Genomic DNA, 54,640 nt, shown 5'->3' on the forward strand with positions numbered 1-54,640 from the left:
AATTTCTGTCACTTTGAAAAAAGATGTACTGAACAGTATATTAGAGTATGCTTCTACAAATATTATTTTCCACTTAAAATAAAATTAACCTGTCTCATATCCTTAAAGAGGCTCCCTGATTTATTTTACAACCCATCTGCAGCCTGCTGTGTGTAAAATAACTGGTCTAGGGGCCACTGATCTGATCTGCCTTAGTCATCCTGTTTACTTATTCTGATGATGTCTCCTCCCAGCATTCAGAACAGACACCAGCATTTGCAACTCATCAACGTAAGTAAACACAGGCATCGCAGAGGAATGGGGCCAGGTGTGTATGTGGTAGTCTGTTTTTTTATACGCACACAGAGCAGGTTTTAGTGGGATCTTTAAATAAATCAGAAAACCTGTTTAACTTCTATCTTACAAGCCATTCAACTTTAGCCATTTATAAGCCATTTTTGTTTTTACCTCCTTGCATTCTATATGGGAACATAGATACAGTAAATGGAAAGTCAGCAACTGGAGCAAGATGTTAGGTAGCTTGCTTTCATCAGGGTAGCTGGATCTGGATCAGGTTCAGGGGCCCCAGGGGGAAATTGTTCTCAGGCAGAATCTTAGAGGTGGTTGTGTGAGGTACAAACAAGGGAGGTCATTGGAGGATCAAAGGTTGCGTGAGGGACGGTAACAATATCAGGTGTATGTCATGGTCAGCAATTTAAAATGAATTTGTTGGGCTATGGGGAGCCAGCGAAGAGAATGGCAGAGGGGAGAGGCAGAGAGAGAGGTCAAAGATGGATTACTCGGGCAGCAGAGTTAAGTCTGTAGGGAAGCAAGGGTGTTGGATGGAAGGCCAGAGAGGAGGGTGTTGCAGTAGTCCAATCGAAAAATAATGGGAGCATGTACCAGCAGTTTCTTTGAGTCAAGGGGTGAGAAAACAGTGGATTTGGGAAATGTGTTTGAGGTGAAGGAGGCAGGAGGTAGTCAGGGTCTGAATATGAGGGATTCTACGATGTGCCCCAGGCTAAAAGTATAGATGGAGAAGAGAAGAGGCCGGGGACAGAGCCTTGGAGGAAAACAACAGTGGGGGGACGAGGGGAGGAGGTGGTGTGAGAGTGGGAGACACTAAAATTAGGTAAGAGGTAATACAGGAGAGGGCCAAGCGGTGACACCAAGGGATGAAAGAGTTTGTAGGAGGAGGGAATGATCAACTGTGTCAAAGGCAGAAGACAGGTCAAGAAGAAGGAGCACAGAGTATTGGCAAGAGGATTTGGCAGTTACAATGTCATTGGCCACTTTGGTGAGGGCAGCTACTGTGGAGTTGTGGTGGGAGCTAGATTGCAGGGGGTTGAAGAGCAAGCTGGATAAAAAGTGGGAGACTAGTTTAATGTAGACATGTTGTTCAAGGAGTTTCGAGGCAAAGGAGACAAGTGAGATGGAGCAGCAGCTGAAGACTACATAGGCTCATAATGAAGCTCGTCTCCTACAGAAAGAGGGATCAGTGAGGGTCTGAACACCCAGACCTCAACCAATCAAAACTTTTGACATGTGACTGTGGCTTTAAAAGTTTTTTTTTTTTTTTTATAATGACAGGGACACTTTCAAAGCTTTTTCTATAAAAGCAATGAACCAGACAGCTGATATCAGGAGAAGGAGCAGGTAATAATGGATGGCATATTAATTTAGTAGCACTTTTGCACTAGAACATATTGCCACATTGGTGCATTCAGCTCTGCTTTACTATAGTATTTCCATTTTACATGTCATCAACCAGCTGAACCGAAAAGGCAAATTCAGTGTCACACACCATAGAACGGTAAACCATGGAGACAAGACACAGTTTAAGAATTTATTGGGCATGTTTCATAAACAAGAGGTAAATGGTGTTGAGAGTTTGTCCCTTTCACTGAGGTTAAAATTCGTCACTTAGAAGTAGTTTACAACCCGTCTGATGGACTGGATATTCGCACTCTGGGCCTGCCATTCATTGAATGTGCGGAAGTCTCCTCTTTCCACGATGTACATACGACCACGGTAGTTGGGTTCTTCATACAGTACCCAGCTAAAATGGGGAAAAAAAAAGACCTTTAGATGTCTTCTAGTACCAGTTAGGTTCTCAGCCACCAGTAGGGGAAGCTAATTGATAATTAAACATCTAGGACCTGAAAAAATCTATATGATACTAGATCCTCTAATGGCAGCTACAGGTAACTATGATGACAGTGACAAGCAGAGAAAATAGTGTCCAACCCCCTCTCCTGGCCCAGTAGCAGTTACATGTCCTGTGTCTGTCACAGGTACCCTGTTTGCATAGGCTGTAGATAGGGAGGGGAGCAGATTTAAGTCTTCAGGGAACCATTCAGGCTTATACATGCTTATAGAGGTAATAGAGCTCACCCAGAGGTTGTAGAAGCAAATGTAAGCAAAATTGTTGATAAATACCTAGGTAGAAAATGTTTTTGCTTCATAATAAATTCAATGAAAGTATTATAAAATCTTTTTTGAGGTGTCCATAGCGTTTACATCTCCCATTTCCCCATCTAACCTCCAAATTTTATGTTTCAAAAATCTGGGTGGACTGTGTTGTCTACTGGTGTCTGTGGGATACTTACGCTCCATCACCATAGACCTTGATGGCATTTACACAGTTCTTGTTCCAGCCCCGGCCTTGCAGGAAAGGACAGTCCTCACAGAACTCCATGCACTGACCAGTGAAGTTACATCCCTCAAACAATTCCAGTCTGTAATGTTCTCCATGCTAGAATGTAAGAAGGAACGTAAGGTTTAGATATATACAGCAGGGGTTTTTTTTTCAACATTGCCGAACTGAGTTTCTCATACAACTGATTGTGAGATTTGCAAAATATAAAGCTGATTACCCTACCAAGCTGAATATAGGAACAAGGGTGAACAAGGGTTAGGCACCAGATAGATCAGTAAGTAATTACATTGTATATATGACATTGGTAAAAGTCTAATTCGGTCATGATTGCACCATCTATAATGCATGGTTAGGACTTCTTCAGGCCATATTTTGGATCCAGAGGGGTTGGAAGTTACTTTTTGACACAAATGTATACAAAGTGCTTCAATATAGAAATGAAGGCTATACTTAGTGGTTAGGTTGTGTCATGAATATTATAGGGTGAGGACATATGGGCGTGGTCCACTGCGAAGGGGCCTGATCTACAAGCCAGGTAAAAAGTACAGGTTGACCTTTCATTTGTATGGTGATCACCTAAGATTCTAGGGGTTGAGTCCACACTTATCGGTTGATCGCTGGGTGGCTGTTGATTAGAGATGTTCGAACAGCGGAAAATCTTAGGTTCTATAGAACTTGAACCTTGTTGAACCCTCCGCATTTGATTCCTGATGCCTTCCCGGTCCGTGGGGAAGGAGGAGACAACCCGGGTACAGCCTGGAATTCCTGGATACAGCCTATTACCTAGGCAGAATCCGGGAATTCCAGGCGGTACTCGGGCTGTCTCCTCCTTCCACACGGACCGGAAAGGCATCAGGAATCAAATGCGGAAGGTTCAACAAGGTTCGAGTTCTACAGAACCTAAGATTTTCTGCTGTTTGATCACCTCTACTGTTGATAAGACATCTACTTTATAATTTTCCTACTTGGGCTGAAGAGTTCAGACAATATCATAGATAAAGAAAATGTAAAAAAAAAGGATGAAAGGTGACAAACCATTCTGATGGGTCTGCTGGATCCCATGTGATCATTGTGTCCATTCCAACGATGGAAGTCTGGATATTCTCCCCTCTCTAGAATGTACTGCTGCCCTTTAAAGTCAGGATGGTCGTAACAGATCCAGGCCCCACTTTCTACGCGGATGGAATTGACGCGATTCATGAATCCCCTGTCTTGGAAGTTATCGCAGTCTCCGAAGACCTCCAGTTTCCTTCCTGTGAAACATTTTCCCTCGTAGAATATGATCTAAAAAAAAGAAGAGAGAAAACCTCCTTACATTTACAGCCAAGTGTGTGTAGAAGGTGGCAGCCATTCCTTGTCTCGAAGGAAACGTGATCTATGTGATCGGTATATAAAGTGAATCCGAGAACAAAGACGATTTGTTTGGTAAGAAATGATTTGCAGATGCGCCTGTCGAATGAAAAGGGTTTCGGGTTTCTCCGGGATTTCTCCAAGAAATCACCAAACTCCAACTATGTATCAACTTATAGCCTCAAAAACGTTAATGTATTACTAACGTCTAGCCCCATCTCTGCTCATGAGATCATGTTGGAAAGTTCTGTGACACTAAAAGGAATATTACACCATTTAGATAGACATAATGTCTCAGATAATAGTCATTATTAGTCATAAGAGCAATTTATGGTGCCTCGTGTTTCTTCACGACCCATGGGACAAGCATCATCATAGTATTAAAGAACAATTCCAGTCATTATTGATATTACCCATGGTGAAGGCATTAAAAGCAATGATGGAAAACACTCCCATCACTTAACAGGATGAACTACAGATCTGTATGTTGAGTAATGCATGGGGGGGGGAGGGTGACCACCTCAGGGTAGGGTAGCAGAATTATTCCTCTTCTATATAACTAAACCTCGTGGCTTATAATATAGACCTTAATTAAATGGAAGCCATTGCTTACCTGCCTGCCCCAGGTTCGGAACCATTTGTTTTGTGTGTCTATAGTTCTCTTTTCCTATGTCAGAAATAACTGTGCTACAATTCCCAAAATGCACTGGTTTGCCTAAGTTTTTTTTATCACTGTCCTCCCACCCTGCTTACTCCCTTCCCACAGCACACCTGCCAGTCCCTCAGCTGCTGCAGAACATCTCTTTACAGAGAAGAAGAGTCCACAGCTGCTGCTGTATTTATTCCCTGTTTGCTCTTCTGTCTCTGGCATTGTTCAGTACAAGGCGACTATACACTATATTAGTAAGCTGTATATTTTGGGGTGATAGTTTAATTTGAATACAATTTTATGATGTCAGAATACCACTTTAAAGTATAATAAACTATTGTTTACTGGGAATAGTTCATTATTATGGTTTTGGTTCTGCCAGTGGTGATCATAACTGGTATAGTCAGGTGAAAATCAAACCAGTGACATCACAAGATAATATCAATAAACTACACGATGCAAGTAGACTAGAGGTTATAACACAACTATAGGATTATAATTTACCAATCTGATGGGCAAAGAGAAGTAAGGGATTTTTTGGATGCCCTTCTGTTCTATTGAATCCTACTGGGATCGTCATAGGACTCTATATTGAAGCAGAACCATGGACGTCGGATTGTTGGCCACATGATTAATTGCATGGCTGTCATTTACCTACATCGGTTTAGATTTAATTTACAGTTACATGTTTATATGTTCTTATTCCAGAACATTTGTTTCTAGCAGTACTAACAGTGCGAACATACTGACAACTACACTTGTAAGTGTCTCCAAGCTTGCATGCTTGCTTATGAAGAGAACAGGGGGTATGAACTGTTCTCATCATATCATATAAATATGGATAAAACAAATATTACCTGTTTAAAGGAATATACATTTTCCTGGTATCAATCATATCTATACAGTACATATATAAAATACAAGCATATTTTTTATTTTTTTTTGAAAAATAGAACTAAAATGACAAAAAAAGCATAAAAATAAATAAAGAAAATAAAATAATAATAATAAAAAAAATAATATATATATATATATATATATATATATATATATATATATATATATATGTATATATATATATATAATGTGTTTATAAAGCAAAATGAAAACCATCTACTTACTTTTCCAGAATACTGAGACATCTTTGCACTGGACAGTGTCCAAGCCGACGCAGGAGCCAACAAATGTGACAGGCAGAAAAATTGGACACTCCAATATATATCACAGTTCAGACAGAGGCTGATATCGCGAGCCTCACGGAACAATACAACAACTATAGAAGGTTTAACATTTTTGCTTGGTAGACACAATCCGCTGTATCTAACAGTGCTGATCCCAGACTTTCAACATATTGTAGACGTGTAGACAAAAGATTTGCTCGGCAGGAATTTGGCTGATGAGAATGGCAGTTTCACAGCACCTTTTATGTATAGAGCTAAAAGCATGGAGCGAAGGGCCGCTCAGTGTTCTACATGGGAGCTTTAGAGACGTTTACCATATGCTGCGAATAACTTATAGAAATACACATTAATCCGCTAATAAATCCTGGGAATGAGGCACAGAATCGGGAATCGAGGTTCATGACCCACCGCCTGTGCTACATTTACTGTACAGTTTACTATAAGAGCAGCGGTTAGGAAAAAATAGTTATAAATGCCACAAATATAGGAACTTCAGTTTGTTACAGTGTAAAAAAAAAACAAGAAAACATCCAAGATGAGTAAGAAGGGAAAAAAATATTAATTTTGTTTTGCAATAAAATTATGAAGGTGAATACAGAAATAAAAATGTGTGAACAGCCCCTTTATATACAGTGTATATGACCCTTCCATTGGGATTCTCTGCGACATAGTACAAAAACAGGAAACTAATGACTAGAGTTGATCGAATCTCGGGAAATGCTTGGTTCGATCGAACTCGAACATTCCCGAACCTTCCGCATTTGATTGCTGATGCCTTCCTAGGATTTCCTGAGGTTCGATTAACTCTACTAATGACAAAACAGATCCTTTAGTGTTAGGTCCTACGGCATCAGATGTTACATTACTAGAGGCGCCTAAACCTGAGTTCGAGCCAAACTTGTGAGTCAAACTTAAATTTGGCAGAACCAAAACTTTTGCCGGTTTGCCATGGGAAACGTTGGCAAAATGGCGCTGGCTATGATGCAGGGCAGGAAACCAGGAAGGCTTGCATTGCTTAGCTGGGAGTGGGGACTGTCAGGATGAGACAGAAGGGAATTAGGGCAGGTGAGTATCATTTATTTATTTAATTATTAATTAATTTTTTTTTTTTTTATCCTGCCATGTGCCACAGTTGTATGATGTCAAACCACAATACAAGAAAAAAAGCCTGCAATTTTTTTTTTTTTTAAATAAAAATCATTGTCTTTTAACAACTGCATGTGCTGTTTTATATACTTGTATAATTTCTAAGTGTTTTGCATTCCATCTATATTCATTTATCAGTGTTCATCTCCAGTATTTTGGTGTCTAATTATATGGTGTCAGACAACCTCTTTAAGAATATAACCAATTATGATTTATTTCTTTTTTTGTCCATATTTGGAGAACCATAACATTTAGGTTACAAACCCACTTGGCGGGTCTGCAGCGAGTCTCCATGTTGCGTTTTTGCAGCGAGACTCGCTGCAGATCCCGGCCCTATGCTTTTAATGGCAGACAAACACGCAGCAGGGATGTACATCCCTGCTGCGAGTTTGTCTGCAGCCCTCCCCATTAACCCCCCGGCCGCCGGAGCTGATACTTCACCTGATCCCGGCTCCGGCGGTTCCCGATGTCTTCAGCAAGCCGGAGCGGGGACCAGGTGAAGTATATGCTCCAGCTAGCCGCCCGCAGCCCCGGCCGCCCGATCGCCCCCCCGCAGCCCCGGCCGCCCCCCCGCAGCCCTGGCCGCCCGATCGCCCCCCCGCAGCCCCGGCCGCCCCCCCGCAGCCCTGGCCGCCCGATCGCCCCCCCCGCAGCCCCGGCCGCCTGATCGCCCCCCCCCCCCCGCAGCACCGATCGCACGCCCCCCCCGCAGCACCGATCGCACGCCCCCCCGATCGAGCGGCCGGGGTTTGCTGAAGACATCGGGAACCGCCAGAGCCGGGATCAGGTGAAGTATCAGCTCCGGCGGCCGGGGGGTTAATGGGGAGGGCTGCAGACAAACTCGCAGCAGGGATGTACATCCCTGCTGCGGGTTTGTCTGCCATTAAAAGCATAGGGCCGGGATCTGCAGCGAGTCTCTCTGCAAAAACGCAGCATGGAGACTCGCTGCAGACCCGCCAAGTGGGTTTGTAACCTTAATGAGATACTATGTTACAGCTGATAACTAATAAAAACTTCCACCCCGCCCCTCATGGGGAGTTGGGGAGGGGCTGTCTGGACAATCCTTAGATTGTCCCCGCTGCCTATTCAAGAGGTCGGTGGTCTGCTGCCATTGCACCTATTACACGGGGCAAAGATCAGCAGATCATCCATATCGGGATTTTTTAACATGTTAAAAGACCACGATCAGCCCACATTGTGCATGTCGGCTAATCGTGGTCTTTTATCATAAACCATCACACCAAACGATCATCGTAGTCGGCCAAGATTGGCCAATGATCGTTTGGTGTAATAAGGCCTTTAGTGAGGCCTAGTTGCTCTAGAAGAGGAGAGAGCCTATTGGGCACTACTTTGGTGGGAAACTTCATCTAGGGCAGGATAATAAAAAAAAACAGTAACCAAATATAAGGTGAGACCCCACAAGTGGTATTGTTTTATGTGAACTAAAGCATGTAGGGGGCTCCTGTGAAGTGATCAGGATTCTGAGGCATATTGATGGCTAGTATACTGTTATGTTTCTAATAAAGTATTGCCTGTAACGGTTAACTATAACTGTGCCTCCCAGTGTAAAAGCAACCACTAAGCTTCTGTGCCTCTCTTGTGCATCCTTGTCACTTCCCTGCAACAATGAAACTAGAAGTTCTCCAAATCTTCTAGATACTCACAGTCCACCACTAAAGTCAGAGTCTAAAACTACTTTCTGCTGCCCCCAAAGAGGATCCCTTTAACAAATTCCCTCAACACACTCATGGACAGCTTGTAATTCTTTCTTGGTGAAAACATTTAAGTTATTTCAACTATCTATCTGTCTCTCCCACCTACTCATTCTCTCTGAAGGTTGTGTATATATAATGGACAGTAACAATACACGCGTGGCCATCTCTTTGCTGGCAATAAGGGAGGTCTGAAAAACAATGACCAAAAAAATAAGGATATTAAGCATACGTGGTTTACAATGACTAAAGTTATCAAAATGTTAGTCATTTCCTAACACAGTGACCGCCGGCAAGTATTTCTTGGAACTGACTTGTTTCAAGACCTTTAGATTTGCCATAGACTTATTAAAGCACATCCAAACATCCAGACATATCTGTATACTGCATCTAACATATTGTAGAAGTTACATTAAGGCCGGGTCCATTTCATGTTTTTCCTCTTCTTTTAGTGAACAATATGCCGGGAAAAGCCGCTGACATAGGCATGTTTCACAGCCTCTATTTACTGTATAACAGTGGCATTTCTAAGCTATAGACTAATATAGGATCCATTTAATTAATACATTGTGAGATGAGAATAAACATTTGTTTTGGACTCTCACAGTCCCCCTTAGTGTAAGTGCAATGTGTTTACTTAGCCATTCTGACGAGTTTTGACCCACTAGGACTCTCCTCAGGGGACGAGGCTGGTATCGCAATGAGCACAGTACTGAGATCAGATCAGATTTTGCCATCAAGATTTGCATAAGAGTAAGATGGGTTAAGAGTCTGGTTCACCCCCAGGGAACGCATAACCCCCAGCGGTGGCTTTCTCTTGGGCTTCGGTGCATTATAGGGAGGGATAGGTTCTGGAGGTTCTTTTTAGGCTGTTATACTCCGCCTAGGTTAAGCAAGCATATATTCCCAATATAGGGACAGTATCCATAGGCTTCCATGCTCTTCAACTCAACCTTATTATCCCCAGTACCAGGGGACCAAGTCCTCAGGCAACAGGCTCTGCATTGCATTTTTTTCCCCACTACCTGGTCAGCACCCAGTAGATCCCAATAGCATGGTCCATTTTTAAAAACGCCACCCGGTTCCCATGCTCGGCACTGGGGGGTACCGGGCCCATCTCAAGTGCATATAGTGGGCTGCTGCACATGAAGGAAAAGTTGACGATCATAGGAACCCGGCAGCGTTTTGAAAATGGACTGTGCCACCAGGACCAGTCGGCGCTGACAAGGTAGTGGGGAAAAAATGTCACTACTGGAACTGGTACATTCACTTTAAGGAAGCATAAATAAACCCAGTGCATTATTAAGACTGACAAAACACTGTGGGGAGGGGGGATTATCAACCTGTGCCTTGGCATAGATCAGCAAAAAGATCAAAGTTTTGCTCAAACAGCCTGGTTTGAACAGTTGAGCCTTTTTGCTGATCTATGCCTCACCTGATCACCTGATGAGCAGACAGGGGGCACAGCATGGCATGGAGGCGGCATTACCTTCTCCTGTTATTGAATTAACATAATTTCTGCCTGCATACAGGTCAAAATTGTACAACATAAGCTGTTAGATGTAGGCACAGAAGTACAGGGTGTTTGAAACACTATCCCTCGTCACTCTTTGAATAGATTGATACAGGTCGAAACCTTCACCAGCTCAGAGCTTACAAGATTTCTGTGGCTGAGACATGCCGGATTTACTGAGTGGCACACTGGTCTTGATAAATCCCCTTTGTTGGCTCACATCTGACTAGGAGGTATTAGGCTTAAAAAGTTGGTCCAGATCAACACTGCATGATAATATATAAAGTAGATGGAATGATGTATGTTTTTACAGTCATTTATAGTAATGTTTTTACAGTAACTGAAATGGGCCTGTAGTATTAGATGGCGGCCAAATAACTAGGTGACTAGGTGTGTAACGGATGGTCCAGGCATGAGGTGGATGCCCTGGATCACCAAGGAGTGATAAAGCACCTTCTCCAAGGTGCGTAGACTGAGGAGCCCAAGGTTTTCACCAGAGCCTGCCGAAAGGCACGATGGGCTTCATTGCCGGAAATTCCCAGGTTGCTACCCTCACAGAAGGTGACCACCCGCTGAAGGAAATGAAAGAGTACTTGAGCCTGGAACTAGATGTTCTTCTTCTGCAGTCAAACCCCAAAATACAATGTAAAGACGTTGTTCTGACTGGAGCTTAGCAAAGAACTAGGAATGGACCAAGATCCAAATGGCTAGAAGGCCACTAGGAAGTGAGGAATGTGGCAGATAGCCATGGAGAACATACGTGGTATGCTTAACCAATCAGACCAATTGGGCTGACATGGTTCCCTGGAGCGGTGTATAAAGCTCCTGCAGCAGCCTCGGCACGTACCGACCACGGCTGCTAGAGGAGCTTTATACCAGAGGAAAACAAGTTTAATAACCTGAGCACGTGGCTGGCAGAGGCAGGGAGGTAGTCATCCGGGCCACTCCCCGCCCATCACTTGTCACCGCTCTCTAACTGTCCGCATGCTCTCCAGGATGACTGACAGGCAGAGAGGCCAGTAACGGACCTCTCTGCCTGTCAATCATCCCCTCCAAACGCGCTGACAGGCCTCTGCCTGACTAATGAAGGGCAGGGAGATGCCCAGATGACTACCTCCCGACCTCTGCCTTTCATGCACCCGGGTTATTAAATTAGTTTTTCTACGGTATAAAGCTCCTGTAGCAGCCACGGTTGGTACGTGCTGCGGCTGCTGCAGGAGCTTTATACAGCACTCCAGGAAACCATATCAGCCCAATTGCGCTCATTGGTAACCTTTAAATTAAACCAAGACCCCATTTACCCAGACTGATTTACTAAGAGGGGCCCATTTCCCCCCATAGCTGCCAGTGTGCCCCCTGGTTTGATGTTATATATCGGAGGGACGGCCAGTCACTTGCTAGGTGTTGTAGTGTGACATCACTCCAGTGGTATATGGACGAGATACAGACGGATCTTATTGTGTTGTCACATGACGCCAGTGCCTGGTGGGCACACAGGTGTTATGGCATGCCTGCTTTTAAGGGGTAAGGCCCCCCCTGTGGTCAGTGTCCTGCCGGGTTGCTACCGGGTCCCTTGGGATAGTGTCACAGATGATGTAGTCACGGATGGCCAGAGCAGTGTAATGACCCTCCCGGATAGTAGGACCTGCCACCCACAGAAAGGGGAAGTGTCCCAAGGTTGCGTTGTATAAGCTGTGTAGGTGGTGATTAATGATCACAGACTCTTGAGATAACGTTCAGTTGGTTTACTACTTGTAAATGTGCAACAGGTAATACAGAAAGTCTCTGATATACACTTGACAAAGTTCCAATAAAGACTTGAACATAGGACAACCAGATCTGTAGGATAAGTGCAGTATAGGAAATAGTCGTGTTGGTAGAGTTGTGCTGAGGGAGTAGCAGAGAGGAGGATGCCGTGAGAGTCTTAACCCATGCAGTAATTTACTCTGCTGGGATGTTGGAGGATACAATAGAATAATTGTAGAAGAAGGAAAACACCTGTGCCTGTGTATTGTCCTTTGATTACAGTCTTCACACCACCTTATGCCCACTAGCGTTGGTTGAACCGTACTAATGGGTGACACAGGCCCAAGACCTTGTTACCTGGGTTGAGCGGAATGCTGAGGGTTCCCTGCTGATACCTGTGCTGCAAGATGGAGTTAATAGGCTTACTGCAACTTTGCTTCACCCGGATCAGTTCCTGGCTCTGTGGCTCTATAGTGGATACTGCCCTGTTCTGTGACTTCTCCTTGTCCACGGCATGGGTTGAGGTTATCTGTTGGCTAGTCCTCTCATGAGAGGTTTAACACTGCATAGGGCTTGGTGTAGGTACTTGTGAGAAAGTTGGTAACAGTGTACTGTCTTGCATCCTACCCATGTGGGGTACTGGCTAAGACTGACCCTTTGGGGACCTGGCAGAGGGCCGCTGTGGAGAGCTATCTAACATGCGTCCTTCCTCCACACTGTCCCGAACAGAAGACTCTTGCTCCTCCCTCACCCATGGAACTAACTTCCTCTACAGCGTGTAGGGTGCGCTGTGATTGGGTGAAAAAAGTGCAAAAGAAGAACAGAGAGGAGAGGTGATAGGAAAGAAGAAATCAGAAATCCTACTGGTCTACAGATTCTGGTAACACATACCAGAATCTGTACACAATAACCCTTTGCAATCCTTCAGCTGTGCAGCTTCCACTTGCTAACACATAATACAGCGACATCTTGTGGCTAACTCTTAATTCTACTTCCACCATAATAAGACCACAAAAAGTACAGACTTTTGTGAAGGGTTTAGACAACAATAACACCCCTAGTGGGACACCACACCAGTCTTACAGAGCTGGTCACACAGCATGTCCTGTGTTTGGTGTTTGCACATGAGAGTGCCTCAGCCAATGAGTAGTGGGGCACAAAAATAAAGTTACTGGATAACCCTCTAATTACACCTAATACTGCTGGCAGGATATCATAGGAGTACAATTATAGTAGTGTGGTGTCCTACCACAGGGGTTGCTATTGGTTACATTCCTCGTAAAAGCCTGTACTTATTGTACTTAAGTGGTGATGAAGGCAGTGATAAAGTTTCGCCACTAGATGTCGCTGTATTAGATGTATGTATTCTAATGCTGCACAGCTTAAGTGTGTTAAGGGTTATTGTTTCTTTGTATGTCACATGGATCTGTGAACCTATGGGAATCTTTTCTTCTCTCCTATCATCTTTCTTCTTCTGTTGCACTCTTCACCCACTAACAGCGAACTTTAGATACGCTGAGGAAGGAAGTCACATGGGTAGAGGAAGTGCATGAGTCTTTCGAGCTGGACATTATAGAGGAATGGCGCAAGCTAGACAGTTCCCTACAGTGGTCCTCTCTGGGCCCTGGCCCTCTGCAAGGTCCCCTACCCTCAAGGGTCAGTCTTAGTCAGAACCCTGTATGGATAGGAAGCAAGGCAAGACACAGCTAACAGTTTCTTCTCAGTAACGCTACACAACACTATGCAGTGTTACACCCCTTTCAAGAGAGGACAAGTCAGAGACAACCTCAACCCATGCCGTGGACTAGAAGACTCACAGAGCAGGACAGTATCCTTGTCCAAAGAAGGTATAAAGAGGTGTAGCACTCACCAGTAGATGTCTTCATGCAGGATATACTTTATTTGATCCACATCGGAATACAGAGAGGTGATAGGAAAGAAGAAATCAGAAATCCTACTGGTCTACAGATTCTGGTAACACATACCAGAATCTGTACACAATAACCCTTTGCAATCCTTCAGCTGTGCAGCTTCCACTTGCTAACACATAATACAGCGACATCTTGTGGCTAACTCTTAATTCTACTTCCACCATAATAAGACCACAAAAAGTACAGACTTTTGTGAAGGGTTTAGACAACAGTAACACCCCTAGTGGGACACCACACCAGTCTTACAGAGCTGGTCACACAGCATGTCCTGTGTTTGGTGTTTGCACATGAGAGTGCCTCAGCCAATGAGTAGTGGGGCACAAAAATAAAGTTACTGGATAACCCTCTAATTACACCTAATACTGCTGGCAGGATATCATAGGAGTACAATTATAGTAGTGTGGTGTCCTACCACAGGGGTTGCTATTGGTTACATTCCTCGTAAAAGCCTGTACTTATTGTACTTAAGTGGTGATGAAGGCAGTGATAAAGTTTCGCCACTAGATGTCGCTGTATTAGATGTATGTATTCTAATGCTGCACAGCTTAAGTGTGTTAAGGGTTATTGTTTCTTTGTATGTCACATGGATCTGTGAACCTATGGGAATCTTTTCTTCTCTCCTATCATCTTTCTTCTTCTGTTGCACTCTTCACCCACTAACAGCGAACTTTAGATACGCTGAGGAAGGAAGTCACATGGGTAGAGGAAGTGCATGAGTCTTTCGAGCTGGACATTATAGAGGAATGGCGCAAGCTAGACAGTTCCCTACAGTGGTCCTCTCTGGGCCCTGGCCCTCTGCAAGGTCCCCTACCCTCAAGGGTCAGTCTTAGTCAGAACCCTGTATGGATAGGAAGCAAGGCAAGACACAGCTAACAGTTTCTTCTCAGTAACGCTACACAACACTATGCAGTGTTACACCCCTTTCAAGAGAGGACAAGTCAGAGACAACCTCAACCCATGCCGTGGACTAGAAGACTCACAGAGCAGGACAGTATCCTTGTCCAAAGAAGGTATAAAGAGGTGTAGCACTCACCAGTAGATGTCTTCATGCAGGATATACTTTATTTGATCCACATCGGAATACAGACAGGTTACAAACAGTGAGAGGACGCCATCAGCGCTCACAGCGACAGCTGTTTCCTGCCCTTCGGCACTTCGTCTTGGCTATCCACAGACAGCAGTAAGCTAGGAACTGATCCAGATAGAGCAAAGTTGCTAAGGCCTAGGAACTCTATTTTGGTGTCAGTAGGGAACCCTCAGCATTCCGCTTATCCCAGGTAACAAGGTCTGTGTCACCCTCATAGGACGGGTCACCCAACACTGGTGGGCATTAGGTGGTGTGAAGACTAAAAAGTCAATACACAGGCACAAGTATTCTTCTACCTCCCCCTCCAACATCCCGGCAAAGCACAATATTACTTGGTTTGAGACTCTTACGACATCCTCCTCACTGCTACTCTGATCCTTTGTATCTCTCAGCACACTACTCAGTCAGTATGACTGTACATTTTACTCTACTCCTGTCAAGTGTCTTATCAAGTGCTTTATCAAGGGAACTATTAAGTGTAACTTATCTTGTCAAAGTAAAGCTGTATAACTTGCTGAACACAAGTACTTTTCCAGTAAACAACAGATTATTCATGCTAAAGAGACTCTGTGATTCTTCAACCCGCACCGACATAGTGTACACTACAGCCTTGGGACACTTCCCCTTTCTGTGGGTGTCAGTTCCAATAGTCCGGGAGGGTCACTACACCACTCCGGCCAACCGTGATATCATCCCAAGGGTTCCTGTGGCAACCCAGCAGGAAACTGTCCACAGGGGAAAAGGGTACAACCAGCCTTCTAAACTAAAAGCAGGCGTGCCATCACACCTGTGTGCCCAACCGGCACTGGCATCACGACATAACATCTTAAAGTTGTATCTCGGCCAACCACTTCCAGAGTGGCGTCACACACTACCACCTAGCAAGTGACCAGCCAATCCTCCGACACAACATCCCAGGGGGTCACCACAGCAGCTCAAATAGCACCTTTGGTGGGGAAAGGGAAGTTGGGGTTGAGGGCTTAGAAGCTGGAGGGGACTGCAATTCGCCTTCTACTTACCTGGATGGCATGACCCACCAGGGATTGTCCGACAAGGCGTTTTCTGCATACTGTGATATCACTAGGAAATAGCAAGCATCAAGGACACAAGTATTATTAGAATGGCAGCAGTTGGGTAATCGGGTGGGTGAGTATGCATTTCTTCTTCAAATGTTAAGGCAAACTAATTTATAAAAAAAAAAAAGAGGGGGTGGTCCCTCCTAAGAAAACCCCTTTAAAAACATTTGAACTGACAAGGTGATTGAACTTGTCCCTCACGAATTATCTGTTTATGATTTCTTGAGAAAATCACCTTTAACCAATATTCACATATCAGTGGCTGCAATGAATTACACTAGGAGAAAGTCTGAAATCGGAGGCTATTTACTTAAATGCTTCCAGTGTTAACCGCCAATGTGGGTTACATTACCACCGTCAGGGCTGTGTTGCAATGCCGATACATCTGAGTCTTAGTATAAGCATATTGCAATATCCTGGCATGGCTTTAATACACTCAATCCCCATATCAGCATAATCCTGAAGATAACCTCTTAATAACATCTTGGAGTCTATCTTTTCCTTTAGGCGGAGGTCACATGTAGTGCATCATGTTTTAATTTTTTTTTCTACTTAAAATGTTCTAAAACCTGATTAAACTTTTTCTTTTAAAATCAACTGGTTCTATTAAAAATCTTGTTTTCCAGTACTTATCAGCTGCTGTATGTCCTGCAGGAAGTGCTGTATTCTTTATAGTCTGACACATTGCTATCTGCTGCCATCTCTGTCCATGATAGGAACTGTCCAAAGTAGTAGTAAATCCCCATGGAAAACCTCTTCTGCTCTGAATAGTTTTTCACATGGACAGAGGTGGCAGCAGAGAGCACTGTGTCAGACTCGAAAGAATACATCACTTCCTGCAGGACATACAGCAGCTGATAAGTACTGGAAGACTGGAGATTTTTTTTTTTAATAACAGTAAATCTTAAATCTCTTGCACTTTCTGACACCAGTTGATCTGAAAGAAAATATGTTTTGCTTGAGAACTCATTGGGGCTGTGGTGATTTCCATTGGTGTAGTCATGTGACTTTTTCCAGCACAAGTTGTATTGGGCAAAATTTGGGAGTACATATAAAGCATTATATAAGTGTTTATAAATTTGTGATCAGGGGTCTTAAGATAGGTGCCAAAATGGTAAAGGATATATAGAACTGTGGCCCCTATGTTCTGAGGATCAATAGGGGTCTCAAAGATATGACACCCACCAATATCTTAGCCATATGCCATAACTTAATGTTCCCTTTTGCCTGCCCCTTGGCCAGAAGCTCACTGATTGGTGTAGTGTCGGTGGTGGGTGGGGTTACAAATGACATGTTACAGCTTGCCTGACAACAGAAATGACAGAGATCATGTGACCCCTGTCTCAGAAGGGAGGGGGAGGACAGAGGAGTGAAGACAAAATGGACCAGGAAGTAAGGATTTTCTGCAGCTTCTGGGTGTAAGTCAGGATGTGCTGCAGATAAACAGACCAAACCATGTAATAGAACGTTATTACAAACCAGCTTAACCCATTAACGGCCGCGGGGGTACATTTACGCCCTCACTGCCTGTGCCTTAACGCAGGAGGGCGTAAATGTACACCCTGGCGTGGTCCCGGGCTATGGAGCGGGCTCACAAGCTGAGCTCGCCCCATAGCGGGTGAGGACCGGCTGCTATCTGCAGCCAGGCCCTCACCCTCAATGGCGGGCCGCTGCGACCGCCCGCCATTAACTCCTTACATGCTGCGATTGCGCCGTTTAAGTATAAGTGACCAGAGCATCTCCGGTCACTTAGTGATCGGGACCCCTGCAGCGTGTCTGCAGGGGTCCCGATAGCATTTCCTGACTGCCGGAGGTCTTCTCCTTACCTCCCTGCAGTCCTCTGTTCGGTCTCCTGATTCAGCCTGCCACAGGCCACAGGCAGGCTCTATCAGCAGATCGCAGATAACACTGATACCTGCTATGCTATGGCATAGCAGTGATCAGTGTTACTGAACCAATATATGTAAGTAATAGTTCCCTAAGGGAACTATAAAAGTGAAAATAATTAAATGAATAAATGTTTTACAAAATGCCCCAAAGCCCCTTCCCACAATAAAAGTGAAAATCACCCCCCTTCCCATTTTATTCATAAAACACATAAAAATAATAAAGTTAATTAACATATAATACACCCTAGCGTGCGTAATCGTCTGATCTATTAAAATAAAACAATGCAATTCCCGCAAAAAGTGGTAAAAATACGCAGATTGCTTTTTTTAATGACATCTTATGTATAAAAAAATTAATTAGTTTTACCACAAAGTACATTACGAAAAGATGGACCCCCCCCCCCAAATTTGCAGAATCGCATTTTTTTACCCAAGTTCATCTCATAAATTATAATTTGGGGGTTCTCTCATTCATTTTATGGCAGATTGAAAGATGCCACTAAAAGTACACCTGCTCCTGAAAAAAACAAGCCATCACGTGGCCCTGTAGGTGAAAAAATGAAAACGCAAAAGTGACAATTGGCCCGGTCCTTAAGGGGTTAAATAATGGGTGGGGACTGAACAGGGTTACATCTTTCTTAAGTGGAGTACCCTTCAGTCTCAGAGACCGAGGTCCTGTTCTCAAAATTGGGGGGGAGGTGAATCATATTGGTCAGACACGCCCAGGATCAGCAAGTTAACTAGTTTATTTTTTTTTTAGATGGGATACCCCTTTAAGGATGCAGCTATTTTCGCCCTTGAGAACATAATTCTCTTTTTTCTATTACAAGCAGGAGGAGCTTAGCTGAGTGATATATAATTTAGTTCCAAGATAACTTGTTATTTATTCATGTAAACCACTGTTTATTCCGGACTAAGTAGCCATGTGGGTGTTTCTTCTCAATTGACAGGTACTTATGTATAATTGGTCATATAGAAAGAGCTGTCAATCACTCAGAAGGACCACCCACATTGACTTCTTAGCCCAGAATAAACAGGGATTTACCTGAATAAATGACTCCTGGAGTCCTGGAACCTTTTCCACAAAATGGTATTTTACAAAAAAGAAAGCACCCCCCTATTGCTTTCATATGAATTAAGAGGGTAAGCAGCAGCCAGGTGATGCCTATTAAACGCCCGTAATTAATTGATCATCAGCATATATTAAGTCCATTATTCACAAGGGGGAAAAAAACATTTAAAACAGCTATTTAATTACTGATATAATAAAGTAATATATTCCTGTACTTTTCTTATATTATGTTCCTATCAGTGTAAGACTGGTAGACAGCCTATAAGGCCCTGGGCAGGCATACATAAAGGACCTGAGGGCTTTCATTATGTCCTGGCTGCTGTAATAATTCTTCAGTGCTCTGTGATCACATTTAGGGATGAGCGAATTTACAGTACTAGCAAAGCAAAGTGCTAGTCAGCTCCGCTCCAGGTGCCTGAAAAAGCTGGATCCATTCCTGAGAAACTGGGAGAAGATCCAGCTTTTCCGGGCACCCAGAGTGGAGCCGCATGGAGTTCAAGGGCAGCTGGCTGACAAGCCAATGTCCGGGCCTAGAGCTAGTACTGTAAATTTGCTCATCCCTTATCACATTGCAAAGGGGCTGGCAGCATAACAGAGGGCGCCCAGAGGGCGCAATCATGTCATCCATGGGTTAAACAGTCAAGGTAAATTAGTTATCTTTGATCCCAGGCAAATGCAGATACAAATACATGCCACTAAAGGGTTAAAGGTGTTTACCTATTCCGAGATATATCGACAGTATATTGCCATGATAACCTGTCATGTGGTCACTTGTCTCTCATTACCTCAGTATATGGCCTTGCATCGATCTCCCTTCATCTATCATGTTACTCATGTGTAACAAATAATGTGTGGCTGGTATGGCGGGGGTCGGGTCACATGAGCGATCCTGACAAACGTCCAGCAGAGGTGGTTGATAAATCTACAATAACTGAATGTAAACCTGCCTGGGATAAACATATATCTGTCCTAAGATAATAAGAAGGGAAATACTAAGGGCAGACTAGATGGACCCAGTGGTCTTTTTCTGCCGACAATCTTCTATGGTTCTATGACAATTTCAGCAGGGGACGCAGCATTTTTTAGCTCCACATTGCCCCACACATCTGAGCGCCATACTGGTGGGAGTGTGGGGAGGAGGCTGACAGCACATCTGGGGAAACACAACGGCCATTGTCTGAATATAGATCATTGTATAATGTCTATAGAGACCTTTATCGTTTTTAATTAGAGATTTAGGAGATCGTATATCTGGCAATGTTCGCACAATATATCTATTTTACAGCACCGCCATATCTTATATAACACTATAGCAGTATATAGTAGGATTATATAGGTTGAGTTAATTTTCACCTTTAAGTTTGAAAGCATTGTCCCTACCATTTTAAATGTAATATGTGACTTATATCATGTTCCATGTGTAAGTAGCTAGTAATGCTTAGTCTGACCTTCATACTATGTTTTTATCCTCCGTTATATGTTGATGAGTGTTGTTTTTCACTCTTTGTATAGTAAACGCTTGCATCACAAAATGTTCGCATGGCTTTGACCATTCAAATACTTTCAGTTAAGTAAATTGCACTCTGCTGCCACCATCAGGTTATAAAGAGAAGTACACCAAGCTACAATAATATATAAGGATGGGTTATTATTATAAATAATTTTTATTGTAGTCATTATAATAACAGTCATCACAGAAACATTGAAATACGATGACAAATGATATCACTTACATAAAATAGGCACAATTTGTTTAATATACAAATTATAATGTTGACTAAATAGACCTGAGATTAAAAGAAGAGTAAAAATGTAATACATTACATTAATATATAATTGAGTGTAAGATGTCTAATCAGGATAAGTATGAATAATGTCTCTGGCCTATACAATGTAAATAGTAACCTGGCAATGTGATAGCGTACTATATATCCTAGTAACAGCGAGGGTCATTAAGCATGTGGAGATACTACGCTTGGCTGTCTGCTGGAAGCGCTGAGGATGCATATACTATAACCTGACATCTCATTGGAGCTAAATATAAATTGCATCCATTATAGATTGGAAACTTGAGTAGGAAGGGTCTCTATCTAATGCATCTTGTATACACTGTAACTGTCTTTGTAGTAGTCACTCAGTATCATAGATATTGATGAGCCTGTCTATGACTAACAATTACTGTAAGGACATTAAAGAACATAGTAAAGCCCTATGGAAACATGTAGTGCAGAGGACGGTTGGATGTAGTTCACATGCATGTACTGTATATGCAGTACTAGGACTTTAATTACATTTTTTTGACATATCTCTATAACAAATCAATTAAAGTGACAGGTACACTTTAATTGAAACCACTGTGTCGCCTATTCGCTTGCTCCTTACAACTATACTGATGAGGATATGCTGGACAAACACTGGTGGGATGTCCCATCATATTTCAGGCTCAGAGGTACTGTTCTCCAGAAGAATACACCACTTCCTGCAGGACATACAGCAGCTGATAAGTACTAGAAGACTGAAGCTCTTATTTAATAGAAGTTAATTACATATCTCTGCCACTTTCTGGCACCAGTTGATCTGAAAGATAGAGTACGCCTTTAATGCTGGAATCACACACTGTAGTTTTTGTGCAAAAAACAGTAGTAGATGGGATGGAAAATATAAAGGGAGGACTTGTACTTCTCTTTCCTGTTGGATCTACTTCTTTAAAAAAAAAAAAACAGTGTGTGATTCCACCATAAAGGGGTTATCCAGAAAAACATGGCCGCTGTCTTCCAGAAACAGCAACACTCTTGTCTTCAGCTGAGTTTTGCATCTCACTTGCTGGAGTGTAATATCACACACAACCTGAGGATAGGGGTGGCGCTGTTTTTGCAGAAAAATTGTTGTATTTTTTTCTAAGCCTGGATTACCCCCTTTAAGAGCAGAAATAGTGCAGGTCAGCATACAGCACAGGCCTATACCTATATCAGTTTGCTAGAATATTATATATACTATTGCATGAAATCTCCAAAGCCTTTCTCCTTAATATTCAGTATGGTACCTTTCCCGTAACACTTTGCTTTATGCAAACAATTTCTTTCTCCTTACGGCATTGAAGAAAAAATATTAACAATAATCTATCATTCAGAGAAGACCAACCGGGCCTCTGGGACTTTGTCCACCTGATTTGTTCTTCCTGCCGGTAATCCTCTGTCAATAATACGCCTGACAGATGATCTCTTTATCAGGGAAGGAAGTGGCAGCAGGTATTAGATACAGCGAGGTATTGACATCCTGCAGCTGCTAAGTGCACGCTCGATGTATACGCAGAGCCGGATAAGCTCAGATCAGTGGAGATTTGCTGTATCCTGGTTCACCGCTGCTTAATGATCTCTCAAGCAGAAGGAATATACACTGTACCAGAGGAGGTGAGGCAGGGGGGACCAGCAAACCTCATATCGTACATACTATACCCATGAAAAACACTTAGGGCAATGTTCACACACACTAAAATAATACCAAAATAAGGCCGTAAAATTCAATGAAAAAAAAAAAAGTCAGTTTTTCCCCTACAAGGTTTCCAGTCTTTTTTTTTTGCAGTTTTGCTGCATTTTTTTGGACAGCTGTCATTTTAGTGGCAAAATACAGCTGTTTCATGCAAATTACGGTCATAATTTGCATGAAACAGCTGTGTTTTGCCACCAAAATGGGAATATTTTGGTGTTGAAATTAATGGGCGTCCAAAAAAAAAAAACGAACATGGCCTAATAATGCGCTCTACTGAAGTCCGTGGGGAATTGGACAGCAGTGTACACAAAATGAGCATAATCCAGTATGGGCATAAAACGAATGAACATGCCCATTATTTACAGCCTGTTTTTATATTTAATTTGTTGTTTTCACACATGGTTTTATTCAATGGCTATAAAATGTTTGTGGGCTTTTCTGGACTTATGGAAATATTTGGAACCGGATAGCTAGACTATCCCTTAGTCATGTGACTGATCAACAGAGATGAGGGTGGCTATAGATGTACCATACAATTTTTGACTACTTTTTTTTTTTTTTTGCTTTTTGTCTGTTTTTTTTGCTCAGTCATAATATTGTGTAAGAACATAGGGGGAGATTTATCAAACATGGTGTAAAATGAAACTAGCTCAGTTGCCCCTAGCAACCAATCAGATTCCACCTTTCATTCCTCACAGACTCTTTGGAAAATGAAAGGTGGAATCTGATTGGTTGCTAGGGGCAATTGAGCTAGTTTCACTTTACACCATGTTTGATACTGTAAATCTCCCCTATAGTCTACAGGTGAAAAAGAATGAAAGACAAATGTGTGAAAGAAAGATCAGTATTGTGACATCCCACCAGAATTGATGAATGGGGAGAAGAATTATGGCAGATATTGTTTATGGGAAAGCAGTTTATATAACAACAGGTTTGGTGTTTAAATTTCAAAATCTAAATCAACAGTAGATGTGAAATAAAGCAAGTTTACAATATACATTCATTATTTTTTTTGCTGTCAACATGCTGTAAAACAAAACTGAACTTACCAGAAATCCAGGTCCAGTCTCCTGACTAAACACAGGAATTCCGTCCAGTACAGAGAGTCACGGCTCAATGTGTTCGTCAGTCACATGATTGCCTTCTCTGTGAGCACTCAGATGGCCTGGGAAACACAGGACTTCCTGTTTTCTGACTTTAAAAAAAAAACTGTGAGAAAACAGGAAGTGCTGTGTTCTCAATGATAATTTAAAAAAGAATGTAAATTGCAAACTTGCTTTATATCACCTCTACTGTTGATTTACATTTTAAAAGTTATAACGACAGTGACATATTAAAGAAGTTTGGTGTCACGCCTGGTTCAAAGGAGCACAATGGTGACATGTACATTGTATGTAAATAGAGTAGTCTGTCACTTTAAGGCTTAGTTCACACACAGTAAAATAAAAGCTAAATATGGCCTTGATTTTGAGTAAAACTAAAACAATGTATGAAATGACGGGGAAAAAATGCTGCATTTTGCAAAAGCAGGTGGTAAATAATGAGCATGTTCATTATCTAGACAGTCGTAATCCATCACAGCTGTTATACTATATGGTGTGAGCACTGACAGCCAATTTCCCTTTGAATTGAATGGGGCATGTTGTTATATTGATAATAAAGCTGCATTTTTAACCCCAAAATTACAAAGTCAATAGGTATATAGCTATATAAATGTATGTGATGTATACATTGTGTATGCTAATTGCAGGGACTATAGAATAAAGGGCTGCGATACTGTAGTGTCCCAGTACAGGTGTACAAGAGTTCTATTAGACCTGAGTAAAGTATCTCTGACAGGTATCACACAAAGGGGATGAAGGAGATGTCAGTATTTATTTTCCCCACTAGGTGTCACTGTCTACAGTATCAGACAAGTATCAGACATGTTCATACAACGTAAAGAGTACCAGACGGATGATCTTTCGGGCCGTAGTGTTCTGATGCGGGGGCATCAGCCCGCGCCCGCATCAGAACTCTCCATAGGACACAATAAAGAAAGAGGCTGGAGCCGCTCGCTTCATTGTGTGAACTGACAGGGATTCCTACGGCCGCAATTAACTGAATTGCGGCCAAAGAAAACTGACATGTCAGTTATTTGCGGGTCCGCATGGGATCCTGGCCGGAGCGTATACGATGTGTATACGCTCCGGACAGGATCCCATAGCAGATAAGGCTATGTATCACTCCGCATAAACTTTGTGCGGTGTGGACATAGCCTTATTTTCTGTGGGATCCCGGCTGGAGCATATACACATCGTATATGCTCCGGCCAGGATCCTGTACGGGGCCGCAAATAACTGACATTCAGTGAATTGCGGCCGCGGAAAGACCTGTCAGTTCACACACTGAAGCGAGCGGATCCGGCCGCTTGCTTCATTGTGTGCTGTGGGAGGTTCTGATGCGGGCGCGCTGATGCGCCTGCATCAGAACCCTGTGGCCAAAAGATCATCCGGCCGGTACTGCAGTACCGTCCGGGATGATCCGTGCAGAGAACGCCCGTTCCATGACCGGACGGGTCACGGAATGGCCGGTTTCTTCACGTAGTGTGAACATAGTCTTATGTGTTATGTATTAAGCACAGCTGAAGGCGGAATGGGTTAACTGTCCTATGTCACATGTTCTGTTTTATCCTGTCACAGGTGCAGGTTCTTTCCCTCTCTTTTTCTACCTATCCTACTTCTTCACTCTCCTCTTTCCCCAGCCCACCAATCACCACACAGCTTAGTTTGCTCCTACGTAAGGGAGGTTAGTTCCTGGTGGGAGGGTTTTCAGGTCTTTTGTCAGTAGAGGTGGAGAAAGACTGAGATACTCAAGCAAGCTACTTGATTCTTGCTGCAGCCTACTTGCTAGCATGCAGTGCTAGAACCCATCGGGAGGGATAGCCGTCCTCTGAGGAAAACCTTGTCCACGCCACAAGGGCAAACAAGGTACTGACCTCAGTAGGACGAATAGCGGGAAAAGCTGATGTATCCTACTGTCTGCACGGCTCTTCTGGGAGTTTTGGAAAGTCTGTTACAGCCAGTTCTAAAGTCCTGGGGCTCGTACTACCCAACTTGGCACTCCATGAACTAGTTAGGGCAGAAGGCGGTCAAATAATATATCTTAACATGAGTATGAGTATTCTATCTTCTTCAGCTTTTTCTTCTTCAGCTTTTCTTCTTCAGCTTCTTCAGACGCATCCTTACTCCTTCCTCTGCACACCTTACTCTTACCTCTTGCCTGCACTTGCACTTCAGGTTGCAACAGTGCTGTATTGCACTGAAGTTTCTCCAGTAAAGAAAGTTATCCTAGTTAAGCTACTGGATTCCGTCCTATTTTTTGTCGCACCTGCACCTTTACACTTGGATTATTGTTCTACCTCAAGTGCAGTGCCCGTTTGCCTGGGGGTGGGTTCCAACACCACTCCTGGCCACTGTGACAAGTGCCCAAGTGACCCAACACCCATCTACAGTAGCTGCCACAACACTGCATAGCTACCCCGACATATGGCAATACTAGAAGGTGCCACCATATTGGACTGCTGTGACTGACATCTTTTCCTGTAGACTCTTTTGGACTGGTATTCAGAGGGGAAGGTGCAAGTAATCGCATAGGCACTAGAAGGATGTTAATGGTGATGCCAATGCACTTTGTCACCACTGCGATTGGGAAAAAAACTTGAGGAGGTGATGAAAGGATGAGCTTTGTGTGAACATAGCCTAAAGCTGTTCACAAAGTAAAATAATAATTAAATATGGAGCAAACGGGACGATCAGGATAGTCCCACAGCTGTTCACAGATTCAAATATGCAAAAGAACACTGCAGAGACACCATCACACATCTCAATGTCAGCCAAGGAATGTCTCTAATCAAGGAAACCACCCAAGCAAGGTATCCATCCATAGACAGCAGTTTCAGGGTATTTGCCCTTCATCAGTGTGGAGTAGGATTCTGGCTAGTGGGAGCAATGCCTACTAAGTGTATGCAAAAGGACGCTGGTTGTCCTCAGTGTATTCTAGAACATTGCCCCTGGTGTCTCTGCAGTGTTCTTTTGCATATTTGATTTCCCAGGGGGCAATGTTCTAGAATACACTGACGTCAAGACATGTGATGGTGTCTCTGCAGTGTTTTGGTTGATCTCCCTGAGGTCAACCAGCGTCCTTTTGCTCACAGATTCAAGTCTGGGGAATTAGGGGGCTAGGATAGAACTTGGATGTCTTGGTCATTCTCTTCCAACCAATGTGGATCATTTCTATGTGTGTTGTATTATCTTGCTGGAAGATGCCATCCATAATCGGCATGTATGTGTGTATGTGATCTGCAGGGATGGATTCATACCCAGATGAGACTGTCTTCTGCATGGATGAGTGGCCCAGACAATGCAATACAAAAATTTCCCAGACCATAATGCTGCCACCACCAGCTTGTGTTCTTCGCGCAATAGTTGCAGGGTGTTTTCTTTAATGTTTCTCACCTTACACACCAACGTCCATCTTTTCAATGAATAAGAGTAGGCAACCCTATGCTAATCAGAGGTCCAACTCCAATACTGTGGTGAAAATGTAATCTTTTTCTAAGAATGGGACCAAATGGGACCATCCATCTGCTTTGGAATCCTATACACCATAGGGTCCACTGAACTGTTGTATAAGACACATATCTGGTAGTCCCCGGGTTATTCTCTTAGTGAGCTGCTCAACTGTAGTGTATCAGTCCGCCCATGCCCACCAGCAAAGCTGATGTTGACACCTCACATCAATGGCATGTGGTGCTCAACAGGTTCCATGTCGCTTCTTTGTGGTCATTTTTCCACTCACAATACACTTTTACCAAAGCAGTACAAAAAAATTCATAAATAGCGCCCCCTCTGGCCTAAAAGCCAATAGTTTTCCCTTTTTGCCAGAGAAAGGATCTAAAATGAAGAAAAGTCACAAAGGTGAGCATCAAAAACATGTCACTTACCCTAGTAGGTCCACTGGACCCAACCTGCGTTTTACATACAATACTTCATCTGAGGGTTATAATTTTATGATTTTTTTTTATTGGACCATGTTTTAAATTTTTTTTTTTTTTTAATTGATGGGACTTATGGATAGAAATGATCAAACATCGGAAAATCTTAGGTTCTATAGAACTCGATCCTTGTCGAACCTTCCGCATTTGATTCCCGATGACTTCCCGGTCCATGGGGAAGGAGAAGACAGCCCAGGTACCACTTGGAATTCCGGGATTCAGCCTATTACCTAGGCTGAATCCCGGAATTCTAGGCGGTACCCGGGCTGTCTCCTCCTTCCCCACGGACCGGGAAGGCATAGACAATCTAATGCGGAAGTTTTGACAAGGATCGAGTTCTATAGAACCTAAGATTTTCCGATGTTCGATCATCTCTACCCATGGACAATACTTTAGCATCTCCATCCACAGCAAATTTAGACGAAGGCAGATAGTCATGCAGATTGAAGTAAAGTCATAATATGAGGAAGAGGATAACATTGTAAGTAAAGTATTTCAGTGGACATTGCTTATAAATTCTTTGTTGCTTTGTGATAACACAATGACATAGAAGTGCCTGAGGTTCTTCACTGTTATATCAGCGGTGTACCTGTTATTAGTGTGATGACAGGATCTGTCCATTCTAAACTCGACCCTAAAATTAGAGCTGGCAGACTGAGACGTCGCTCTATAAATATCAGAGACTGGATCTAATGTATGCTGAGGGCGCGCTCTCTGAGTTGGCAATCCATTCACATACATTGTATTCTGTCCCGGTTCACATGAGGACGTGTTTCCAGTAATATTCCCCAGGTCTTTTTCCACTAGAAGATTTAAAGCGAGTCTATAAAACTAATAATAGAAGATCACTGAGGAGATATCATTCCTATAAGGACTTTATTATTAAAATGTAATCGGTATATCTCTTTATCTGGGTGTATTTTTATACAGGTCAAAATGAACAAGGCCCCTACTAATTCTTACTCACGGCGGTAAGTAGTCCGTCACCGGGACTAGAGCTTTTTATGAAACTATGTGTGAAAAGGACTTGATGGATTGAGACTAGAGATGAGCGAACCTGGAGCATGCTTGAGTCCATTCGAACGGGAACTTTCAGCATTTGATTAGTGGTGGCTGCTGAACTTGGATAAAGCCCTAAGGCTATGTGGAAAACATGGATATAGTCATTGGCTGTATCCATGTTTTCCAGACAACCTTAGAGCTTTATCCAAGTTCAGCAGCCCCCGCTAATCAAATGCCGATCTTTCGGGTTTGGATGGACTCGAACCCGAACTCGGTTTGCTCATCTCTAATTAAGACCCTACAAGCAGTGGCTGAGGAGTTCTTCACATTATATTGTATACAGCTATCGGGCAGACTTATGTATCATGATTAGTATTTGAGCGGAGAAGCCGAACTGTTCGGGTTTGGCAACACTCTCCGAACTCGAATGCTTTATACTTGACTCCAAGCAGCTGCAGAAGTTGGATGCAGCACTAAAGAGTCCTGGAAAACATAGATACAGCCTATGGCCAACTTCAGGCTTTGGGACCTATTACACGGAGAAATAAATGGCCGAGTCAGGCCCGATTCGGCTGATTATCGCTCCATGTAATAGAGAGAATGATCATCCAATGAAACTATCATTTCTTTAGGCCCTGATCTAAAATCATCGGCTGCCAACAGCACAACGCTACATGTAATAGAGATGCGTGGCCGGCAGCTGACAATTAAAAAAACAGTTTACATTACCCATCCACGTTGCTGGTCTCATCCTGCGCTCTGCTTCCTCCCCGATCCGGTGCGCTGCAGCTTCAGAGCCGATCTCCGTTAGCGACGTCTGTGCAGCCGCGGCCAGTGATTGGCTGATTGTCAGCTCAGACAGGCTGCTCAACCAATCACTGGCCGCAGCCGCACGGACATCGCTAATGGAGATAAGCGCTCGTTTATAGTATTGATCAGGCCATCATCACTCTGTACTGGCAGACACGAGATTTTTTAAATAGAAGTAGTTTACAAATCTGTATAACTTTCTTACCCCAGTTAATTTGAAAACATTTTTCTTTCTCAAGCGTACCCCTTTAACTGAACAACATGTCAATTGACACCACTAATTTAACCCTCTGAGGTGTGCTTGGAAAAGTGCGGTTTTGCCCAAGCAAAGATCGGGCAGAAGTTGTACAGCAGGGAGAGCTGCAGGACTCCCAACAGCAGAAACCCAACTAAGCTATCCAAGGTGGTGAGAGTTGATATGGAAATATAGGTGAGATGTGTAGGACAGCAGTGTTTAGTAACCAGTTACATTATACATAGATAAAGATACAGCATGAATGTTTTTGATGTGCTAAACAAGGCAGGGGTCAGATGTAAGGGATAGGTAAACAGAGAGGACATTCTCCAGACTAAGAAAAGCCATGGGCAAAAAGAGAAACGTTCAGCAAATATTATTCCTGGAACCGGTGTCCCTGATTTGTATCAGGAAAATAAAATGAACATAAAGGGCTCCGAAAGTTCAGTCAGCAACAAAAACAGCTGAAGTGCTACGGTCAGCACAAGTGTTGTTATTACTCTCCTCAACCTGCAACATCCAAGGGAAGGAGGCCTGGAGTCCAGGAACATTAATGTGGTTAGAAAGCCACATCTATGGCTTATACCCATAGACATGACTATACGATGATTCTAGGAAGCCACAATAAACATATAGGGTGTTTTAAGAAATAAAGTTATTTCACTGTATATCAAAGGGGTACTCCAGCAAAAAAAGAAAAACAATTCAAATCAACAGGTGTCAGAAAGTTATATAGATTTGTAAATTACTTCCATTTAAAAATCTCAAGTCGTCTAGTTCTTATCAGATGCTGTATGTCCTGCAGGAAGGGGTGTATTCTTTCCAGTCTGACACCGTGCTCTCTGCTGCCACCACTGTCTATGTGAGGAACTGTAACCAGTTGATTTGAAAGAAAATAAAATTCAACAGAGTACTCCTTCAAAAGTTATTCAAGATATATGAAAACCATGAAGAATTGATAAAGATAGCTTATTGGAAATTTTTTTTTCATTCATTCATTCATATAGTAAATAGTTTTTTTTGTTGAATTTATAAATACAGAGATATAGTTCATAGGCCCCAATGCAAAATATATAGACCTGTTATGTGTCCTTTATAATAATTGGTGAATTTATATGTATCAGAGGGGCCTTAGATCAGGGGTGGGGAACCTTCGATGCTCCAGCTGTTGCAAAACATCAAATCCCATCATGCCTGGACAGCCAAAGCTTTAGCTTAAAGTGTACCTGTCGTTATAACTTTCAAAATCTAAATCAACAGTAGATGTGATATAAAGCAAGTTTGCAATTTACATTCATTATTATTAATTTTTTTTAGTTATCATGGAGAACACGGCACTTCCTGTTTTCTGTCTGTTTTTTTTCTCAACAAGTCAGAAAACAGGAAGTCCTGTGTATCCCAGGCCATCTGAGCGCTCACAGAGAGAAGGCAGTCATGTGATTGATGGACACATTGAGCCGTGACTCTCTGTACTGACCGGAATTCCTGTGGTTAGTCTGTTTTTTTCAACCAGCACAAGTCAGAAAATCTGAAGCCAAAGCCAGGAATGGATTTGAAAACAGGATAAATCTCGGTCTTTCCTTTATGATCTGTTCTCTATCTATAGTCTGTTCCTGACTTTGGCTTCAAAAATCTGTCAGGGCATGAAGCTTGTGAAGCCGCAGCCTCAGAGCTGCAGAAATTCTCATTTGCCAAGCTGTGATTCTTCATGTAGTGACAGACTACCGGCAGCATTATCAGCTATCTCTGGTCAGCCATTGAATGTCAAGGAATGGTGAGAACCTGTACGCTGAGAGATGCACCTAAAACACAGCAGATAGCAGTGGGATTAGCTGCAGAATGTTTCTATGGATTGTCATATTAGTCTTTCTTATAGGGTGGGAATTTTTAAGTGGAGTTTTCTGGCGTAATAAAGAAAAAAGTTGCAGATATTTGTAAAAATAAATAAATAAAATAATTGTGTGTTAAACACTTTTGTAACTTTTCTGTCAGAGGGGCGTGGCTTTGATATAAAAGGGGCGTGCTTTTAGTGTGGAGAGTTTTTTGCGGCTTTAATTATGTACAACTCCATTCCACTCAACAGGTGGCGACCAAATTACACAATAAAGCGGGGCAGGTAATAACTACAATGTAAATATAGACGGCAATGCTATGATAGAGACCAGCGGAGGACAAAGGGACCACTGATGCGGGAGCAGGGTGACATTTAAAGGGAACCTGCCAGCTCTCTTGGCCTCTCTGTTTTAGTGAATACTTGTATGTCCTATAAATTCATAATTCTGGAACATCTTTTCCTAAAGGGCTTATCATTGCTTATAGAAACATCCCCACTTTTTTTTTAAAGAAACAGCACCTTTCTTGTCCTCAGTCTGGATGTGGTTTTGCAGGTTAGGTCCATCAAAGTGAACTGAATAATAACACATACAACCTGCAAACAACCTGAGGACAAGGGGGTTTCTGTTTCTGTAAAAAAAAGAGTGGGCATGTTTCCATAAGCCTGGATAATCCTTTTAAGAAAGTTACTGTGCTTTTTAAAATTCTTTATGCAGTCCCTGTGCTATATCTAAAATGTTAGGAAATTATAAATTGACAACTAGGTGTGGCTATTCCCCTTTATCATAGGGGTGTGTCTCTACACAGTCTGATACTGCCAGTATTGATTGGATAGTGTCATTGTTAAGGGACACGCCCCCCAACTGGTTACACCCATTTGTTAATTTATTTTATTTTTAAGAGGCACAACACAAGAAAAGATGCCCAAATGTATTTTTTTATGGTAAATAATAATATTTACCATATAAAAATGAACAGCGCTCCATAGTGTAGAAATCAGGCAGAAGGGCATCAGGAAGAAGAGAAAATGGAGATTCTCACCTGATACAAGGCACAACCCTCGACCACAGCAGGCATATGAACCGCAGCCACTCCCAGGCAACCACAACGGGATAATAACAGCAACAGAATCCTCCACTCCACAACTGGGTCCAACAGGCGCAGGTCCAGGTAAAAAAAGCAGGGCAAAATAAAGTACTAAAAATTTATTTAAAAAAAAAACAAAAAAAAACACAAGGCGTTTCAGGATCGCACCGATCCCTTTCTCAAGTGTCTGGTCAGACACTTGAGAAAGAGATCGGTGCGATCCTGAAATGCGTTGTGGTTTTTTAAAATAAATTTTTTATATTTACCATAAACATTGAGGTCAGGATTTCTGATGGCTAACGATAAGTGAACCTCTAGCACACCCGGGTTCTTCTGAACCCAAACGCTCTGTATTTGATTGGCTGAAGAAGTTGGAAGGCTGCCTGAAAACATGAATACAGCCTATGGCCCCCCTAGGGCTGAATCCAACTTATTCAGCCACAGGTAATCAAATGCAGAGCTATTGATTTCGGACAAACCTGAGCATACTAGAAATTGACTCATCTCTATAGACGGGCTCTCTTTGTCCAATGGGTTATTTTAGCACATAAGCATCAGCCAGAACAGCTGGACAACCCCTTTAAGTCCTTGGTTATAAAAGCTTTTTATTGTAATGCAAGCATTCTGCTTAGTGGCCAATATATAAGATATTTACAGGTTATAATAGCACAGGTAGCGTCTCTGAATGATAATATACTATATATATGGCTGTGACTAGTATATAGAAGTAGCAAGCCCCAGTAATGCTGCTGTGCTAATCCGTTGCATGGCTTTGCTTCAGGTATTTGCTTAATCACTTGCGACTGAAAGTATTTATTAAATGTGACTGCCGGGATTGAGTCAATGTTTTCTCACCACAGTACTCCCATCTGGTGAAGACGGCGTGTTTTGACAGTCCCGCTGAGATGGCTCTGAAAAAAAACAAAACCCAGGTGCAGGGAGACAAATGAGGTTGTTCTCCGTTCCATCTGTGTACGATGAGTAGGCCATCCACAGTAAGTGGTACCTTTACATTAACAGTGGCCTAGGGAACCTAGGAAGTGTGCATGAAGCTCCGGTGTCATACTCAGAAAACACGTTGGGACGACGCTGGAATATAACAAGTCATCGCTGTCATAAAAACGGCATTTGCTAATCTGCATATAATAGCGTTGTCTTGTTATGACAGCCCATTTTCTTACTGAAAAGGCCTGGAGATCAGTCATCACTTCAGAGGGAAATGAAGTATTACATACTGATCTTTCATAGGAATGGAAGAGATAGCTACATTTCAGGTACTTCAGGTTGTCTGCTTAATGTGAAGGTCTATGTAAGCAATGAAGGCCCATGAAGGAGATCTCTGCGCACCTGCAAAATTGTATGTGGTATATGGATAAGTCTGTGTGGTGGGCACAGTGGTATCAGCTATCCTAGGTGGAAGTGATGACCCTGCTATTTTGTCTAACTTCTTGTATAGGCTTTGTTATATCTACAGGGTGGGACCTTTGGGTAGGTAGCAAGTTCCCAGTTGTAGGGATTGTCTGCTGAGAGAATTCAGGGGTCAAGTGCATCTCTATGTTTTGGGGATCATACTAAGATTATGATTGGGTGGTTGGGGCGTAACCTTTTTTTTATCAAAGATTTTTTTTTTTTTAAACCGTCACATTTTGTTACATTAACCCGAGATAGTTTAGTGCTTTCATAACTGAGTATATGAGAGTCCTCTCCATTATACACATCTATTGCTCATTCTCTACATTTCAGCAGAGTGGGTCCAGGACTGAGTTGTTTGCCAGCAGTACTCACACCTGGACTTTGTTTCCCTTACTTGTCTGACCAGTCACAGAATAGCAAAACACAGCAATCACTGAGCTCAGGGAGATCAGTAAAAAAAATCCAATGAAGTACTCACTTCATACATTGCCCCCTATAAATTTGAATATGCAAAAAAGGGGTCAGTTGTGAGTCTCAAAACACAATTACAGAATAGTTACTACTCTACTCTGCAATGCAATGGCACAGTACTAGAGAAAGTGCACCGGACTTAACAGGCTGGTAATGTGCTGGACTGATGCTTTACAAAATACACTACTATAACTGACCTGTGTGAGGAGAAGGTGTTACTAAACGAATCTGCAGCAAGATGACAACAAGGAAGGGGTTACATCACAAAAGCTGCCATGGTCTAAGCAGTAAATTTCTGCTCATAGTGGGAGAGGTGATTAAATTCAGGAGGCAACACTGTGTACATAGTATGTTATGGATAGTCAGTCATTATAGGAAAATTTTAATTTTACTAGAGTGAAGTGAATCTCAAGTATGCTCATATTTTCTTCTCTCTAAATTTTACCTTTCAGACACAATGTGGATACTCTGAAGGAGGAACTAGCGAAGCACTGTCCCTTTCCTGCATTCTTTCTTGGTCTCTGTGGTGTTAAAGACAAATTTCTCATAACAACAAGCAGAGGACAACAGATTGTAGAGTAGTGGGACATCTAGTGGTCAAGATATGAGTTGGACAAAACCACTTAGCTGTACAGCCAATTTTACATCTGAAAAATGTGCTTCTATACTTCTAGAAATTGGAGAGAGAGAGAGAGAGAGAGAAAGCGAGAGACGGCAGTGTGCTAGTTATTGGTAATAAAGAAACCAACTAGTTAACAGAAGTACAAAGGGTATCACATATCACATCACATTTACTGAACCTTAAAATAAGAACATTAAGTAACATAATAATATAATATAACAGTAGCTCAGTACTGCGTATACTTTATATGTGGAAGTTACTATGCAGATGTAGCACAACTGCTAACTCCCATAGACGTGCTGCTTTGGATGATCACAATGCATCGTCAAATCCATTTAGTAAGTGACAATGCCTGTCAGTGTCAGGGACACATTTACATTGTGTAGTCAGGTAACAAGATGACAAGTGCTACATTTGTACCTTGACAGAATTTGAGAACTTTCACATTGTGTTACCATTTGCTGTGTGACTGAGCACAAATAATTGTTCTGTGTTATCAACCCTCACAGACGAGAAGAAGCCACGTGAGCCGGCATCACCGGGATAACGCCAGAGAAAGAAGCATTCTATGCGATAAACCCATCATTTCCATGAATTTAGGTAAGGTGGTGACTATTTTATATATACCTGTATTATAAAGTGTATATGATCTGTGCATCATTCCATATGAGGATAACACATGGATTCTATGAAGGGTATATTGTGAATAAAAAAAAATCTGCATTCAAAAATCAGTGGCATATGCGAATATATAAATTTTATTAGCATCAGAAGCTGCTAGATGGCCTATTTAAAGGGGAATCCTCCTCCTACTGATTCAGGTTCATATCCAGTCCTGGCTCTTGCCAGTCCTGGTTTCAACTCCTGATTGACCACGAATCTGGTCTCAACCTCATGTCTGCTCCTTATTCTACCCTTTCTCCATTCCTGTCTCCATTCCTGTTTCATGCCCTGGACTGTTATCATGTCTTTTCTAAGGGGATGACCCTGAGGAATCCTCCTACAGCACAGTCCATGCTGCCTTGCAGGGTTTAAATCATAGTAAATAACGCTGAAAGAAGACAAGAGTCCAGTGGCGTAGCTATAGGGGGTCGCAGCGGTCGCCATTGCGACCGGGCCCCTACGCTAGGGGGGCCCGCATGGCCCCCCTTGCCACTTGTCTCTGAGCATCCCGAGAAGCTGTGGCCGCGCAGCTTCTCGGGATGCACAGATCGCTTTGATGTTCCGCCCGCACAGTCACTGTGCGGGCGGAACATTAAAGCGATCAGAATACAGGAGCAGGACCTGTCAGCGTCCTCCTCCTGTATTCCCTCCCATAGGCCGCCGGCACGTCATGCCAGCAGCCTATGGGAGGCCGGGACGTGACCTCTCCGGAAGTCCCGTCCCCGCGGCTCGCAAGATGGAGCCCGAAGAGGAGGAAGAGCTGCTGCCTGCAGCCACACAGTGCAAGTTAGGTGAGTATGATGTTTGTTTTTTTAGGGGTACCTCTGGGGGCATTATTAGTATATGGGGGCACCTCTGGGGGCATTATTAGTATATGGGGGCACCTCTGGGGGCATTATTAGTTCATGGGGGCACCTCTGGGGGCATTATTAGTATATGGGGGCACCTCTGGGGGCATTATTAGTATATGGGGGCACCTCTGGGGGCATTATTAGTTCATGGGGGCACCTCTGGGGGCATTATTAGTATATGGGGGCACCTCTGGGGGCATTATTAGTATATGGGGGCATTATTAGTTCATAGGTGGCACCTCTGGGGGCATTATTAGTTCATAGGGGGCACCTCTGGGGGCATTATTAGTTCATGGGGGCACCTCTGGGGGCATTATTAGTTCATGGGGGGCACCTCTGGGGGCATTATTAGTATATGGGGGCACCTCTGGGGGCATTATTAGTTCATGGGGGCACCTCTGGGGGCATTATTAGTTCATGGGGGGCACCTCTGGGGGCATTATTAGTATATGGGGGCACCTCTGGGGGCATTATTAGTATATGGGGGCACCTCTGGGGGCTTTATTAGTATATGGGGGCACCTTTGGGGGCATTATTAGTTCATGAGGGCCACCTCTGGGGGCATTATTAGTATATGGGGGCACCTCTGGGGGCATTATTAGTATATGGGGGCACCTCTGGGGGCATTATTAGTATATGGGGGCACCTCTGGGGGCATTATTATTATATGGGGGCACCTCTGGGGGCATTATTAGTATATGGGGGCACCTCTGGGGGCATTATTAGCTCATGGGGGCACCACTGGGGGCATTATTAGTTCATGGGGGCCCCTCTAGGGGCATTATTAGTTCATGGGGGCACCTCTGGGGGCATTATTAGCTCATGGGGGTACCTCTGGGGGCATTATTAGCTCATGGGGGTACCTCTAGGGGCATTATTAGTTCATGGGGGCCACCTCTGGGGGCATTATTAGCTCATGGGGGCATCTCTGGGGGCATTATTAGCTCATGGGGGCACCTCTGGGGGCATTATTAGCTCATGGGGGCACAGCAGGGGATCCTACATACAGGGGGCACATCAGGGGATCCTACATACAGGGGGCATCCCACACAGCGCAGTTACTATGGGAGCCTACAGGGGGGAGAAAGGAAAGGAAGCTGCTAGAAATGTGCGGAGCATAAATTGTTTGTCTCGCAGGTTCTGAAAAGATGAAACATATCTGGAAGGAATCATCATGGAGGTCTGGGCCGGATGGAGAGGAAAAGGGAAAGTGACGCCTCAGATCAAAGAAGACGTCACCTGTGAGTCCCTGTATGACACTTTTCTTATTTTGTAGAACATCATTTAGTAGGGGCGCCCCGAGGTGACAGCTACTACATTATCTGTACTCAGAGATATCACTGTGTTATCTGTGCTGTTACATAGGACTGCAGGTGACATCTACATTATCTGTATTCAGAGATATCACTGTGTGATCTGTGCTGTTACATAGGACTGCAGATGACTACTACATTATTTGTACTCAGAGGGATATCACTGTGTTATTTGTGGTGTTACATAGGACTGCAGGTGACATCTACTACATGATCTGTACTCAGAGATATATCACTGTTATCTGTACTGTTACATAGGACTGCAGGTGACATCAACTACATAATCTGTACTCAGAGGGATATCACTGTGTTATCTGTGCTGTTACATAGGACTGCAGGTGACATCTACTACATTATCTGTACTCAGAGATACCACTGTGTTATGTGGTGTTACATAGGACTGCAGGTGACATCTACATTATCTGTACTCAGAGGGATATCACTGTTATCTGTGGTGTTACATAGGACTGCAGGTGATATCAGGTGACTTCTCCAGGTTGCAGAAGTTCAAACTTCATCGTGCCCTGCTGACAGTTTATTATGGGAGTTGTAGTTTTGCAGCATGCGGCTCTTCAGGTTGCAGCACTACAACCCCCATCGTTTCCAACTGGCAGTTCATGATGAGAGTTGTAGTTTTTCAGCTGGAGAGTCAAAGATTGGAATACAATGATTAGACAATGACACAGTACAGTCCATTAATTATAGGGGGCAGTAGTGCAGTACATGAGGTGGAGGCAGTGACAGTGCATTAGAACATGGTGGCACATTAGAGTAATTGGATATAACGTTAGATATGACTTTGCCTGATCGGGTGAGATGGGGGGCCCAAGCTAACATTTTGCACCAGGGCCCATAAGCCTTTAGCTACGCCCCTGCAAGAGTCCTTCAGGTTCAATCTAGGGAAACCATACTGCGTTAATCCAGGGGAAGGCAAAAACCCCTAATGTGAAGGAACCTATAGATCCCATAATGGTCAGACACGGGAAAGTTTCATCCTGGCTATACTAGAAGCCATGGACCTTGGTAGGGATCAGCTCAATGCTTGGAAGCCCCAGAGACTGTATAAGGAACTGGTTGAGTATGCACATTGCCACTCTAACCATTCAGGGGACAATTGTCCTCCTTTCTCAGGATCAGCGTGGGCTCCAGTGGATGGACCCTCAACGATCAGTTAGCTACCCCTATCCTGTAGAAGATAAACCCCTTAAAGTGGTACTCCACTTCAACTCAAATCAACTTGTGCCAGGAAATTATACAGATTTGTAAATAACGCCTGTTTACAACTCTAAAGTCTTCCAGTACTTACCAGCTGCTGTATGTCCTGCAGAAAGTGGTGTATTTTTTCCAGTCTGACACAGCGCTCTCTGCTACCACCCAGGGCCGTATTTACCACTAGGCCCTCGTGGTCCGGTGCCTAGGGCAGCACCTTTCAGGGGGGCAGCACCAGGGCGCAGTGGGGAAAAAAACTCCTTTTTTTTGTTTTTATTTTTTTAGTCTCTCACTTCTCAGTCAGACTTGCCAGTAAATCTGGTGACTTTTTGAGGAAGGAGGTATGATCAGGTCTGGTGTGGCAGTATTGTTCAGGTCTGGTATGGCTGTGACACCTGGAGCTATTACGGACCAATCTACCAATCCTGTGGTGAGAATTAATTCAATGTGGAAATGTATGTTTTAAACAGTTCAAAACCATAAAAATGTGATTCAGACAATGTTTCTACATGTAAAGAACTGCATGTGGCTGAAACCACTCTCCCCCACGATGGGGCGTCTTCAGGTTTAGGGCCTACGGCAGCAGCAGCTCTTAATACGGCCCTGCTACCACCTCTATCCATGTCAGGAAATGTCCAGAGCAGTAGCAAATCTGGTCAGCTTCTGACACAGACAGAGGTGGCAGCAGAGAGCACTGTGTCAGACGGGAAAGAATACATCACTTCAGGACCAGATTGCCCATCTGGCTAATCAGGCAAATGCCAGATTGGCCAGTGTGCTAAGTGGGCCAGTCCATGAACATCTTGATGGCCGTTTTTTTCGCGGGACAGCACTCTCCCTGCACTTCACAACATAGTAAGACATTGGATAAAGAAAGCTGTATAGTTCAGACAGAACTGTGCAGGAGAGGAGCCAGCTGTAGCCAGCCCCATACTCTTCATCTACAAGTTCCCAACAGGCCCCATCTCCCTACGGCTGCTGAAGGTCTGACCTTGGAGGAAAAAGAGACTCCTTATAAATACTGGTCAAGGCAGGGGTGACAACCAGCAGAGCGATTTAGTTCACAACCCAAAGACTTAATGCAAAGGTGGGGGAGGGGGCTTAACGAAGGGGTGAGGCCTAGCAGGAATACAGGCAGAGCTTAGTGATGGACAGGAATCATAGGTGCAGGGGTCCTGCCTTCTCTTGCTTGCCAATTACAAGGTTCATCAGTCAACAACAACAAAGCAGGTAAGAATAGCATTGTGTGTGCTGTGTTCTGCTGAAAGATATGTGTAGTGAGAGTGCTAGATGTATTGTCAATAGTACATGTCCATTGTATTTTAACCCCTTAAGGTCAAAGCCAATTTTCGTTTTTGCACTTTTGCTTTTTCCACTTTATGTTTAAAAGGCCATAGCGCTTGCATTTTTTCACCTAGAGACGTATATGAGCGCTTATTTTTTGCTAAACCAATTGTACTTTGCAATGACAGGCATTATTTTTCCATAAAATATGCTGCGAAACCGGAAAAAAAATCATTGGCGCTGTCAAATTGAAAAAAAAATTTGTTTTAATTTCGGGGAGTTTTGCATTTACGCCGTTCGCCCTATGGTAAAACTGACTGGTTATGCATGTTCCTTAAGTCGTTACGATTACAACGATATGTAACATGTATAACTTTTATATTATCTGATGGCTTGTAAAAAATTCAAACCATTGTTAACAGATATATGTTCCTTAAAATCGCTCTATTCCCAGGCTTATAGCGCTTTTATCCTTTGGTCTATGGGGCTGTGTGAGGTGTCATTTTTTGCGCCATGATGTGTTCTTTCTATCGGTACCTTGATTGCGCATATACGACTTTTTGATCACTTTTTATTACATTTTTTCTGGATTTAATGCGACCAAAAATGCGCAATTTTGCACCTTGGAATTTTTTTGCGCTTACGCCGTTTACCGCGCGAGATCAGGAATGTGATTAATTAATAGTTCGGGCAATTACGCACGCGGTGATACCAAACATGTTTGTTTATTTGTTTATTTATTTATATTTATAAAATGGGAAAAGGGGGGTGATTTGGACTTTTAATAGGGGAGGGGATTTTTTATTAATAAAAAAACATTTTTACTTTTTTTTTTTTACTTTAACTAGAAGTCCCCCTGGGGGACTTGTATATAAACAGCAATGATCTCTCATAGAGATCAATGCTGTGTATATACACAGCAAAGATCGATGAGATCGTTCATAGATTGCTATGGCCTGCTGCAGGCCACAGCAATCTATTGCCGAGCCGGGATCAGCGTCATTCCGACGCTGCGGCCCGGCACGGGCAGAAGAACGGATCTCCCCCCTCCGATCACTCCCACTAGACACCAGGGATGTGAGGTCTGAAGCCTCTAAGTGCAGCAGTCAGGTTTGACAGCTGCACTTAAAGGCTTAATAGAGGCACTGCCCAGCTGCACATGTCAGCCGGGATCAGCGCCGTTAAGAGCGGGGTCAATATTTAACCCCTTAGCGACCCATGATGTATCTGATACGTCATGGTGCCGCTCTGAACACCCCCCCCCGCGCGGCACCATGACGTATCAGATACATCATGGGTCGCTAAGGGGTTAAATATTGAAATATTTCCAGAATACCAGCCCTTTCTTTCGGGTGCCTTTCTTAATCTGGCCTCTCCCCATTGACCTGTCTGGCACGGGTGACCCCACCAGGAGTATTACTCCCGGCAGCTTAGCTCATTGGATAACAAAGGCACACAAGCTCCCTCACCACGTCAAGGTGAAGGCACCATGAGGGAGCCCCTCCACCCTAACCCAATTACCCAACCCGTAATTTACCTTTCCTTTGCTAAACCTACCCAAAACTCCTTAAAACTTTGAGCCCAGGTCGTTCCTGGCACCCTTCCCAGCCCAGACCTGCCCCAGCCCCCTGACACGGACCCTCCTGTCACCCTTCCCAGCCCAGGCCCGCCCCAGCCCCCAAAGCGGACTTTTCCATCACCTTTCCCTGCCCAGGCCCGCCCCAGCCACCTAATGCAAACCCTCCTGTTGCCCTTCCCAGCCCAGGCCCTCCCCTGCCACCTAACGCGGACGCTCCCGTTGCCCTTCCCAGCCCAGGCCCGCCTCAGTTCCCTAACACGGATCCTCACGGCGCCCTTCCCAGCCCATGCCCGCCCCAGCCTTTTAGTGCGGACCTTCCCATCACCCTTCACCAGCCCAGGTCTGCCCCAGTTCCCTAACATGGACCCTCCCATCACCCTACCCAGCCCAGGCCCGTCCTAGCTCCCTTACACGGATCCTCCCTTCCTAACAAGGCCCGCTCCAACCTCCTAACGTGAATCCCCCCATCGCCCTTCCCAGCCCAGGCCTGCCCCAACCTCCTAATGTGGACCCTCCCATCACCCTTCCCAGCCCAGGCTCGTCCCAGCCTTTTAATGCAGACCTTCCCATCACCCTTCCCAGCCCAGGCCCTCCCCAAACTCCTAACGTGGACCCTCCCATCACCCTTCCCAGCCCAGGCCCACCCCAGCCTTTTAATGCGGACCTTCCCATCACCCTTCCCAGCCCAGGTCCGCCCCAGCCCCCTAATGTGGATCCTCCCATCGCCCTTCCCAGGCCTGTCCCAACCTCCTAACATGGACCCTCCCATCACCCTTCCCAGCCCAGGGCCGCCCCAGCGTTTTAATGCGGACCTTCCCATTGCCCTTCCGAGCCCAGGTCTCCCCCAACCTCCTAACACAGACCCTCCCATCGGCCTTTCCAGCCTAGGCCCGCCCCAATCTCCCAATGCGGACCCTTTTGTTGCCCTTTCCAGCCCAAGCCTGCCCCAGCCCCCTTACATGAACCCTCCCAAAGTCCTTCCCAGCCCAGGCCAGTCCCAACCTCCTAACATGGACCCTTCTGTCGTCCTTCCCAGCCCAGGCCCGCCCCAGCCCCCTAAGGTGAACCTCCTGTCACCCTTCCCAGCCCAGGTCCACCCCAGCCCCCTAACATGGATCCTTCTTATCGCCCTTTCCAGCTCAGGCCCTCCCCAACCTCCTAACGCGGACCCTCCCATCACCCTTCCCATCCCACGAACCTCCTGTCACCCTTTCCAGCCCAGGCCCGCCCCAATCCCCTTATGCGGACCATCCCGTCACCCTTCCCAGCCCAGGCCCGTCCCAGTCCCCTAAAGCGGACCCCCCTATTGCCCTTCCTAGCCCAGGTCCGCTCCATCCTCCTAAAGCGGACCCTCCCATTGCCCTTCCTGACCCCTAACGTGAACCCTCCTGTCGCCTTTCCTAGCCCAGACCTGTCCCAACCTCCTAACATGGACCCTACCGACACCCTTCCCAACAACCTAACCTGGACCCGCCTGACACCCTTTCCAGCACAGGCCTCCTAATGGTTATATACTGATGCCATTTCCTTACACATTATGGGCTCGTATAGAGATAATGGGGGAGATTTATAGCAGCCTTACAGTAGGAATGTCTTTTGCTGCCCATAACTGTCCTGTGTGCAGTGTGCACTAGTAACACTTACCAGTAGATGTTCTGGGATGTACCGGGAAGCTGTGACGTCCATCAGGCGTCCGTGAAAGGAAAAATGGGCAGACAATTGCCGCTCAGCAACCACAAGATGCCACAAGACTTGTTTACATCTGCAATGATGGTGGCAGTTGGTCACCAGCTTCATCAGACCAGTTCAAATCATAACATTCCATGATTGGACAATTGTTTTTTTTAATTTTTTTTACTGAAACAGCTTTATTAACAACTAGTTGTTTTTAACATATATACACTGTACTGTGCAGCAGCTCCAGTGGAGAAGCAGCACACAATAAATTATTTGAAAAGGCTTACAGAGCATGACAGTATAACACATACATCATACCACAGGTTATATAGCCAGGATTGTATTGTTTTTCTCAGGAAACTTCAGCTTTGACAATGAGGGGTGTTGCGTGTGTATGTGTGTGTAGAGGGAGGTTTGTCACCATGAGGGTTTTTTTTAGAATTTGTTTTAACACCTTCTATTACTAAGCTGCTGCTGTTTGGTTTCTACCTGATTGGTTATGTAAAAGAGGAGGGCTCTACTTGCTGTATTTATTTTGTTTTTTTAAGTCAAGTTATGTTGGCTGGTTATGTTTTCCATAAACAGCCAAGCCAAAAAAAAAAAAGACAGATCTCTGAGTCTCTGATCGGTTGGGTGCTCACACATCAGCTGTTCAGCTCCATTCGCACTACAAAGTGAATGGGGATGGCGGTAATTTGCTCCTGTTCCTTGTGTAGAGGTAGTGACTACAGATGAGCATGCTCGAGTGCAATTGCTCGACATTTGAACACCGGTGGCTGACAAATCTGGGTGCAGCCCTAGGGAGTTCTGAAAACTAGACTGCTAGGCTGCATCCAACTTCTTCAGCCATCGGTATTCAAATGGCAAGCGATTGCTCTCGAGCATGCTCAAGTCGCGCTCATCTCTATTAATGTCTTTTCGTAGAGATTTATTTTTTAGTCTAAAAGCTTATTGTTTAAAATAAAAAAAATCATTGTCGTCTGCTAAACGATCGCTTAAGCGAGTTATCTGTATGTGTAAAAGGACCCTTAAGGCCGTATTACACGGCCTGATTTGCTGAATAAGCAAGCGCCAATCTGATAGGCTGCAGGGCCTATTACACGGCTCGACTATTGTGAACGATGTCCGTACAGTCCTTTCTTTATATAGTAAATAATAAACATATATACTTACCTACCCACGCTCTCGCCTCCTCCCAGATGACCGGAACCGCCACTGAAGCTGACTGGCGGCTCAGCCAATCACTGACCAGGACGGGACAGCACCGCAGCCAGTGATTGGTTGAGCGGTAGAAACAGAAGATGGTCAGCACTCAGAAAGTCCCTTTAGAATAAGGTGCAGTGTTCTTATTTTGGCTGTATGCCACTCTAGGAGCACGTGAGAATGGTCCCTGGACCCAAGGGCATCCAATAGAAGATAAACATAAAGATTCTTATTGCTGTGGGGAATGGACTGTGATAGTCCCCCACTTCATTTTGAGTGACGGCCTCTGCATCAGTGAGTCGTTTCAGGACCCGATTAAATAGATCCATAACTAAGGGCAAGAACGTGTCAGCCTTTTAAACATTATACAATAAAGATTGAATTTTAAGTGAGCTGAAGAGAATCTTTATGTTTATCTTCGATTGGTTGAGCAGCCTGTCACTTCAAAGATGGGAGTAGAAGCTTCAGCGGTGGCTCTGGTCAGCTAGGAAGAGGCAAGAGGACACTGGGGAGCGTGGGCAGGTAAGTATATATGTTTATTATTTACTATATACTTTCATCTGCTGCCGACTGTACACCACCTATTATACAGAGCGATGCACAGTCGGTAGCCGATGATTTTTCAACATGTTGAAAGACAATGATCAGCTGATGGTCGGCTCCTCGGCTGATAGCTGTCTTTTTTACATGGGGCGATATTTGCCCAAATTGGCCTAATTGGGCAGATAACGGTCCCCTGTAAAAGGGCCTGAACCTAGCCTATATCTGATTACACAAAAAAATTTCCTCTATACAGTTATATGACCACTAGGTGGCACGATGACAATTGCCAGGTATTAGCTTTCCTAAACATATTTAGAACATGCCTACAGAATATTTTGCATATTCAGTATATATTTATATTGCTGGACAAGTAAAGTATGAAAGTTTTATACCTTGTTACCAAAAAATTATAATTGTTTTTTGTCAGAATTTAGCCAATGGTTCCCAATTTTTAAAGGGAACCTAAATAGGGAACAAATAGGTACAGTAGCTGGAACATTTACATTACTTCTTATAGGAAAAAATACCAACTAAGGGTACGTTCACACTTACCGGATCCGCAGCTGATTTCATTTAACTAACTGAACACAGCATCTAATCTGCACCATCAAATCTGCTGCAGATCTGCTGCGGATACTGTACGTGTGAACACACCCTCAACCAGACTTCCAGAACACATATATATTTTTATTTTCAGAACTTCCAGAACATTACATTTGCCTTATGCCAGTCCCTTGGCACAATGCCAGTTATCAAAGAATAGCTGAATATTCTGTACAAGGGTAAAGAAATGACAGAACTAAGTTCCCTAAGAACTCTGGGGTGTAATCCATTAGGTCGTGAAACTTTGATTACATTTTATTTATTAATTTACTTTGGACCATATCTATAGTAAGCCATTTCAGTACATTAAATGTTATAAGCACAAGCCCTGCCTACCAAAGCACTGACCCCACCCACCTCAGCACTGACCCCGCCCACCACGCCTCCATCCTCTTCTTTTGTATACACAGAGCTGAAGGACTTATTCAGCAACCCAGCTGTCTCTTGATCTCCAGTAACTAATTCCCCATCACCATTATTTTTTTATTTTATTTTTTATTTTATTTTTTTTTAAATTATTATATTTGAAGAATTATTGTATTTGGCTTTAGTCCGGCACTGAAAGTAAAGCCTTAGGCTATAGGTTCTGAAGATTGAAGGTGTATTCTGCTCTCCCCCCACTAGATGTCTCACTATATTCTCTATTACTGTATGACACAGCAGAAGGAACGTGTTGAGAGGGTTAATTGTGTATGTTACCATAGTCATGTATTTTCTCCTGTTTTGCCACCAGCTGAGAGTTGGCTCTCCAAAAAAAACCTATCAGAGGTCAGTCTTAGTGTTTCCTCAGGTGTCTCCACCAATGGGTACACACCCTGCAATCTATATATGATGGTGGAGTAGGTTGTGAAGTGAGTTTTTAGTCAGAGTTAGTACTAGTCAGAGGAAGAACGTGTGTCCTGCTGAGAGATTTTCCAGGGCCTGGCCTGCTGGCCAGGCTCCTATATGGGCACTCCATTGAGTCAGAGGGTGCATACAGATCCTAACTTTATGTACCCCTCAACCTGGCCATATCAGGCTAGTGATCCTGCGGTGAGGCTATTGACCACAGGGACCAAGGACTTATCCACGCTGAGGGGCTCGTCTTTTCTGCAAAAGCTCTGATGAAGTCTTCAGGAGCTATAACAGACAGCAGTTTGAAAAGAGCAACTAAAGCCTAGTATCTCTGCTGCAACTCTGCTGAAGGATCTAAGGAGATCTCCGACAGCTGGCTCGCCCTTCAATCGGCCCTCAACCAGCAATAGGCGGATGGTCATAGCCATGGCTCTTTCAAGTATATTGTAAAACAAGAGTCCGTGGAGCCTCAGTTACGAGTCTCAAAACACGGGATAGCCAGATATCTCTAGCCTGTTGCCAACGGGGTGCCTCCATGATGGGGAGAGCACCACACCACCCTGATAAATAACCCCATAAGTCCCACTCGGTTGCGAGTATTGGAACATAGACAGGGAAACAACAGGGTGGCCCCTTTTGTCAATGTCTAACTCAAGGTGCGAGTATTGCGATCATGACAAGGGCTTGCAAAGGCAGGCTTCCTCCCACAGACAGCAGTTTCGGGGGTTTTGCCCCTCGTCAGTGTGGGGTAGGATTCTGGCTAGTTGGGGCAATGAAAAATCAACCAACAAAACACAGTAATCACTGAACTCAAGGAGAACAGCGAAAAAAATTCCAATGAAGTACTCAATCAAGAGTCTCCACTGATGCCCCCAAAAATTTAAATATGCAAAACAAGAGTCCGTGGAGCCTCAGTATATTGTAACCAACACAAAGTGGTCAGAGGCCTCTACAGCTAAGTACCCAATGTCTGAACAGGTACCCCCTTAAGTCAGCCCACTGTTCCTCTCAGTCAAGAAACCTAAAGTATCCAGTGTACCTGCTAGAGAAGTGATTTCAATGTCCATTCAAGTAACCAGAGACTTTATTCAAAACTACTAAAATCTTAGTCAGTATACCTACTATGCACAGTGATTTAACTCTTCCATGTACCTTTAGTATACCTGGTAAAAGCAGTGAGTTAAGTATTCCAAAGTATTACAAATATAAAGGGATCTTAGCCAGTCAGCTCTCAAGCTACCTATCTTGCACTTTCTTACAAAGGACTGTTATTACTGTTTTTATTGTGCACTGCACCTTTAAGAATCATTTCAGTAAAAGTTCCAACCTGTTTAGGTTATTGCTGGACTCTGTGGTCTCTCTGTACTACACCTGCACTTACACTGTTCTTCAACAAGCGTGTTGTGGGATCCAGGGATGGTATATACCACTCCGATCCCTGTGACAAGTGCTGCAGGGGTACCGCAACACCTTCCCTTGCAAACAACTACTAGCACCCCTTGGGTCACCACACACTGGAGCAAGACAGGGACTTGCTTGAAGTAGCCTCAACTTAAATTGGATTGAGTTCAGAGGCATCAAGGAGGCTGGAACTTCTCTTTTTCTTAGCCTGACCCTCACTGATCCTAGGAGGATCACTTTTGACTAGGGGCAGATTATATTAATAAATAAGCAAGAGCTAGAAAATATGTGGCTCTGGCAATGATTATAATTTTTAGGTTATTTTTATGGGGGTAGCCATCTTGCCTTAGCTGTTTTGAAAAACATTAAAGGGGTTATCCAGTGCTACAAAAACATGGACACTTTCCCCCTACTGTTGTCTCCAGTTTGGGTGGGGTTTTGAAACTCAGTCCCATTGAAGTAAATGGAGCTTAATTGCAAACCGCACCTGAACTGGAGACTTCAGCAGGGGGAAAAGTGGCCATGTTTTTGTAGCACTGGATAACCCCTTTAAGAGATATGCTATGGGCAGTGATTTAAAGGGGTATTCCAGGAAAAATTAGGGAACCACACTACCCCTGAACCCCCCGACACAATGGCCAGGCCTGACCCTGTTTATTTGAATGGGTTTTCTAGGCATGCTCTGTGACGTGTCATTCAGTAGAAAGGGGGAGTCTATAAGCATCAGCTATGAATAGATCTGGTGTCACCTTTCACTGTTATCCTTTTTGTGATAGTAAGGAGGGCATTCCTAACAAGTGATCTATACATAATAGGGAGGCTCTGTTTAGTTTTAGGCTTAGTGACCAGAATGAAAGAGAAGCTCAGCTTCAGAAACCTGCACAATCTCTACGTAGTAGACGTTCACTGTGTATATGCCGGGTTGCGGGAGCTCCACCAAACAGCTGATTGGCAGGGGGACTGAGTGGCCCAACCTGTGGCCCTACATGTCCTTCTCCATTTGCTTCAATGGAAATGCAATTTTGCATCTGTATTAGGGCCCTATTACACAGGATGATTATCGTGCGAAAAATCGGTAAATCGTACGAATTTAAACAATAATCGTTCTGTGTAATTGCAGGCAACGATCGAAAAATTGTTCGTATGTCGTTGATCGTTGATATAGATCTGAACCTAAAATTATCCTTAATCGTTCGCTAATCGTTCGCTGTAATTCTACGTTCGTTCGCTCAAGTTCCGCATTTGTTCACTGATCGTTCAGTGTAATTGCACATTGTTCATTGTTTTTCTGGGATCAGAAGGAATAAACGATCATAGTAACGATCGCAATAACGATCGTAGTAATGATCGTAACTAACGACCATCGTTCTGTGTAATATGGTGAATGATTTCAGGTTAACGATAAACAATCTCGTTTGCGATCGTTTATCGTTAATCATTAAAAATCTCTCAGTGTTATAGGACCCTTAAGGCCCCATTTCACGGACCGATTATCGGCCGATACTCGTCCCGTGGAATTGACGAGTTGAAGCAACAATCAGCCAACATCGTTCATGTCGGCTAATCGTTGCAGTCGTTTGTTATTCAACATGTTGAAAAACAAACGACTGATACAGCAACCATCTGCTGCCGTCGCTCCGTGGAATAAGAGCGTGGGCTGCATGGACGATCAGCGATCCCCCGGGCAGCCTGCCCGCGGCTCCCTGCGCCCCCCCCCCCCCAGACTCGCTATTAGTGCTCGTTTGCTCCTTATTCCCCGCGGCTGCAGCGAGCAGGGAACGAGGACCAAACAAGCACTAATAGCGCTCGTTTGCTCCGGTCAGTCGGCCCGTGGAATAGGGCCTTTATACTTGCTTCATCTGGATACTTATCAGCTTATTTTTTTCCCTTTTTGGAACTAGTAAGTAGATTTTTAATGGTCATCCCAGAATGAATGAATATTGTTACTTGATGGACCACTGTATTATTTTGTACTGAAGTGAATACGCCATGTTAACTTATTTTATCACTGTGGGTTCTTTTTATGATTTGTGGTCCAGACGTCCATGGAACTTTCCAGATTCACTGACTTTTACAGAGAAGATTCCAAATACAATGGACAACAGTTTGTGCTAATCTCTTACCAACCCTGTCCCCAAGATGGCTCACACCATAAAATAGTTCTATTTCCCTCTGTCACCCAGAGCAGATGGAAAAGAGGTACCTAGAGCAACTGCTTTGACTAGATGACTATGCAGCGGGTACAGTACTCTTTAATACCCAGGCCTATGTATCTATATACATTAATACACAGCACAATTCTTCCATAGGGTGTTTTGTTGTCACATAATCTATGTGGAATAGCTATGTGTCATAGACAGTGAATGGAGCGCTAATGCTTCACTCACATGGTACTCTCTTAGGACCCTTTAACACAGGCTGTTTTTTTGCCGCTGATCTTCCTGATCTACACTTGTTTTCTGACACTTTAAAAGATTCGATCATTTGTGTGCCTGGGCCACATAAACAATTAGGCCCCCTTCACACGTCTGGAAAAACCACCTGGATTTATCAGGAAATCCGGACTGATTTCCGGACCCATAGACTTACATTAGTTTTTCCTGAAGGGTGTCCGTTCCGGAAAATACAACTGGATTTTTCAGAACTGGTCCTATTTTTGTCCTGAATTCCGGCCCGGACGCCCCCATAGAAGTCTATGAGAGTCTTGAAATCCCGGATGCTTTCCTAATGCAGATCGTCTGGATTTCCACTCACCCAGGCCTCCTTCTGCCGCTGCTTCCTATGTGCCCAGGCCTCCTGCCTTCTCCTCCCTCCTCCCCCCCGGAGCTCAGCAGTGACCACCCCACCCCCCTTCAGCACTGCCGACACCCCCCCTCTCCGGACCTTCAGCGCCGACGATCTCCAAATCCTATATTTTCTTCTGATCAGGAAATCCTGAAGACATTTCCCGATGGTTTCCTGAAGGCAAAAATGGATTACTGTCAGGAAATCCTGATACTTTCCAGATGCCATTTGAGGCCTCCTGATCAGGACAGTAAAAACTGACACAGACGTGTGAATTAGGCCTTACTGGATTGTTTGTGGCCCATTAAATGCCTCATTGTCAGCCGCTCACCACCTGTTTAGGGGATGTTCTTCTAACAGCAATAATGGTCGTACAAAAGATCCATCCAAAAGATCCAAATGTGCAGATTGTTAGCCAATTAAAGGGGCCAATTATTGGGAAAAAGGATTCCTAGGGATGCTCATTTGCACTGTTTATTGGTGGGGGTCCTTGCAATTGGACCCCCAGCGATCAGTCATTTGGCACTGATTTTAGTGGGTCAGTAATGTACATGGGGAACCCTTAAAGTTTTTTTTTTTTTTTTAACCAGGGAGCTTTTCACTCTCTTTATAGTTGTTCTGCTACAGTTTATCCATTGGACTCAATAAGCACCAAATCCAGACCACTTTATGCAGTTTCTTCTTGCGGATTTGCTGTGACCATCCACAGCACATCTAGTTATTGTGCATTTACAGAAAGACCTCTTACAGACCAAATATTCAGCTAATGAAAGGCTGTCATTTGGGTTTTAGGCTTCCAGCTATGGGCTATGTGAATCTGCATTTGGAGGGAGGAGATACTGTGTTGCCTCATAGCAGTCTGTTCACGTTAGTCCCTACTCACACGTCCGCAATTCTGTCTGTAACTGCGGATCCTCAATTATGGACAGAAAATAGGATTAACCATAGTTGTGTACAAGACTGTGAACCGTACAGGGAGGGGGGGGGGGGGGGGGGAGGACAGGCCCTAGTGCGGACTGAAATCCCTGCTCAGACACACCAATAGCGATTCGCAAAAATTGTGACTAGATTAGGATATACCATACTTTTTCATTTTTGCAGATCAGCAAAAAATACGAATGCAATATGGATGCTAATAAAAATTGGCAGACTCCAATTTGCGCAGGGTAAAATATACTGACGTGTAAATAGACCCTAAGTCAACCATACTGTCAGACAATGAGACTTTAAAGCGACTCTGTACCCACAATCTGACCTCCCCAAATCACTTGTACCTTTGGATAGCTGCTTTTAATCCAAGATCTGTTCTGGGGTCTGTTCGGCAGGTGATGCAGTTATTGTCCTAAAAAATACTTTTAAACTTGCAACCCTGTGCCCAACGGGCGTGGCCTAGATTGTGTATGCATTAGGCTGGCACAACCTCTCTGTCCCTCCTCCCTGCCCTCTTCATCATTAGGAATGCTCCAGGCAGATTGCCTCCTATTCCTCACCTTTGTCAGCACGGCACATGGGCTGGTTTATTAGGGCACCTGTGCAATGATGAAGAGGGTGGGGAGGAGGGACGGAGGGGTGATGCAAAGTTAGGGCACAGATATTCTAAGCCACGCCCGTTGGGCACAGGACTTCATGTTTAGAAGTCGTTTTTTTTAGGACAATAACTGCATCACCTGCCGAACAGACCCCAGGACAGATCTTAGGATTCTGCCAGCTGTAATTCAGGTTCCAATCTGCTGACACTGTTGGATAGCTGTTACATCAAGATGACACATGGTACCTTTCATATATCTATCGGTGCTTCCATTCTGTAGAAAAAAATGCTTTTATTCTCCTGTGGAAAGTGTCAAAGAGGGGTCCCAAGCTCCTGAAGTGCTGAGGGATTTAATGCCTCCCTGATCCCCCTTCCATACCTATCCCTGCTTGTTTGTCCGTCAGATGAAAATGAGCCTTGGCTGTCAATCAAACAGAGGTAGAGATTGGAAGAGGAGCGAGGAGACATTCCAGCCTGCATCAGTTCAGGGACTTGGACACTTTGCACAGGAGATGGAAGCACAGATGGATATATGAAAGGTACTGTGTGTATCCTTGACCTAACAGCTATCTAACAGTGTCAGCAATTTGGAACCTGAATTTCAGCTGACATATTCCTCATATCAGACATTTCAATGTCCTATTTGTAGGACTCCCACCCATCAGGACTTTTCAAAATTCCCATACATTACAATCAAGAGGGCTACATTTTATGCACAGCCACCTATCTACCTGGTCTCTTTAAGGGTACTTCCATTGGGTCAGAGAACCTGTCTCCCGAGATGCGAAGAGACAAGAGACAAAACCCCCTGTAAATCTCCCATAGATATCGTATATCAGATTGTTACACCCCCAAGAGTTTTCTTCGGTAATATGCAATGTCATGTATGTGATATATTCTTGGCTGTCTCTTCTCTATTCAGGTAAATAGGAGAAAAGGGTAACAGCTGGACCAGTACACACATGGCCCTCTCCTTCTTAATAAGTCTTAGGCCCTTTAAATAAATTGTGCCGCAGGATACAAATACTTTACACAATGTGCCGATTATGGAAAGGATTTTGTTATTACCGCCCCTTGCATCCAGCTTCAAGAACAACTGATTTATTAGTAGGGCTCCTAATGCTTCTGGAACGCTAGGAATGTGCAGCGTAATTTTAACTTTTCAACTAGGAAGATAAAGTCTGTGGAGCCACGGAACACTGAATAAAACACATTCTTGTGAGATTAATTGTAATACTTAAAGGGAATCTGTCAGCTATATATCACACTGAGAGCTGCGGACATGGGAAGATAGATAATAGGAAGATAAAAGAAATTATAGCTTATGGCAGTTTACAAAGTTATATAATTATGTTTTATTTCTATGTTTAAGAGTCATTTAGGCTGTGCTGAGCTGCAGCATGCATGCCTCCTCCCTCCCCCACCCTACAGGATTTGGTTTCCAGCACTGAAAAAACAAACTGTATTCCTCCCCAACTAAATAGTTAATAGGGGAATGTCTTAAGTTTCCAGAGTTTAAAGGAGAACTCCAACGATTCCATGAAAAAATTAAGTGCACAAAAACCATATAGGTGCACTGAGTAATTTTCACCTTTCCTACACTGCTCCTAGCCCCAGATTCAAACTTTTTACACCATGACACCTGGCAGCTCCCAGCATGCATTGCACCCCAAAGTCAACTGCCTGGTACCAGCCTAGTAGTATCTGCCCACCACTGTCTTGATCTGCTTCCGCTTTGCACAGTAAACACAGTATCTATCTTTCTACCTATTCATCTACATTGATTAGAGGTGAAACAGTGTCTGTTTTCCCCTATACCACCCAGGAGAGGCTACTGTTTCCCTGTCCCTAGGCCAAGCAATCACTGTGTGATGTCAGTGGCGGGCGGTGTTACAGCCTACCAGGCAACAGTAGAGACGGATCATGTGACCTGTTGGAGAGACAGAGTGGACCAGAAAAAGAGGATTTTCTACAGCTTCAGGGTGTGCTGCAGACAAACAGACCCAATTCTTGTAATAGAAACATATTACAAACAAGCTTAGATTATGGTGGGTATTGAACAGTTAAAAGGAACCAATCACAGACTTTTTTTTTTTTATTCATCCATTTAATTTATATGGCTTTTTAATGAATATTTGCAAACATGATTAATTTAGTGGGCGCCTTTTTAATTTATTTATTT

General features: G+C 43.9%; 1 protein-coding gene across 2 annotated transcripts; it reads right to left on the reverse strand.

The window, feature by feature from the left end:
* Positions 1 to 1,817: 1,817 nt before the first annotated feature.
* Positions 1,818 to 43,669, reverse strand: CRYGN (crystallin gamma N). 2 transcript variants are annotated; one of them, XM_069960492.1, is made up of 4 exons: positions 43,530 to 43,669; positions 3,674 to 3,922; positions 2,589 to 2,734; positions 1,818 to 2,038 (listed from the first exon to the last, which is right to left on the reverse strand). In XM_069960492.1, exons 1-4 carry the CDS (start codon positions 43,569 to 43,571, stop codon positions 1,903 to 1,905), a joined length of 573 nt encoding a protein of 190 aa, XP_069816593.1. In that variant the 5' UTR covers positions 43,572 to 43,669; the 3' UTR covers positions 1,818 to 1,902. The 2 variants fall into 2 exon arrangements, with proteins under 2 accessions (XP_069816593.1, XP_069816594.1); XM_069960493.1 differs by lacking the exon at positions 43,530 to 43,669 and adding an exon at positions 32,436 to 32,521.
* Positions 43,670 to 54,640: the final 10,971 nt, after the last annotated feature.

Source organism: Dendropsophus ebraccatus, chromosome 2 (assembly GCF_027789765.1).
Source record: "Dendropsophus ebraccatus isolate aDenEbr1 chromosome 2, aDenEbr1.pat, whole genome shotgun sequence".
NCBI classification, from domain to species: domain Eukaryota; kingdom Metazoa; phylum Chordata; class Amphibia; order Anura; family Hylidae; genus Dendropsophus; species Dendropsophus ebraccatus.

What these genes read in the sequence shown, in the direction of transcription:
- CRYGN (XM_069960492.1), bottom strand. Translation starts at nt 43,571, where the DNA reads ATGGACGTCACAGCTTCCCGGTACATCCCAGAACATCTACTG. An exon ending in CCAGCAGACCCATCAGAATG is followed by an intron (nt 2,735 to 3,673) that starts GTTTGTCACCTT and finishes CTTACATTCTAG; the next exon opens with CATGGAGAACATTACAGACT. An exon ending in AAGGTCTATGGTGATGGAGC is followed by an intron (nt 2,039 to 2,588) that starts GTAAGTATCCCA and finishes TCCCCATTTTAG; the next exon opens with CTGGGTACTGTATGAAGAAC.